At 39.4% G+C, this 71,465-nt stretch overlaps 2 pseudogenes; both read right to left on the bottom strand.

The window, feature by feature from the left end:
• Nucleotides 1–10,748: 10,748 nt before the first annotated feature.
• Nucleotides 10,749–42,368, bottom strand: LOC149208071 (prohibitin-1, mitochondrial pseudogene; annotated as a pseudogene).
• A 26,993-nt stretch (nucleotides 42,369–69,361) lies between these two features.
• Nucleotides 69,362–71,465, bottom strand: part of LOC149208070 (prohibitin-2, mitochondrial pseudogene) — a 5,437-nt pseudogene continuing 3,333 nt past the window's right edge.

Genomic DNA, 71,465 nt, shown 5'->3' with positions numbered 1-71,465 from the left:
TCTGGTATCATCATCTTCGAGACTGTGTGGTGAAGAGGATCATGTTGTTGCTGTATGTTTTGATCGAGGAATAGGATGCAAATATTTTGACTAAGGCATTGTCAAAATGAAAATTCGAGTTCCGCAGAGACAGGATTGGGGTGGCAGATAATCCCTTTCTTGTTGAGAGGGAGTGTTGAAAATAGCAACAAGAAATGCTAAATATAGAAGTGCTAAAAATAACATTTCGGGATACATTCCAATTTTAGTTAGTCCCTGAACTAAAATTGAGAAGTAAAATTCGAATTTGATCTTAGCAACTGTTTGAAAAATAATTAATTCATCTTGAGTTAATTAGTTGGAGAAAATCAAACATGAAGTCTATGTGAAGACATGCAACAGTTTTCCCTTTGATTGAGGAAGTTATCCCTTAATTAAAGTGATCAGGATGAGTTGTATTTTCAGTTGTAATTAGTTAGCTTAGTTAACTGAGTTAAGTCTAGTTAGATTAGTTCAAACAATTTGTGGAACTAATTGTGAGTTCAGTTAGTTAATGCATGCATGCATGTAACTACTGTACTTCAGATAACTAAGTATTCTCTCATAAATAACTCATGCATGTCAGTTCAGTTAGAGACCTAGTTGAGATCAGATGATGGGACAATGTACTATCAGTTGCAAGAATATTCCATTGAGGATATCTCTTGCATGTAGAAGGAATTCATTCCTTGGAGATTGTGCAGTTACTTCTGAGTTTGGTGAGTTGTGTGAGAGGTGAATTCACACAGGTGGCAGCCAGAGGACCCAGGAGAAACTGCGCAAGGAAATAGGAGGCTTGGAGGACTGAGGGAAGGCATATGTTGTGTCTATTCAGTCTATGAGCAGCATTGAGGGATTGTACTAAGAGCTGGATAGCTTGTGAGCTAAAGCTTTGTGTAATTGTGAGGCTTTCCCCAGAGTATTCTTCTGTGTTCATGTGTGATTGATTTCTCATTCTCTATTATATGTGTTCTATTTTATCTTGCTCAAAATCGATTAAGCTTCCGCAAGTTTGTTTGTAGAAGTAGATCAAGTATTTTGCTTTAGTACATTGCATTATCTGGTGATCTATAGTGGGAAATTCTACAGTTTTGTGTGTTGGAAGAGTTGGTTCTGTTGTAGGATGAGCCCCATATTACTGAGCTATTTAGATTTCTCGATGTAGAGGAGGTAATTGCAACTCAAATAGTCTCTTTAATTGCATGCCATGATATCATGTCATATAAAATAATTAGCTTAGGAATTTTGACATGAGAACTAATGATCTTTTTTCTTTTAGGTGGATTTGCAAAGATGCTACCAATTTCTGGAAGAAAGGATCATAGGTCCCCTACCTCCAATCCCATCTTCCAGCTATCTTAATGGAAAACTGTAACAACCCTGGTGAAAATTCCATTAAATAAAAATTAATAAAGGAAAAAGTAATAACAATGGTTGATGGGACACTTATTCCAAGGTGAATGTTGGGCAAGACATCCTAGTGTGGGTGTTCATTGGTTTTTTATGGCTAAGGAAATTGGCAAAGGCAATGACTAAGCATTTGGAAATGAAAAATGGAATTTTTGGCACATTTATTTATGAAAATAAAGGAAATTAAGAGAAAAGGAAGGTGAAAGGTCACAAGTTTCATGTGAAGAGGAAAATGAAGAAAATAGAGGCCTAATTGATAAAAAATATTATGAAGATCAATTTGTACCTTTTGTCAGTTCAGTTTTGGAGCTCATTATTATCTCTCTCTCTCTCTCACTCTTGGACACTTAGAGTTTTCTTGGATCACTTTGGCATTGCATCAAGAAATACAAAGAAGGCAAAAGGAAGAAAGGAGCAAGCAAGGAAGATTAGGATCAAGTAGCTACAACAATATTCTTTGTAGGTATCGATTTGCATGTGGTTTTTTCCTTGCTAGATTTTGCATGTATGGTATTGCATGTGGTTCTTTTTGTTATGGCATGGGTTTTCCCAGGTGTGATAGTGTTTTTAGCCTAGCTTTGCCATTTCCGAATAGCCATGGTGTGATGGGGTTCTCATGTTTTTGTTGAGATTGATTGTTGAATGGATTCGAAGTTGAGTGAGGTGAATATTTGAATAATAGAACACATGGCCTAGTAACCCCTGAGCTGAACTGTGGGTTGCGGTAAAGCCATATTTTGTGTTGACTTGGTGGGCCTAGGAACCCTTGACCGGTGTAGGGCGGGATATATGGTAAAGCCTAGAGGTGAGTGCTCTCGATCAGGACTAGTAATACTAGGATGGGATATGTGGTAAATCTTGGAGAGTGGTTCTCAATTTAGGGCCTAGTGATCTTGTGTGGATTGCGGTAAATCTTGAGAGACTAGGAGATAGGAAAATTCCTCATGGTGTAGGTGGATAAATTCGGTGGAGTCCATGCTTGTTTTGGCCTAATGATCTGGTGGAGATCATGGTCAATCCTGTTATTACATGTTTATTGTTTTTCCTAGTGATCCAAGATGGATTATGGTAAATCCTAGTTTCTATTGATGAGGGTGAGGTAGTTTAGCCACAGGATGCCTTGGTTGGTTATTTTGGTTTGGGTCCCACATGCATGCTTGGAATATGGAACGGGGGTGAATATATGAAGAGATAATTAGCTCAGCGATTCTATGGTCGGGTGGAACATGGTAGTCCCATCTCGAGTTGGATTTTGCATTCATTAATAAGAGGTTCTTTCCTTGACATCTTATGTGTAAATGCACTGGTTTATATGTGTATTATATGTCTGATGTATCATTGGTATTTTTGTTGTTATTATGTTGGTTATAAGCATGTATTATGACAGTGATGATGTATGGCTCTCCTCATGTTTTGATTTGTAAATGAATGAACAATGTATCTATGACCTAATATATGATAATGCAACTAATGATGTAAGGGAACAATGTCCCTTAGTGATTCTCAGATAAGTATGAGACCCCCATGCTCATATTTGTTATTTAAACCTATAGATTACATATTTGTGACATGTTTGATGAAATGCCTGTCATGGCTAGTAGGGGTCTAGTCAAGTCCTTGCTCAAGTAATTGTATTTTTATCCTTATTCTGTTGTTATCTTTTAGTTTTGAAAGTGTCATTGAGTTTTGGGCAGTGACCTGGGCTCAAGGCTTGAAAAAGTGGCACAAATCCCGAAGTCACAGGCACAAGTTTGAGGAGAAAAGTCCCTAGACGCATGCATAACCATGTTGTGGGAGGGTCTGGAGCCTCCTGGATGCATGCATGTCCATATCATGGGAGCATCTGGAGCCTCCTGGATGCATGCATCCCCATATCAAGGGAGCGTCTGGAGCCTCCTGGACGCATGCATGTCCATATCAAGGGAGCATTTGGGGGTTTAATGATCTAAAACTTCAGTTGGTCTCAGGGGTTGGTTACTTGAGTGGTTGGGATGGTTCCTGGGAGTTTTGTTACTGATGTGCAAGGTCTGTGTGGTGTGTTTCCATCGATTCCACTTCCTTACGATCACCTAGGAGGTTGAATACCATTATAGTGGCCTCTCATTGCATATTTACCTCGGTTGGCCAGTTACTTGGGTAGATGTGGGATGAGGGTGTTACAAAAACCTAAACCTTCGATGAGTCTTGTGACTATAATCCAAAAAGTACCAGAAAATAGAAAAAATGGAGTAATGCTTAAGTTCTCCCTACAAGATAGATCAACCCATTTTCATTTACTTGGTCGCTCCAATTCAAGATTGCATGAGAAAAGAAAGAAGTCCTCTACCACTAGAGGTAATATGTATGGAAAGAAGGGATTTTGGTGTGCACATTCACATAATCTATACCTTAAAGTAAATACATTGATATATTTAAGAGTTGTTGGGATTTAGAAAATATATGGAAGAATAGTGTTTTAATGACCCACACCTGATCAAATACTTTATTAATAGTGATATTAATTTAAGCTTTGCAATTTGTGAATGCAGAGGTGAAAAGTGCAGAGGAAGCATGATAAAATCTTCCTCTGCACCTACACACTCTAAGAACGTTCTATGAATACATAGATATCATTCAACAATGCAAAACTATAATTCAAAGGAAAATGAATGTTTCACATAGGCCTTCATCTTTAAATATAAAATTTTGAGTGCTTCCTCCACAATCCCTCTTCTTCAAATATATTAATTTTAATAATATTAAATTATTATTATAAATGTCAAATGTGAATGAACATTATTGTTTGGATTCACATTATTTTGAAGTGTGATTATATCAATTTTTTTAACATGTCATGGAAAATTCCATGTATATTATTTTATCTCATCAGACCACCTGAGTTGGAATTATAATGTTTCTTTAGTGAAGGGCACTTCACAATCTCCTATCACCCAAGGATGCATCCCACTTTGTCTATGTTTGGAGCTTGCCTTTGATTTGTAATGGTATGCATCATCAAAACCAAATTCTTTCGTAAGATTTAAGAGAGAAACAAAACATAATAGCTACACTTAAATGGTTTGGGTCAAGTTTGTTGGGAGGAGGACTCAGAGTTGAGGAGAAAAAATAAGGAAAAAAGGGAAGCACCTTTGTGGCCTCTACTTGAACTTCCAATGAAGCAAAAACCTTTGATTTTGGAAAGATGCCCCACATTGCAATTTTTGGAGTGCATAGGAAGAAAAATGAAAGCTTCCTCGCACTCTACACAATGAAATCTTTCTCCACACCTCCGCACTCTGAGGAAACTTGATAGCATAATGAAAGCTTCAGATCCTTGATTGGTGTTAGCTAAATTTTAGGGTTAGATGATAGAATATAAGCTATGATTCAAACTAGTAATATATGGAGGATTTGATTACCACTAATCCATAAGAAGGAAAACTTAGTTTATGAAGATATCAACCATGTGAAAATTGATTGCACAATAGCTGAGTCGATGCATGTGAAAACTATATTGTAACTGCAGTAGGGTGGCACAAACCATATGTTCTCTTTACACAGAAATGTAATAAAAGAGAATTTTCAACAACCATTGCATTAGCAACATGTCAAAACCAATTGTTTGAACCTTTATTGTTTTTGAGAAAAAATCTTCACAAACAATGCTTATGTGCCAATGGCTTTGGATATCATTGGAAAAAGGATGGAAACCCACATATAGGATTTTGTTCAACTATGTTTTGTCAATGAGAAAGGAGATGAGTCATCATAAACTCTCCTTGTACTGTTACAATGATCATGTAGAATTTCCCACTGTAGATCAATAGATTATGCAATATACTAAAGCAAAATACTTGATCTACTTCTACAAACAAACTTGCGGAAGCTTAATCGATTATGAGCAAGATCAAATAGAACACATATAACAGAGAATGAGAAAGCAATCACACATGAACACAAAAGAATACTATGGGGAAAGCCTCAGCTAAAAACCTTGATCTTTGTAATATCATACAAGTGGAAATATGTCCGAATTACACAAAGCTTTAGCTCACAATCTATCCAGCTCTCAGTAAAATCCCTCAATGCTGCTCATAGACTGAATAGACACAACATATGACTTCCCTTAGTCCTCAAAGCCTCCTATTTCCTTGCGTAGTTTCTCTTGGGTCCTCTGGCTGCCACCTGTGTGAATTGACCTCTTACACAAATCATCAAGCTCAGAAGTAATTGCGCAATCTCCAAGGAATGAATTCCTTCTGCATGCAAGAGATATCCTCAATGGAATATTCCTGCAACTGATAGTACATTGTCCCATCATCTAATCTCAACTAGATCTCTGACTGAACTGACATGCTTGAGTTATTTATGAGAGAATATTCAGTTATCTGAAGTGCAACAGTTACATGCATGCATGCATTAACTAACTAAACTCACAATCAGTTCCACAAACTGTTGGAACTAATCTAACTGGACTTAACTCAGTTAACTGAGCTAACTAATTACAACTCAAAGTACAACTCATCCTGATCTCCTTAATCAAGGGATAACTTCCTCAATCAAAGGGGAAACTGTTGCATGTATTCACATAGACTTCATGTTTGATTTTCTACAACTAATTAACTCAAGATGAATTAATTAATTATTTTACAAATAGTTGCTAATATCAAATTCGAATTTTAATTCTCAATTTTAGTTCAGGGACTAAGTAAAATTGGAATGTATCCCGAAATGATATTTATAGCATTTCTTGTTGCTATTTTCAAAATATCACTCTTCCTATTATTGTGGATTAAGTGAAGTGGATTATTTGTGGCATAATTGTTAGAAATTTTAGCAGGAAAAGCTAAATTTGATTTGTGCCTTAGTCAAATTTAGTAATTTGATTTTCCACATCAACAGGATGAATTGGATTGTAGTTAGCTTGAGTGACATGGCTTTATCACTGTTGACGGGCTGGAATGTACGACCAACCATAAGGGGGTCTCCCTGGTGTGAAGTCCAAATTAGACCTCACACCATTTGGGATAGGAGCCCCATCCGGTATGTGGGTCCAGTTGCCACCATGAATGTTTCCACTCTTGTTTTTCAAATGAGAAGGTGTCAGAGTGGGGATGATGCTAGCTTACTGACATCCCTTCATATATCCCATGTGGACCTATGGTTATGCCCACAATCATCTATCAGAAGAAATTTATGTGTGCTTTTACATTAAAAACCCCGGCCATACAACTTATTCGGAATACAAAGGAATACACGGGAAAACCCAAGAAACCCACAGTCGAAAGTATAAGGTTGGAACTCAAAAAGAATTCAACCGCAGTCATAAGTCATCGAGTCTGCCTTTTTCATATTCCTTATTCCTTTTAAAACCCCGGGACAACTATGTTTTCATGATACACGAAAATACATTGAAACACATGAGAAATCCGACCAGAAACTTAAGGCCGGATCTCAAATGGAATTACACCCGCATTAATAAAATTTCAGGTCCACTGCGCTTCTTCTTTACACTCCCGATATTCGATTTCCCTGATCTCCAATCTATCGCTATCGACCTATCGACATTTCCATTATCCGCTGTCACTTGACCGCTGCACAACGTGATCAACGATTAAACCTCCACCGTTGATATTTTTCCCGATCCAATGACTGACGTTAAATCGCAAGTCGCAATCGGAGTTGGAAAAGGGTTAGGGTCCCATCCATCCACCCAGACTTCCGCCGATGCGATATATCGACGATTGCTCATCACATAGGCTTAAGGCCTGAAGTCTGCCACATACACATGAATTTTGCCGATGCGATAAAGTGGCTCTACTCTCCTCGATTAGATCTGGTATGTTGATCTTATAGATCCAACGACCACCGTGCCTTCTCGCAACTATTCCCTCTTGTCTTGATCTCACTTGTTTTTGATGAACTCTGCGTTAAAACATAGGTTCCGCCATACTCTGTTTCGCACTGTCATTACATTCCTATATAATAATAAACTATGATACCTTTGAAGCGACGACTGGGTTAAAGCGGCTTAGCCACTATTATAACACTATGGACTGTAATAAAACATTGAATGCTGCGATTTATACTTCAAGCATAAAAACAGAGAAGAACGTTCAAATTGTTCCTTAGGAAAATATACAGAGACAAGCGAAGGGTTTCAAGAGAATAATACATTTATACACACAAAATTATTTATTCAATACAATACAGTTACAGGTCTTGCCCTCTGGCTCGATTACAGCAATAAAGAAACCCCCTGTTTCTTTCTTGAAATCCTTTCTCTCTCTCTTACTCGACTCCAACCTAGCTAACCTCTAGCTAGCCTCTCTAACCTCTCTAATCTCCAGCTAACCTTTGACTTATACAAAAATATCATAATTTATACAAAAGTGGATTCATGAACCAATTTTGGTTTAGATCCAAAAATCCCTCACTCCCCTAAAGAATCTCTTCAACTCCACTCTTTTCTAAACAAACGCTAAATCAAGCTTTGAAATCCCTCATATCCTATTCAAACCAATTTATCTAACTGCTTGGCCTGATCTCCACACAGGGAGTATCAATCAACCACTATGCCCTTTTCTCATATTTGACAATAAATAAACACTCTCACACATGTAAATAAATGAAATTAACTAATCTCTTATCTGTCAACCCCTTGTTAGTCACAACATGTGATCATTCCATCACATCGCTGACTAGGCCTGAATTCTCACATCAGGGGACAAGAATGAAATTCCCAAATAGTGAAACAAAATCAACCCAAGATTGACAAACTACAGAAATAGGTACAAACAAATCTCAACAACAATATGAAGGGGTATGCCATGATAGAGATCAATGATCCAAAACCCAATCAAACATACATGAACAATAACATGCTAGAATTTGATTTCAAACTAGTTCATAATAGATCACCGACATGGCGAGAAATAAGTAAACACAAATTCGAAAGAAAAACATACATGCAACAAATGTGAACTAGTCCATAACATATTGTGTATATGAAAGCACACATAAAAATACAATGAGAATATCAGAGAACAAATACAACCACCATGAGTAAGCATGGGAATCAATGCCAAAAATGAAGAACATCTTATTAATGCTACTGTAACTTCAAGTACATATCATGCAATTGGTCAAAACCAAACAATGGAACATGGTATGCTCATATCATTTCCCAATGCAAAACCCTAGTCTTACTACAACTCCCTCTACTAGCTGTCAAGAGTTGAATGTCTCTAGCTCTCGAGCACAAATCAACTATCTAATCCTAGACTCAACTGAAGTGCTAAAATTCCCCTTGCAATGAGGCGTGAGGGTCTACTTAAAGAGATGAGGATGGCGACCTTTCACCTCCTCCTATTACCTTTCATCTGCCCTCATGACTCTTGGACTTCCTCACTGCCCTCTCAAGCCTATTTCCTATTACTCATAGCTATTGGTACCATGATGAGGAACATTTACATGGTGACATAGAAGAGGACACGAGAAGAGTGTGGAGGCCTCTTGGAAACCCTAAAATCCTTGTTGCTAATAATTTTTGGGATGATGTGGAGACTTGCATAAGCTGTTGCCCCTTCTTTTCATTTAACCAACATTGATGTCACACCTTTGAGTTTGTTGAATGTTCGTACAACTTGTCTGAAGCTATCTCACTTTCTAATGGAGACCCTGGTTGTATAAATTCTCGTGCGCAACCCTAATTCCCTCCTCATAGGTTGAAAACCTCGTTCTTCTTTACCCTGCAAGCAAATCGCAAAATTTATACACATTGGTAATCAAAGAACAATATCATAAATGAAAAATAATAACAAAGAGATGAAACGAAATTTGGACCCCTGGATAGTCCTTTCTCGTGCTATGGCATTGTCAAAATAGGCAGCTTTGTAGGGTCTTCCCGAACTTCTTCAAAGATGCTTTCATCTACAGGCTTTCTCTCATCCATATGACGAGTGTTAGACAAAGTTTCATTGCCCTAACTTGCACATACACCTTTGATTCAAGGGAATGTGCTAATATAGTTGCTCCTTAGGAGACCATGAAGGAATAGCCCACTCCTCCAAGACACAATTCCTCCGATGGTATCCTAACTTTCATTTCATTCTTTATGAGTTTAATCACATCAAATCCAAACCCTAATGTTGTCATGCAATCCTGATGAGAAAATGAACAAGGTTTCCATCCACTTTCTATATTGAATGTTGATTTGCCTACTAATGGTCTGATTATCATAGCTGGAAAAATGCTTTAGGTAGCTCCATGGATTCAACTAACATATTTGTTGAAATCCTAATCACTTGACTTTTTGCAAGAAACACTAGCTCTCTCCATGCAAACTTTCCACCTGCAAACAAATGACATTGGTCATATATACTTTAGAAAGAGAATGATTTTAAAAGCATAAACATTTGATTAAAATAAAGAAAAGAAAAAAACTAATTGCACCCCTCACCTTTATGTATTTGTGTTGCTAAAACACGTGGCCTTTGCGAATTCTTTCCCAGTTTCCTTGATATTGTTGTCATCCATAAAATTGCTATTATGAATATGAAAAGCACTGAATACAAATACATTTTCTTGAAATGTCAAAAGGAATATTGCTCTCACAACTAGATGGTCTTTTTCTATGTTGAAACCCTAATCACCTGACTTTTTGCAAGAAACCCTAGCTCTCTCCATGCAAACCTGCCACCTGCAAACAAATGAAATTGGTCATATATACTTCAGAAAGAGAATGATTTTAAAAGCATAAGAATTTGATTGAAATAAAGAAAAGAAAAAAACTAATTGCCCCCCTCACCTATATGTAACTGTGTTGCTGAAGCACATGGCCTTTGCAAATTCTTTCCCAGTTTCCTTGATATTGTTGTCATCCATAGAATTTCTATTATGAATATGACAATCACTGAATACAAATCTATTTTCTTGAAATGTAAAAAGGAATAGTGCTCTCACAACTAGATCATCCTTTTCCATGTCCACGGGAACTACAATGACAAACTATTGCCCTCATTTCTCTCTTGATCACGTGGATGTATTTATATGTATCATTTTCTTTAGCTAACTTTCATTTACAACTATCCTCATATACCCCTAGAGTGTTACAAATATTTCTCTTATAATGTTTCAACAAATTGGTGTTCCCTTTGCTGTTATTTAAGCGCTCTACAATTTTTTAAAACATGTCGCATTTCATATTGGAAGCACCAGTTGCATAGTCGCATTATCATGGAAATCTTATGGATTGTTGATATGGTCTGGATACAACTATGAGACTTAGAGACTCGGGCATAGGTTGCACATTCACAATGCTTGAAGGTCGTAGCTTTTCGCTACTTGTGGAGTGTGATGCTGTGACTTTGGTGGAGGCACGGCTTGGTTGAACTCCTTGGTGGCTTGCCTAAGGACTTGGCACGTTCTACTTCTTGAGAAGAAACTTGCTTTGCTTCAATAGCTACTGTGATTTCTATTCCAAAAGTAAGAATGTTGAAATTAAAAACTTTGTCATTCAAAAGTCTCCTTATTTTCTCTTCTTACTTCCCTTCTTTGAGTGATAAGTTGACTTGCATTGTACTGCGCTACCACAACTTTTAGTGTCTAATGGATTATTGAAGGCAATGCTCTTTCATTATAATTTTCTCCAAGGGTCCTGTAAATTGTTGGTAATTGATCTGGAATTATCCTTGTAAGAACACGAAGGCCAATCTTAACCATTTGAAGGACACGACTTCCTAAAGTGCTTTGTACAAGGTGAGGATGTTCTTTGACATCATAGATGATAGGCCTATCAAGTGAGGAATCATAAGATGCGTGCCTTTAGGATATACCTTATCCTTGACACCAATGATCCTATTGAAGACAATGGCCTTGTGACTGTAACAACTTCCTCCCACATCTACCCAAGTAACTGACCAACCAGGGTAAACATGTGACGAGAAGTTACTATGATATGATTCAACTTCCTATGTGTCAGTTAAGGAAGTAGAATCAATAGAAACCCACAACACAAACCTTATATACCTGCTACAGGACTCCAAGAAGCCTTCCCGTTCATCCCCATGATCAGTACTTGGGTCCCACTAAGTTTTTTACCATTAAACCCCTGGACGCTCCCTTGATATGAGCAAGGGTGCATCTAGGAGGATCTAGACACTCGCACAACAAGGCATGCATGCGTTTGGGGACTTTTTCCCTCAAACATGTGCATGCGACTTCGAGACTTATGCCACTTTTCAAGCCTAGAATCTAGGTGACTTCCCAGAAACCCTTGTAGCTTTCAGAATTCATAATTTACATGATGACAAGACTTACAAATCAAAAACTGACTCCAGGACTAGGTTTGACCATCCCCAACAGGGACTGACATTTTGTCAAACACTTGGAATCAATGTAATACACAAGAAATGAATGCAAAAAAGAGAATAAATGACTGATAACTCATATGAGATTTGACAAGAAGGATCGCCACCCACTTCCTTTAACTGTTTTGACACCAATTAGGTCTTGCTTCCATTATCCTTTCAGTTACAAGAAAATACATGAAATAACCATGATTATAACCAACGTTAAACCATGTAAATAACAATGATATAACAACTATTAATGCGGAATAATAACACGTACAAAAGCAAGAGAATTTAGCTTTTATTAAACATAGGCAAGAGCCGACCATGTTCAAGACTTCCATGTACCACCCGACTATAGACATGGTTGAACCAAATATTTCTTTCAGCCAGTCACCCTTGTGTCATATTCCAAGAATGAATGTGGGAACTCATGGATAAACAAATCCAAAAAAACCAAGGGAATCCAAAGGTTAAACTAGCTCCACCCTCACCAAACTGTTATCTCACCAAAACAGACATCGAGATCACAAAACCAAGCCGAGCTTGGAATACCTTAGGACTCCATCACTATCCTTGAGGAATTTTCCATCTTGTTGTCTCTTAGGATTTACCGCAATCCACACCAGATCACTAGGCCCTAAACCGAGACACCACCCTCAAGCTTTACCATGTATCCCGCGAAAATCGGTCAAGTGATTCCTAGGCCTTTGGGAATTTTCATGACACCACCTCCACCCTAGATTCTGAAACCATCTGGCAATTCCAAAGCTCAAAACCAAAAAAATAATTCTATCACACCATGGATATCAAGAAAAAGGCAAGGCATGGCAAGGCTGAAAACCACTGTCATAACCCGAAAAAAACCATGCCACCGACAATAAGAGAACCATATACCAACATGCAAAGCCATGCATGTCAAAACTAGCTAGGAAATCATACATGCAATATGTTTCCTGCAAGTATTCCCGCTGAAGCTGCTTGATCCTGCTCCTCCTTGCTTGATCTTTTCTTTCCTTTTCTTTCCTTGCTTTTCCCTTCCTCTCTCCAAAGCTAGAAATCTCCAAGAAAACTCTAAGTGTCCAAGAGCGTGAGAGAGAGAGAGTAGAAGAGAGCTCCACCAAAACCTGTCAAAATCTTACCAACTGATCCTCATAAGACTTTTTTTAATGAGGCCTCTATTTTCTTCATTTTCCTCCTCACATGCAACCTATGACCTTTCACCTTCCTTTTCTCCTATTTTCCTCTATTTTCATAAATAAATGTGCCAAAATACCTTTTTGCCTTTTTAATGCATTTTCCATTGCCTTTGCCAATTTCCTTAGCCACAATAAACCGAATGAACACCCACTAGGATGTTTTCCCCACCATTTAGCTTGGAATACCTGTCCCATGACCTTGGTCTTATTTTTCCTTTATTAACTTTTATTACATAAAATTTTAACCAGGCACTGTTACAGATCCCTCCCCCTTGGGGAACACCATCCTCGGTGTTAAACCACACCAACACCTCAACAAAACCACTAAACAACAAACAAAATTCTCATGGAGCTTTATAACTTAGCTCATTGCATTATTTACAATGACCACTGCTAAAACATGACAAACATACCATTTACTGGAGCTTTATAGCAGCTCATTACGATATTTACAATAACCACATATACACATATGCATGTTTGTTAAACCAACAAATAAAAATATACGATGTTTGCATCAACAATAAGGAATCTAGAGGCTCCTCCACCCTCAAAAGTAATTCCAAGATTCGTTTCCTTCCTAGGAAGTCCAGAATCCACTACCAAAGTCAAAGCTGCGTCCAACATCCAGCACTACAATCCTACACCACTTTTCCTCTTATAGAACAATTGCTGGTTCATTGTTCTAGGGCGCACTCCCAATGCGCATATGATTCATCTGGAAATGCTAATGACCAAAACAAATCCATCCCCGAACTTACCTTCTCTGCTACACAATCCCTCGGGAAATCCGGTCACCCTTTCCATGCAGTCACTCACCTTCCAAGTTCCCTGACATCCCCTATCTCGGGCGATACATCCCTTGGAAAGGATTCCTTGCATTGGAAGGTCAAGCAACCAAGGCATATACCTGCCTCAAAACCATCATACCAGTCATAGAATTATCACGGAAATCAATGGACACTATTGGGTATCAGTGTCCCACAATGGCCCTGCTCCTGAATGCTTTACCAACATACTGCTGCATGTTCCAATTGCTTTTGCTGTTGTTGCTAATGCTTGTCGTCAGTTTTGACCACCCAACCAGACATTTCATGCTTTCCTATACCAAGCACATAATTTCCATTAGATTCAAAATAAATTGAAATAACTTCAAATCATACCTCATTGGTGGCCCATCAACAAGGTACACTTGTAATTTTGTTCACTTCCTGTCATAACAAGTCAAACTAGTATCTTTGACCAAATCATCATGTATAGACATATCACACCAGGTTAGCTCAAAACACAACCATCATAGATCAAAATCATAAATCACTTGTAACCATCATAAACCATAATCATAGATCACATGTAATCAACATTGACTAGAATCATAAATCACATGCCTAATAAAACTGAAATAAAATATTGATACTTATCCTTTAATCAATTCTTAGCTTCTACCTTTGTCCTTATTCCGTACACACATCGGATCTGTTTCCACACCCCACAAACACTCAATTCCTTCTCCTCAACCATGTGCACATACACATAGTGTGCATCACACACATACAACCACACATGACATACAACACGATGCAATACATGCACCTACACCTGACATGCCACACATACACCTACACCTAGTGTACAAAAAAACACAATACATACTCTTGCATCCAATGTACACCACAACACAATACATACACTTAAACCCGATGTACAACACAACACAAATACGTACATAGAGTACAACACAATGAATACATATGTCACGATACCACAACTACACAATGCACATACATAGTATTGAATGCCCACAACACAACATGTATGATACATGTACAATACCACATGTACACTAGTACCATATGTACACAACACCACATGTACAAAACACCACATGCAGAACATGTGAACGACATCACATGTACACGACACCACTTTCACAACGTGTACACAACACCATATGTACATTGCACCACATGTACACAGTACCACATGTACTACATGTACACGACACCAGACATGCACAACATCACATGCATGACATGTACACAACACCACATGCACACAACACCACATGTACAATCATGCACACAACATCATATGTACATAGTACCATATGTACAACATGCACACAACACAATATGTACATAGCACTCCATATACAACATGTATGTAGCACCATCTATACCCAACACTGCATATGTAATATACACACAACACCATATATACAATAGGAATACAACATCATATGTACACAATACTACATATACAACCTTACACATCACCATGCATGACATATACACAACAATATCGTTGCACATCCAAAACCATACTACCTCTACAAAGCAACCTTTCTTCCAGTGTCTCTCCACCATCCATGCTTATCCTAGCATGCCGCAAAGCACATTGTTTTCATTACGCTGATGTATCTCTCAACATTAGCATGCCCATAACATTAAAAATAGTATAAACACATAATATAAACTCATATCCACATGATATTGATCTCGTAGATCTGTCAGGACTACTCTTCCCACTTGATTCCTCATAAACCAAGAACCTCTTCATGCCATTCATTTGCATAAGCAATCATTCCTCCACAAGAATGATCCCTAGTGACCTTGTCAGACAACGACATACATACATACATGTATACATATAAACATCAACATAAAACAATCATGATCCCTGGTGACCCTGTCAGATAACAACATACATACATAAATATATGCATATAAACATTAGCATAAAGCAATCGTGATTACAACATAATTACAAGATCTCAAGGTCAAGGTTAAGAGAACTTCCTTTATTCATGCACAACATGCACAACATTGAGAAAAATGGTTCCCCAACAGAGCCATGGAATCAACTTCCTCACACCCATTCACTTTACCTTTCCTATTATCTTTCTCATGATTTTCATGCCACAATCCATTTACACGAATGGACCCAACCAACTTAGCCGACGGTAATACTCTTACCTTTAGCTGCCCTTACACAAGCACCATCTTCATCCAGGCCTTGCATTACTTGTTGGGTTTCATCCGAATCTTCTTGAACTCCATTAAATTTCCTCTTTCCCAATCAATTCCCTAGACTCAAACATAAAAGAAAAGAGTAAGAAACACACAAGAAAAAACACAAAGAATCAACAATGATACGACACTGCAACAAAAGTGCATAGATATGCACCAGACATAACAAGTCACAATAAAACACAAAAAATCACAAAAAAACAAAAGAACAAGACTAACAACAAACACCATGACTCAATCCCCATGGTTCCCAGTGATTTCAAGGAAAAGCTCGACCTGAGCCTTCTTCATAATCTCATGGCACTTTCCTTGCCATGCAATCCACTGCATTATACTGCCATAAACACATAACTGTTAGTGCATAAAAAAATACAATATACCAATTATTTTACCTTGTCACACTAAGGCCAAGCATGTTTCCTTGCAACTGCTCACACATGTCGACCACATGTTCCAAAGATCAAGACAACATATCTATTAATTTGAAATCACCCTTTCCAAGACTAACAATCATGTCATAATCCATATTCAACTCATAGTCATTAGGCATAATGCTACAACTGTCATCTATTACACTCGAGTACATGTCAGTTATCTCAACACATATGTGTTAGTACGACCATCTTAAAAAAATATCATTTCTTTGTGCAATCTTACAAACACATACTCATATCATGCAACTAATCAAACATTCAAACAAACTATAAATGTACCATGTTAGATAAATCAACTAGATGACATAATAGACACCAAACACTCAAACACCAAATAGATGACATAATCAAACTCATACCTCAATGTATCTCAGGGGAGACTATCTTGTCTACACAATCAAGCTATATTAGCATGATATAACTTCACAACATATCAATTAAACCATAAATAGATTCATGACATCCATAACAATAACTAGCTAACCTGTTCACATCATAAACTCATAAAAAATTATCATACATACATAATAATCACATCTGCCCAGTCAATCTAGATTAGTATGACATAATATCACAATCTATTAACTCATACCTTAATGTCATAACCCTAACCATTTACATAGACCAATCCAAATTAGTATGGTACATATATCATCAAGATCTTAATGCAATAACCAGAATCATTAACTAATATATAACAACAACAAATTAAAATATAACATTGTCATCAACAAAATATAACATAATAATCAAGTTAACTATCATAAAAAAACAACAAGTTAACATTTAACATGCTCATCAATAAACACATAACATAATCATCAAGCTAACTGTTACACAGTAATTTGTCACCATTTGTCACCGTCCCTGTTACCCCTTTCCCGCACTTTGGAGGACTCATTCCGGGACCTGTGAGAAGTGACATAACTTGAAAACACTTGCATTATGTTCCCCTAAGTATGGACTTCATATGCCTTGAAGACATCTCCTGCAGAATATCCTTAAAAAGTCCCCTTTTTCCATTAGCGCGGATCCACAGTGTATCACCCGCGCCAATGGGGGAAATTCTCCAAAGAGGACGCGCTAGTTGGCGCTCTGTCTCAGAGTCTTTCCCGCGCCAACCAAGTTTGGGAAAGCTTTTTAACAAACGCACGCCCGAAAGTTTTTTCCTTTCGACTCATGAGGCTTTTCAAGGATAATGCCAATCTCATGGATGTCGAGATTCATCGTATCTCTATCCATAATAACTTTTCGAGGATAATGCCAATCCCATGGATGTCTAGATTCATTGTATCTCTTCCTCCTCCTCCATCTATAAAAGCTTGTTCTGTTGCATTTGACAAGCTAGTTTTTGAGCATAGGGAGAATTATACTGTCAGAAGTCTGAGAGATTGCTGTAAGAGTCTTCTTTGCATTCATAATCAAAGAGAGAGAGGCTTGTTCCCAATCCTGGCAAGCTTTGCAAGACATATGTAGCTGATCACCCAGCCAAAGGAGGATTTGACGTCAGAACTATGGTTGTATACTCCTTTGTTGATTCTCAATAATAGATGACTATCATTATGGTTCCATTCTTGTTGTTCATTGTGATGATGTTCGAGTTATATCTTTTCTGACCGATATATAATTGCATCTATTGGATTTTATGCTTGTATTCGTGTCGTTCTTTGCATGTGCAGGTGTCCATTCACGGTGATCGTGAGGATCGTGACCGGCCGGAGCAAAGGAACGGGAGCGTCAACTCTTCTATAACACTAGCATTGGAATCCAAGTAGGTTCTCATAATCCACCTTTAATTTGCAATTAGGAACTTGCGTGATAGCATTGTTTGATTGTTGCTAGACCCATTTTGGGCTAGTGGGATCGCCTCTGTCCGCAGAGGGGATTTACCTCTCCAAAAATTTGGCGACTCCACTGGGGAAGCTATTTGTTGTTTGATTCGTAAACTTTGGACGGAGCCTGAAGTACGGCCAGGTAGCCTTCGAAACGCTATTGCTCTGCATTAGCGAAGTAGATCAACGCCACTTCAGTCAATCTCCGGTTTGGTTTACGAACCGAACAGCTTGGAGTTTGTCTTGCACTTTGGTTTTCTCTTGTTTTGCTTGCTTAGATAAGCTTTCTGGGTTGAATTTTTAAGTTGTCTCTTGCTTCCTGGTCTGTTTGGATACTGTTGATCAAGCCGTGGACTGCTTGTTTTTATTTTTAAGTTAGCAAACTTGATTAGCGCGACTTTTTCCCTGATAGTCGCGCCAGTGGGCGCATGTTGCACAAAAGCAACTCGCGCTAATCCTTTAAAAGCGCGAGTTACAGCCTGATAGTCACGCCAGGCCTGTGAACTTTTCCAGTTTGCTTGTTTGGAAGCCTTCCGAGCTTGGATTTCTGTCTTGTCACATTTTTTTCAACTATTGGAGTGTGTCAGAGCTTTGTTTCACTGGTCTTTGACCTTCATCCTTCGGGTGTTTGCTTCTTTCCATCGATTTCATATTCCATCCCTAGAGCATCTAGTGGCTTTGTACATCAAGCCTTCCGTGGGAGTTTTTGGTTCTTTGATTGTCGAGTCGACTTCTTGGCTACTTTTTGCACTTGTCTAGTGGTTGTCAAAACTTTTTATTGTGTTCTTCGAGCAATCTACCTCTTTTTCATTTGGATTTCGCTTGGCTTCGTTTGGGCTTAGATCACATAGCTCATTGAGGTTTTTGTGATTTTTCTTGGTTTGAAAGATTGTCTTGGTGTTTCAGACTTGATTCTATTTTCATTGAGTGAAATTTGTCTTTTTACTCTTTGTTATTATCTCTCAAAATTTGTTTAGTGCATTTTGCCATCGAAAAGAAAACAAACAATCTCTTTTGCATTGCATTAGTTAATGGAAATTAGAGTTCTTCATTGTTATTAGCAATTAGTCACTTTTAAAAAAGAAAAGAAAAAAAAGTTTCGTTTATTGCCATTAGCTGCATTAGAGTCATTGTTGATTGTTTGATGATCATTTTGTTTGATTGAAAGATCTCAACTCTTCTGTAGTTAGCATTCATCGAATGGAATGATATATTTTGGCATATAGCTTGCATTTAGGAAATTGTGAGAGATTACATACGGTAGGACCTGGAAACTGAAACCTAATCAAAGATCAACTGTAAAATGAACTGAATGAATCTAAAAACGCATTGGAACTTAACGCATACATCTAGAGGTCTAGGCTAGAGACGTGTTCTGGCATCGTTAAACCTAGTCACTGTTGTTTCACATTATGGTTGGGTGATTCCTCCTTTTGTGACTCGATAGTGGTCTAGCACGGATTTGTGCTCCCACGTACCGTCGAGTATATGTGGAGACCCCACTAGGTTATCATCCTTTATCCACAGGAAGCCGTGTCTGCCGCCTTACAAGCCGTAATGCACTGAACACAACATTCGGGAAGATTGACTGCCGTATGGGAAGTCCTTGGTTTTCATATGATTGCCAAGGTGTATATGCAGTTTTATGGATTGTTTGGTAAACCCTTTGCCTAGTTTCTCCAGAGTAGTCACTTTTGATCCTTTTCAGACTCCCTAAAAGAAAAGGCTCACCTGAGCATTTGTCACTTCGGGCTCACTAAACATTCGAAGGAGACTAGAGTCATCTTTTTGTCCTTTTCTCGACTCTTAAAACATGAAAAGGTCAAGTTCAGTTCCTTTGTCTTAAAATTTATTCGGCCATGATTCACATGCACCCGGTTAGATCTTGTTTGCGTTAGTTTGAGTAGGGTCCTTTCTCGTTAGCTTCCCTAGGATTTTGTGAAGTTTTCATCCTGGCGGAATTACCAATTTCGTCTTCATCCTTTGCCGAGATACCGGTTGTGAGTGAGACTCTTCCTATTATTCTGAGTATACAACCGATTAATTCTCGTGCTCCAGGCGACGAGACTTACGAATTTCATTGGAACCCCGTTTGGGAACCTTCTGAGGACGGTATCCCTTTTTGGGAATACACTTCCCCTCGTGTTTCGGCCCCACTATTTTCTTCCGATATGGAGGAAGTATCCCCTACTTCGACTGAAGAATCCGTTGCGACGAGCGGTGAAATTCCCACCGCAACGGAACCTATACTTGTTAGTAGCACCCCTACTACTGGGAGACTACCTCCAGGCTATAAAGAAATAAAGGATGTTATGTCTTCTAGGACTCCCTCCACGAGTTTTATTTGGTCACAACTCGCCTTTCCCACCACGGAGCCTTTTACTCCACAAAGTCGTAGTACATCTGTTACCTCAATCCCAACCATTCCAACGGTATGTGTAGCCTCTTCGACTCCTGTTTTCAGTGGTCCTTCGGCCTCTATATTCAGAGTCTTTGATCCTACGTCAAACGTCCCAGCAGAGGGGCCATACGACCAGTATTTACAACATCTTGGTAGGCCTTTGTCGTCTCAACCGACTATTGAGATTTCGGTCCCGTTGTCAATTGATTGGGGCCCCACCTATTATCATGGTGGCCAAGTATCGTTTGCGCAATCCCAAGGACCACCTCATCAAGACCAACAATCTTACACGGGGCAACCTGGGAACCAACAAGGACAACCCTTCCAGGGACAACCTTTAACCTCTGGTGGTCCGTCTTTCACCTCTTATGCTCAACCTTCTAGTAACTCAGGTCAATCTTCTATTCAACAAGGCCAACCTGGTATCCAGCAAGGTTATCCTACTGGACAAATTGGTCAATCGTATGTTCACCCAAACCAACCTAATGTCCAGTATGGTCCAGCATCTGGACAAGCTGGTCAACCCACCGTCTAGTATAGTCAAGCACCTGGGCAAGTCGGCCAGCCTCAAATCCAATTAGGCCAACCAACTGCCCAGCCCACTCGGCCATCTGGTCCGTCAGGACAACCCTCAGTTGTGCAACAACAACTCCACCCCCAGCAAATACAACCTTCTGGGCAGGTGGGCCAACCTCAATATCAACTAGGTCATCCTTCCGGCCAGATAGCCCAACCTACAGGACATCCTTCTGGCACTGCTCAACCCGGTTTTTTGCCCCAGGCCCCATCCGGTCTTCAAACGCAAGTTGGAATTCAATCCCAACCAGTCTATCAAACTCAACATGTTTCTCAAACTCAGTTTAGAGTCCAGCCACCTTATGGTTACCAGCAACCCCAAGGGCAACCTTCGTTTGCCCCATATCAAAATTATCAACAACTGCAGGCAAATCCTTATCAGAATTATCCTCAACCGTATGGTGCTCCTGCAGGACAGTTTGGTAATCCATGGAACACTGGGGGGCAGAAACAAAATCCCTATGGACAAAACCCTATGGGGCCAAATCCGTCCGGACAAAGCCCATGGGGGCAACTGCCAGTTGGTTGGAACCCTGGTGCTCCATCCTACCCGTAGCCCCAGATGTCCTTCAATCCTCAGTTACCTTTCTTAGCAACCTTAGAATTACCAGATGTGTCCAAACTGACCAATGATCCCATTCTCCATAATCCATATTGGCCTTCGGTTCCGACAAAAATTCCCGGTGATTGTCCCAAATTCGATGGTAAAGCTAATGAAGATCCTCAAGCTCATGTCATGACCTATCACTTGTGGTGTTCATCCAATTCGTGGCTTGATGATTCGATTCGGCTTTGCCTTTTTCAAAGGACTCTCACTGGCTCTGCAGGTAAGTGGTATATTGAGCTCACTCGCGGATCCTTTCAGGATTTTAACTCGTTGGCTATGGCATTTCTCACTCATTTTCAGTTGCCCATTCGATATGAAACGGGTACACACCTCCTGACATCCTTAAGATAGACAACGGCTACACATATCTCTGATCATATCCATGAATGGAGACGGCGTCGATGTATGATCAAGTTTTGGATTCCCGACCAACTTCTTACCGACTAGTTTACGACTTCGTTCATTCCTCCAATAGCACGGGACATTGCCATGGGGGCATGTGTCACTGAAGAGCAAGCTATCGCGCGCGCTCAGTACCTTGACTTGGTTTATTCCCAGTCTGGTACATTGTATTATTATTTGCCTGATGCCCCGAGACCAGGAACATCCAAAGCCCCGCCAACACCAACTGTTGACGGTATTATTGGTTCTGTTAACTCATCCTCGAAGAAAAACTCCACGAACCCTGGGAAGCAAAAATCAAATGCTTCGAATGAACACACTTCTTAGGCTACACCCACTTCGAATATTACTTCCGAGGTCAATGCCGTTCAGTCCACCACGGCAGACAAAACCTCGAAAGGGAAAAAGAAAGGGAAAGGGAAGAATAAGCCAGATCAACCTAAACAGGACTCCCCTAAACCTTCGCCCGAGGAAGGTGCCAAGCGCAAACCCAAGTATCCTTGTCTTATCTGTGATGATGATCACTATACCAAAGACTGCCCTAGGTGGTCCGAAGTTAGTCGTTTGTTGAAAGGCGCTCCCGAGACTCCTGTGGTGATCAAAGAACCCTTTCCCTTGCAACAAACTCAAATGGTGGCTGACCCCTCTCAACCTCCATCTTCCTTCGGTTCTCAAGTATTTATGGCTGGAATGATACTTGTCCACATCAGTACTCGAACAAAAGAATATCCGTCATCTGTCGGGAAAGAGCCTGAGGTCCCCTCTAGTGCTCCTCCGTCCAGTTCAGGCCCGCTCCACATCGAGAGACCTAGCACTGAGACGCCTATTCGACCCCCTCCAAAAGGAGTACTCTGGAAATCTTCTTACAACCCAAACGCTCGTGCTGCACAACACTACAATATTGTTGAAGACTTAGCTCAGACTCCGTCGACTATGTCCGCTTTAGAAGTTCTCCAGAGCTGCCCTTCTCAGAGGAAGTCCTTGCTATCGGCTATCGGTGGCATAGACCCGGCCGACTCGGATTTGATTACTTTTGACTTTGAATGCCATACGCCAAGACTGCCTCACCAAATCGCATTCCTCATACAGGTTATTATTAATTCCAAAACGATTCATCGTACAGTCATTGATGAAGGTGCTTCAACTTGCATCATGTCTGTTGCCTGTTGGAAAGCTATTGTTTCTCCGACACTGAGCCAGTCTCCCACAACCTTGGAAGCTTTTGATGGAAGAGCATCCCGTCCCTATGGTATACTCCAACATTTTCCATCTCTTTGGAAGGGAAGACGGTCGATATGGAAGTTGAAGTTGTTGATGCTAATCTTACCTACAACCTCCTTCTCGGACGTAGCTGGATATACGCGATGCAAGCTGTAGCTTCATCTTTGTTTCATATCATCCGTTTCCCTTATCAAGGGAAGATTGTTACCGTAGACCAGCTGTCATTCTTCGCTTCCTCTTCTGAAGGCAACATCTCTTTTGTAGAGCATACCTCCAAATCATCTGAGAGTCTGGGAGCCGGGCTTTTTAAAGATCCTGCCCTCATGGGTGTTTTTCCACTCCCACCTCCTAACGTTGCTTCCATCAATATGATTACTACTCGTTCTGATCCGTGGATCCTCCCTTCCACTGATCAAGTAGAATCTTGGGGCGATGAGATTCCGTTGAGTCCTGCCGAGCTCAACTACGTCGAAATCATTGCTACATCGGCTCCCTCTCCTGAACCTGCTCCTTCGAGCAAGGTTCCCGACTTGTTCGTTCCGTCCTCATGGCTTGGAGACGAGACTTCTTCGGACCCTTTAAAAGAAACATTCCCTTCTGACGAAGCCATTATTGAGACTATGTCTCCCGAGGAACCTCCTTGGCATGATTCTCACCATCGTTCCTCGTTTCTCCCTGCCCATCAGGATATGCTTACTTGTCTCAAGCGGTTTGCTCCTTGTCTCCTATTTCAAACCCTTCAAACACCTATCCAAGTTTATCAAGTGTCCTCTGAAGGAAATATGGCGAACATCACGCAAACCCAGCCTATCGACATCTCTGCGAAACCAGGGATTGTCAAGCATCTTCACATTGGAGTCACTTGTACTCCGGAGGAGATTCAACTCTATACCAATCTTTTTCGCGAATTTCGTGACGTCTTTGCATGGTCCTACGAAGAAATGCCCGGCATTGATCCTAGCATAGTGGTGCATGAGATACTCACGTACTTGGGTGCTAAGCCTGTTCATCAACGTTTACGCCCTGTACACCCCCGCAAGGCTGCAGCTATTAAGGCGGAAGTCGAAAAGCTTCTTAAAGCTGATTTTATTTACCCTATCCCACTCACAGATTGGGTCTCCAACATCGTGCCTATGAATAAAAAATAGGGTACCATCCGTGTTTGTGTCGATTATTGTGATATTAATCGGGCTTGTCTTAAAGATAATTTCCCCACACCATTCATTGATCAAATTATTGACGAGTGTGCCGGAAGCGAAATGTACTCTTTTATGGACGGTTTTTCTGGGTATAACCAGATCAATATTGCCCCCGCTGATCAACACAAGACCGCTTTTATCTGTCCATGGGGCACTTTTGCCTACAAGAAGCTCCCTTTCGGTCTCAAAAATGCCGGTGCTACCTTCCAACGTGCAATGTCCTACGCTTTTCATGACATTCGCCACATTGTACAGCCATACCTGGATGATCTACCAGCTCATTCAGCCAAACGTCAGGACCACCCTACTCACCTTCGCGATATCTTTCTTCGCTGCTGACACTACCGTATCAGACTCAATCCTCACAAATGTGTCTTCTGCGTTGAATCCGGCCGACTTCTCGGGTTCATCGTCTCCCGAGAGGGCATCCGTTTGGATCCCCTTAAAGTTGAGGCTATTGTGAATCTTCCTCCCCCTGCTTCTTTACAACAATTGCAAAGCTTGCAGGGTAAAGCAAACTTTCTGAGACGATTCGTTCCAAACTATGCCGAGGTGGCTAAAGGTTTCACACGGTTGCTAAAGCGAGATGTCCCTTTCCATTGGGATACTGTCGCTCAGGAATCTTTTGAGCGTCTCAAGGGTCTCCTTGTTTCCGCTCCATTGCTGCGTCCTCTGAACTATCATCGCAACTATACTCTGTATTTGGCCGCTGCCGACACCACTATCAGCATGGTTCTCGTTCAAACTGACGATGATGACACTGAGCATGTTGTATATTATCTCAGCCGCAACCTTTTAGACACGGAAACTCGATATGCTTATGTCGAGAAGTTGGCTTTGGCCGTCGTTTGTGCTGTCCAACGCTTCCGTCACTATATTCTGCTGCGCACTACCACCGTGATTTCTGATTGCAACCCCATGACGTACATTTTGTCACGCCAGTTGCTGGGGGGCAAGTACTCAAAGTGGATTGTCATCCTCCAAGATTTCGACTTGGAATTTGCCACTGCCAAGTTCAAGAAATCCCTTGTATTCGCTGAGTTACTTTGCTCTTTGCCATCTTCTTCCCCGCCCTCTCACTCAGAGGATCATATTCCAGATGAGACTTTGTTTCTCATTAGCACCCTCGATCCCTGGTATGGGGATATCATCATATATCTGCAAACGTCCTCCTTTCGCCTCGGCGTGTCCAAAGACGCTCGGCGAAGGATTCGTCATCAGTCTCAACCATACCGTATCATTGGGGATACACTATACCGCCTCGGCGCCGACTCTGTTCTCCGCCGATGTCTAACTCTCGAGGAAGCTGAGCATGTTTTGAATGACTGCCACTCTGGCGCCTGTGGTGGTCACATGTCCGGATATGCCACTGCCCAAAAAATCCTCCGTGCTGGCTACTTTTGGCCCTCTATCTTTAAGGATTGCATTCTTGCCGTCCGCTCTTGTCATGAGTGCCAGATATACCAGCGGAAGATGCGAGCGCCTCCCGCTCCATTGCACCCTGTTGTCACCGTCAGCCCTTTTGCAAAATGGGGCATTGATTATACGACCTGTAACCCTCGCTCGGCCGGGGGGCATGGGTTTATTATCGTTGCCGTCGACTACTTCACTAAATGGGCCGAGGCGATGCCCACATTAACTGAAGATGGTCACACAGCGGCGCAATTCTTGTTCAACCATGTTATCTCGCGATTCGGCGTCCCTCAAGCCATCGTCACTGATCACGGGAAGCATTTCCATAATCATATGATGACGGAACTAACAACCCAGCTGGGCTTACGGCACGATAGTTCGACTCCTTACTACCCTCAGGCTAATGGCCAAGTTGAAGCTATCAACAAGATTTTGGTTACAATGCTTCAGCGTACCGTTGGCATGCATAAGTCTAACTGGCATTTGATGTTGTTCCCTGCCTTGTGGGCCTACTGAACCTCCGTGAAGGATGCCATCGGTTTCACTCCATTTCAACTAGTTTATGGACTGGAGGCTACCCTTCCAATCGAGTTTGAAATCCCTTCATTAAAATTGGCCGTCGAACTACTTCCCAACACTACTCCGCTAGAAGAACGCCTTCTTTACCTGGAACGGTTAGATGAGACCTGTCGCCTAGCCTCTTTGGCCATTGAAGCACAAAAGAAGCGAGTCAAGGCTCACTTCGATCAGATTGTCCATCCACGTTCTTTTGTTGAGGGAGATTTAGTCCTGCTATACGATCAGGCAAACGATAAGCTGGGAGCAGGAAAACTCGAGCCTATGTGTCTAGGCCCTTACATTGTCAAGAAAGTTTTGCAAAAATGGGCCTACGAGCTAATTGACTATGAAGGGAATCCTCTCGGGAAGCCCCGAAACGGGCTGTACTTGAAAAAGTACTATGCGTGATGCTTGTACACTTTGTTTTGTACATACATGTACTTTTAACAAGTGTGTTGTGTGTGTGTGTGTTTTAGTTTTGAAGGCGTGACTGCCGCTTATTGTGTCTTTCGCTTCTTGTGCAGATGTCTGATGCACCTTATGTTGGTTTCGCTGATGGTTCCTGCCGCAGTACTCGCAACTTGTCCTCTGCGGCGTGGATGATCTATGATCCTCATGGCGAGTTGATAGATCTTCAAGGTGTGTGTTTGGGCCGTACCACTAACAATGTCGCTGAATATTGTGCTGTAATTGAACTACTTGCTGAAGCAATTAATCTCGGCATTCGTGCATTGGTAGTGAACCTAGACTCTCAACTTGTCGTCCACCAGCTCAACGGGCGATATTCTGTCAGAGACCATCGCATTCTAAGGTTGTATTTACGTGTGAGATTGTTAGAAAGGAACTTTGATTTCATCACATATCGACACATTCCAAGACAATTGAACACGTTAACTGATGCATTGGCTAACCATGTATTAGATAGACATTTGCGTAATATGTAAAACATCATACAAGAAAGCATATAAAGCGCAATAATAAAACCATAGAAATAGGCATATGTATATATATATGTGTGTCGCAATGTTTGCACCACGTGCATCATATAGTTCAAAAAATAATACATGTTCCTCTCAAATACATCCGGAGACGACATGTCTCTCAAAAAATATGCAGGAAAAGGAAACCTAGGAGTCTAGTCCCGGTGGTGCTCATGATATCACAACACCGCGCGCACCAAGCGTCTCAACAGACAATGGACACGATTAGGCACCCCCACTGTGTGCCTCTGGTACGGTAGTGGCATATCTCCCAGTCTAGCGTAATCAGGAATCCCTCGGGCGAGTCCCTCGAGATTCTGAATCAGTTCATCTCCCTCGGCACCCTCTTCCTGAGGGTCGGCTGCGGGCTGGTTCCTCCGAGCGATGGGAGACATGCCAACTAGTCGCTCTAGGCCAACATCTGCATGTATATACAATTATTTTTAGGACAAACATGTATTAACACAAAAAAAAATATAAAACATCAAAAACAAAAAGAGATCTTACCCAGCTCTTCGTCCCACTCCTCTCCCTCGGGCAATGGGAGATCTGGGTCTCCGGTGAAGTCAGTCCCTGCATAGGGCCAATCCTCCACCATAATCAGCTGACGACGGAGCCATATGAAGAACTCGGGCCTCCAGGACATCTGCTGGCCCCCTCTTCCCCTGGGCATCAGTGCTACCCAACGAGCCATCCTAGGCTCTCGTGGCAAAGGATCAGCCACTATAGCTCCCTGTCCGTGAAAAATTGGTAATCGTTCCAAGAAGAACGATACCACGATCAAACCATACCCAAACTGCTTTACCTTTCCTCGCTTGCACTTTGTAAGCTGCCTCTTGATGTTAGTAGTCACTGCGGTGGCCTAGTCGAAGATGGTAGGATTTAGGCATTCTGTGGCCAACAGAAGATGGTTCTTGCTTGCCTCATGGGGCGCCTACACTCCTGCAGCTCGAGTAATGGTGAACAGTATCACCCTGAGAATCAAGTCCGGAACGGTGGGAATATCCACCTTTGCACTGTTCCTTCCAAATTGCGCCCCTGGGCACACTCGGTCTCGAACTTCAGTCATCTTCTCCCTGGAAGGTCTACTCCCGGTCAAAATAGGCCTCACCCCTCTCCATGATAACCCCGTGATGAAGTAGATATCGGACACATCGAGCCCCAGCACTTGGTCCCGTAAACGGAACACTTGTTCATCAACATCCCACAGATCAATTATGAATTGTAGTAGCTCGGGCTGAGCACGCAAGTAAGGCGTAAGAAAGAATTTCTTAAGCCCACAGTCCCTTAGGGCATTCATGCACCCTTCATCCTCAAGGGCCAAAGCATCCTCGGCATCATGTTCTCGTTCCTTCCATTCTACTACCATTTTGCCTGCTCCTCTGCGTCCACAAGAACATATAAATCACGATTAGATCACTGGTAAGCTTACAATCCAATTAGATTTAAAATGAGTTGAGAAATCTTAAGCGGAAAATTAAGTTGCGCGGTTGGCGCGACTGTTTATAAAACAGTCGCGCCAATGAGCGTGACCCTTTTAGAAAAATCGCCCCATTAGCGCGGGTCCGTGCCGGATACCTGTGCTAATGGGCGAAGCCCTAAATTTTTTAATTCCCCCTTGTAGAGGTCAATCAGGAAGCAAAATGCATAAAAAATGTATGGAAATGGAGCTAAGGGAAGCGCCTCTTACCTGGAACCGACGAAATCCCGAATGGTTGCACGGATTCGCTGTAATCACCATCTGAAGTTCACTCCCCAAACAGACCACTGCTACTATTCAGAGAGGTAAAAAGTAAAAGTGATTCTACTTTTACCATTTTCACCATATTTATAACTTTTTGACTTATACTTAGGTTTAAAAAGTTACCTTTTGATTATTTTAATATATTTTTGGTCGAAAATGGATTTTACGCTTGCTTTTTGTGCAGCGACAGGTCTTTTACGCAACTTCGATGGTGAAACTAGTTGTATTTTATACTTTTTCGGACTTGGTAAATACACGAAAAAGTCATTGTGGAGTCATCTTTCAGCTCTTTTCTGACTCGCTACACATGAAAAGATCGCCGAGTTATCCCTCTTGACTCGTTAAACGTAAATAAGAGGCGGTCGTCTTTAAACTCCTTTCCGACCGTGTAAAAACGAAAAGATCGTCGGACCCTTGTCGTTTTAGGTTCGTTAACGGTTACGAAGCGACGTGGTTTCGATCACTTTTTTACTTTTTCAGGTCGAAATCACTACTCATGAAAAGTACTTCTCCATCGTAATGGTCGGGCAATTCTTTCGAGCATTGTTTTATACTTTTTCGGACTTGAGAGACACAACTTTACGAAAAAGGACACCCTTGGAGTTTTCTTTTCTGCTGTCTTTTCAAACTCCCTAACATGAAACGACGCCGAGTTCTTCCTCTGTCAGACTCGTTAAAACTTGATGACATTGGAGTCCGTAGAGATGACGTTACAAGCATATGCTATCCCCGTCAAGCTTGTTAATAAAAATAACTGGGGTACTCGCCAGAAATGGTGGGGGAAAAATGGAACCATAATTATTGTCGTGTCGGCAGTATGTCGCTCTTGAACATGGCACTTGTCTGCTTTTGTGTCTGGGTGGGGACATCTCATCTCGTTTTTCACTTGCCTCCGTGGATTTGGGTGATCCTGTTTGACCTCTCATCTGCTCATTGCCTTGTTACCATGACCTTTGATCCATTGATGTCAAATATTGCCAAGTCCACTATCGTGCCGCCGATATGTTCAAGAGAAGTTGACCTCTGCAGAATAACAACCTCCCTCTGATAGCTCACATAATTCTGATCCACCACAACATTCTTTCTCTGTCTCGTGCCGATGATGTGGGAAACACTATGGCCCACCTTCGATCAAGATCACTTCCTGTCGACTTCAGCTCATTATCCAGGAAGCTGATCTAGAGACTCCCTTCCGGTGCCTTGGAGCCTGCATGCCTCAATGGCAGGTTCTTCGTGTTCGACGTGAGGTTTTCATCATTGTCCTCCGATCGAATGATTCTACGAGTGTTCGACGCCAGCTCACTGATTCACAACCGTAGATTGTACCTATAGTACCTTGAGGGCCATTGTCATTATTGGTGGTACCTCTCGCGTCTGTTAACAGTTTTCATTATTGACTGGTAATCAGACAATGTTCATGCATGTTCGACTTCAACTCATATATTCGCATGCTTGAACTTGTACTTTTGTTCGGGTTGAGATGGAGCGCAAGACCCTGGATTTTGTCTGTTGGAATCCAGGCTGCGATTTTGTGGTTTATTGTTACATGACTCATTCACTGGATGGCTGAGACCATGCCTGAGTCTATTCATCGATCCTCATCGGATGGCTGCGACCATACCATGGATCTAGATTATTATGTACTATGTTATGGATGGCTCCGCCCATACCACATATATCATGTACTGGAGCTATCAGTTGTATCTTTCTATGCAGATTCTCCGGCGGCAGCTGCATGTGTTCTTGTAAAGCATTTCACCCCTCTCTCTCTCTCGGGCCTCATGCTTTAGGGGGCATCTGTTACACAGTAATTTGTCACCATTTGTCACCGTCCCTGTTACCCCTTTCCCGCACTTTGGAGGATTCATTCCGGGACCTGTGAGAAGTGACATAACTTGAAAAAACTTGCATTATGTTCCCCTAAGTATGGACTTCATATGCCTTGAAGACATCTCCTGCAGAATATCCTTAAAAAGTCCCCTTTTTCCATTAGCGCGGATCCACAGTGTATCACCCGCGCCAATGGGGGAAATTCTCCGAAGAGGACGCGCCAGTTGGTGCTCTGTCTCAGAGTCTTATCCGCGCCAACCAAGTTTGGGAAAGCTTTTTAACAAACGCACGCCCGAAAGTTTTTTCCTTTCGACTCATGAGGCTTTTCAAGGATAATGCCAATCTCATGGATGTCGAGATTCATCGTATCTCTATCCATAATAGCTTTTCGAGGATAATGCCAATCCCATGGATGTCTGGATTCATTGTATCTCTTCCTCCTCCTCCATCTATAAAAGCTTGTTCTGTTGCATTTGACAAGCTAGTTTTTGATAATAGGGAGAATTATATTGTCAGAAGTCTGAGAGATTGCTGTAAGAGTCTTCTTTGCATTCATAATCAAAGAGAGAGAGGCTTGTTCCCAATCCTGGCAAGCTTTGCAAGACATATGTAGCTGATCACCCAGCCAAAGGAGGATTTGACATCAGAACTATGGTTGTATACTCCTTTGTTGATTATCAATAATAGATTACTATCATTATGGTTCCATTCTTGTTGTTCATTGTGATGATGTTCGAGTTATATCTTTTCTGACCGATATATAATTGCATCTATTGGATTTTATGCTTGTATTCGTGTCATTCTTTGCATGTGCAGGTGTCCATTCACGGAGATCGTGAAGATCGTGACCGGCCAGAGCAAAGGAACGGGAGCGTCAACTCTTCTACAACACTAGCGTTGGAATCCAAGTAGGTTCTCATAATCCACCTTTAATTTGCAATTAGGAACTTGCGTGATAGCATTGTTTGATTGTTGCTAGACCCATTTTGGGCTAGTGGGATCGCCTCTGTCCGCAGAGGGGATTTAACTCTCCAACACTAACTATCACATAACAACAAGAAGTTACTATCATTCATGACTATTCGACACGTGTGCATATGCCCACACTGATTCACTAGCATCTATCATGCATGCAACCATAACAACAATAAATGACAAACATGTATATAAACCTAATGTATATAACAATCCATTAACTAACATACCTGCATGCCAAACATAAAATACCTATATGACGATATGATCTTACCCCAAAGTCTGATACCACAACCTCATTCTGATGATCTACATCTCCTGCTCTATCTCAACTAACACAGTAACATCATAACATACCAATAGTATCATGATGACGTAATTGCATACAATGACCTCATGCACAACAACCTTCACCATGAAAATGCATGCATAAGAACATATAGACATTGATATGCATAACCAATGCATATACCACCATACGCTCATGATGACACATCCCACAACAACACCATCAACCTTCACATGGCGACACCACTACAACCATGATCAACACCATGCAAACACAATAAGCACATGGACTACAAGCATAAGGAACACATATGCAACCGATATGAATGCATGTCGACCAACACACCACCCAACTAGTCTAAGGGTTGAACCATGCTCTGATACCATTCTGTAACGACCTCCTCCCACATCTACCCAAGTAACCAACCAACTGGGGTAAACATGTGATGAGAAGTTACTATGATATGATTCGACTCTTTATGTGTCAGTTAAGGAAGTGGAATCGACAGAAATCCACAACACATACCCTCTATATCTACTACTGGACTCCCATAAGCCTTCCTGGTCATCCCCATGATCAGTCCTTAGGTCCCACTAAGTTTTTGACCATTAAACCCCTGGATGCTCCCTTGATATGGACAAGGGTGTTTCTGGGAGGCTCCAGACGCTCGCACAACAAGGCATGCATGTGTCTGGGGAATTTTATCCTCAAACCCGTGCCTGCAACTTCAATATTTGTGCCACTTTTCAAGCCCAAAATCTAGGTGACTGCCCAGAAACCCCTGCAGATTTCAGAATCCATAATTTACATGATGATAAGACTTACAAATAAAAAATTGACTCCAGGACTAGGCCTAACCATCCCCAACAGGTATTGACATTCTATCAAACTCTTGGCATCAATGCAATATACAGGAAATGAATACAAGACATAACATAAATGAATGATAACTCATATGAAAATTGACAAGAATGATCACCACCCTCTTCCTTTAATTGTTTTGACATCAATTAGGCCTTACATCCATTATCCTTTCAGTTACAAGTATATACATGAAATAACCATGACTATAATCAGTCACATAACCATGCTTATAACCAACATTAAACCATGTAAATAACAATGAGATAATATCTATTAAGGCCACATAATAACAAGTACAAAATCCAGAGAACTTAGCCTTTATTAAACATAGGCAAGACCCGACCAAGTTCGGGACTTCCACATACCACTCGACCATAGACATGGCTAAACCATAATTTTATTTTAGCTAGTCACTCTTGTGCCATATTCGAAGCATGAATGTGGGATCTCATGGATAAACCAATCCAAAAACAAACCAAGGAATCTAGAGGTTAAACCACCTCCACCCTCACCAAACTGTGATCTTACCAAAACCAACACCGAGATCACAAAACCAAACCGAGCTTGGAATGATTCCGGACTCCATCACTATCCTTGAGGAATTTCCTGTCTCCTTGTCTCTCAGATTTTACCATAATCCACATTGGATCACTGGGCCCTAAACTAAGACACCACCCTTAGGCTTTACCATGTATCCCGCCAAAATTGGTTAAGGGATCCTGCACCCCATATTTTGAAACCATTTGGAAATTCCAAAGCTAAAAACTAAGAAAACAATCCCATCACACCATGGCTATCTGAAAAAAGGAAAGGCAAGGTGTAAACCACTGTCATAACCTGACAAAACCATGCCATCGACAAGAAAGATAACCATATACAAACATGCAAAGCCATGCATGTCAAAACTAGCTAGGAAATCACACACACAATATGTTACCTACAAGTATTCCTCCTAAAGCTGCTTGATATGGATCCTCCTTGCTTGATCTTTTCTTTTCTTTTCTTTCCTTGTCCTTCCTTTTCTTTCTTTTCCCTTCCTTGCTCCAAAGCTAGAAAGCTCCAAGAAAACTCTAAGTGTCCAAGAGTGAGAGAGAGAGAGAGTAGAAGAGAGTTCCACCAAAACCTTTCAAAATATTTCCAACTAACCCTCAAAAGCATTTTTATTAATGAGGCCTCTATTTTCTTCATTTTCCATTATTTTCCTTCATTTTCCTCCTCACATCCAACTTGTGACTATTCACCTTCCTCTTCTCCTATTTTCCTTCATTTTCATAAATAAATGTGCCAAAATACCTTTTTTCCTTTTTAATGCCTTTGCCATTTCCTTTGCCATTGCCTTTTTCGATTTCCTTAGCCACAATAAAATGAATGAACACCCACTAGGATGTTTTCCCAACCATTCAACTTGGAATACATGTCCCATGACCTTGGTCTTATTTTAACTTTATTAACTTTTATTACATGAAATTTTAACCAGGGGTTATTACAGTGACCTCCTCGACATTGTAGAGATTTTTGACATCACTATAAAGAGCAGCCCCACAAAGTATTACGACTTTAGTTAGCACCCATGTAGATTCTCCCCCTCTAGGCACCCTCACATTGTTAAAATTCACCTGACATATTTATGTATTGTTATTCCAATTATGATGCTCCAGTTAGAATATTGAATGTTTTAATGGGGTCATATATGTGATTGCAACTCGAGAGGTCACAAGTGATGATTGCTTCAAATATTGGTCTCATGTGACAAGGCTAACTAAGTCGCATACCTCAGACTCAGTTCATGGTGAGAAATCAATGCGGGCTTGAAATATGACTGCGACTAGAAGAGGTCACAAACCATATTTTATCATTAATGAAGTGGACATCATTTTTTTTTAATGTATGTTTTCAGCATGCACCTAGTGTTCTCTTTACCAGTTTATCTTTAGTATTTTACGATTTTCCCTTCAGTTTCATCGACCCTTTCACATTAATTTTCATGACCTCCCTCATAGATAGACTTATCGCTCATCACAAAAAAGTGGCAATGAGTGGATGTCTGAAAGTGTGGTTTGCGACTTCATTTTAGTTGTACCTGCAACTCTTCAACATTGTTATATAACTAGTCACTTCCCAATGCGGTCCCAATGCCAAGACAATGGCTCCAACTTGCTGCCTATATATATACGTCTATGAAAAATTTTGTCCCATTTCCAAGATAATGGCTCCCACTCGCTGCCTATATATATACATCTATGCCATATATGTTCTTCACAAAGAATCATTTCACAACATGTATAACGTATGTTAAGGACTTGTATGATGGGTTTTGAAAATCATCTACTCCACATACTCAATGCCATAGAATGTTGAGAACAATAAGCTTGTGTGTTTCAAATAACATCAGAGACATGATGTCCCCCACAAAAAATATATTTTATTGGTGTCTCATTTAAGATTCTGGGACACTATACAGACCAACCTTCACTTGTCGCCAAAGTTATTTCTTCAACGCTAATGTTTGCAACAGTCTCTGGTATTCTTATGGCCTTGTTTTTGAATACCGCTGGAGGTGCTTAGGATAATGCAAAGAAGTACACAGAAAGTGGTGCTCTTGGTGGAAAATGAAGTGAAGCTCACAAGGCAATGGTTATAGGAGACACAGATAGAGATCAATTCAAAGACATTGCTAGACCATCACTACATGTTCTCATCAAGATGCTTGCAACTATTACATTGGTCATGGCACCAATGTTTTTATGAATTCACTACAAGATCACGAGTTTTCACCTAGTAGAATTCATGTCTGGTGTCATATCCATATATTTTTCATCCATTTTTATTAGATTTAGAAGCTGTTAAGCCTATAATTTGTTGGAATCTATTTCTCAGGTAGGGTCTATTTTTTGGATATCACTAACTGGTTAAGAACGTTGAGAGAAAAGTGATATTAGCAACAACTGAGAAAAGTTGAACAAGATCCCCTCCTTGTAACGATGATATGATTGGGTGTATTCTCCATGGACTCGACCTGCATGATGTATTATAATGTAAATTAGCCCAGGGGTGCTTTAAATAATATTGTCCCATAATTTGAAAACAAGTAAAACGTGACCATAAGCTTGAAGGAGTACCAAATAGAAAGTCTAAATAACCTATGGTGGAAGTGCTTCCAATGGAGATATGTCATGCACTTAATGGAGCTTTTGAAGGCTTAATTACTCATGCACAAACAAACTAACACTCAAGTACATGCATGAACTTGGTACTTGTAGAAGGTACTTCATGACATGATATGACTCAAGCACAAGTGTCATGCCATGACTGTGAGACGACTTCCTAGATGCTGGAAATAGGTCAAACAAAGCTAATACTGTTGTCATGAAAATATAGGGTTTCAAATATATTCAAGTAACATGACATTTTTAGGAATCTTAATGCACTCAAGGGGATGAGAACCAAGGCAAGGCGGGGTTACTGTCATGAGGTACTATCACAAACCCTAATGCATATGTGTGGTCATGTTTCAAGGTAAGTCAAGAAGAGTAAAATTTACATGTGTCCTAAATAGTGAGGATTAATTCAAAGTAGGGTTGGATCTTCAATCACATAAGTCTAGGGTTACAAGGATGCAAGGGGAAGATATAGCTCTCATAAACCCTAATGCACATGCTGAGATGTAGGACCAGTCAATAACCTAGGGGAATATGTTCTGCAATGACTCTCACCATGTTAGCGTGTGATTCCAATGAGATTGCACCTGTAGAGGCATGCGAATTAGGTTAAAACAAGAAGGGGATCACTCTTTTGCCAATTTAGGGTTTCTCCCAAACTTTGGTGTGGTAACCATAACGAAAGCCAAATTGAATTCTTGTCTTTCCACACATAGTGCCTCCACTAATTAGCAATGAATACTAATGAAAGGTAAGTGTCGAATTCAGGAGAGAATCTTAAGACATCAATGAAGCGACAAACCTTCAAAACCCTAATTCAATCATAAGGTCAGTATACGAGATAACACATGATCTGTGGATTCAATATGTAAAGCGTGAATGGGAACATCAACAAGGTTTGATAACATGATCAAAACCGTAATGGCTCGGGGTAAGCAGAGGGGGACCCAAAATTTTGGGTGTTGTTATAGCGGCTACAACAATTGGTGAACCATTGGTAGAATCCAACATATCTGGTTGCATCCCTATAACAGAATGAGCCTAAATGATAATGCAGGAAGTATTGAAAGCCAAATGCAATGGCCTTTCAAGGTCTAGCTAGAGGCACCCATCTCTTGGAAGCTAGTAGAGGTAGTTGTAATGAGGATAGGGTTTTGCATTGGGTAATGATATGAACAACCCATGTTCCATTCCTAGGTTTTGACCAATTGCATGATATGTATTTAAAGTTGCAGTAAAAATAATAAGATGTTCTTCACTTTTGGCACTGATTCCCATGCTTACTTATGGTGGTTGTATTAGTTGTCTAATATTCTCACTATATTTGTATGTGTGCTTTCATATACGCAATATGTTATGGACTGGTTCATAGTTGTTGCATGTATGTTTTGCTTTCGAATCTGTGTTTACTTATATCACCATGTTAGTGAACTATTGTGAACTAGTTTGCAATTAACTTCTTGCATGTTCTTGTTCATGTATGTTTGTTCTAGTTTTGGCTCATTGGTCTCTCTCATGGCATACCACTTCTTATTGTTGCTGAGACTTTTTTGTACCTTTTTCCATAATTTTTCAATCTTGGGCTGATTTTGTTTCACTGTTTGGGAATTTCATTCTTGTCCCCACTCTGACACCTTCTCAACTGACAGCCAAGAGCAGAAACATTCATTGTGGCAGCCAGCCTCACATACCAGATGGGTCTCCTATCCCAAATGGTGTGAGGTCTAAGTGGGGCTTCACATTGGGGATACCCCCTTGTTGTTGGCAGTACATTCCATCCTATCAACAAATTGGCGCTAGAAGGAGGGCCAGATGACAAGCTGCGCCCTTTGAGTCTATTTTGAACCACCTATATATCTAGAATGGCACATCCTGAAATATTACTCCTGGGGTGTTTATCTAATTTTTCCATTTGTCAATTTTCAATCCCCTATGAGCCTCTGTATCACTTGTCTTAGTTGAAGTTTGATGGTGAGAATGGAACATCCATACCCGAGCACTCTTCCAATTTTCTTAGGTTTTGCGAATCTTACAAAATCGATGATGAAGAGTTTTCTTATGTGCTTCTCTCCCTCACCCTTGAAGGCTGCGACAAGAAATGGTTCCACACATTGCCAACAACTTCCATCCATTCATTTGAGCAACTCGTCGATAAGGTTCATAAATATTTTTATAGGGACAATTTTCAAGATGTGTTAAGAAGGATAAATAAGCTCAGAATGAAACCTGAAGAATTTCTAGGGGATTTTGCTGCTAGATTTGTTCATCTTTGTTTTGAATTTCCTGAAAGAGATGCCGATTGGGTGTTTTTAAGTAAAAAATTTCAATGGTTGGTTCTTGTTTCTTTGTAACACCTTCAATATGAAACAAATCCCGATTCTTATGAGTATCATGATAATTTTCACGTTTCAGATTGTCAAGATCTTATCCCTAAAATTGTCTTACCTATCTCTGTGAATCAGGAAAAACCTCAAGCCTATGAGGAGGGAATTACTACTTGTGACATTTCTCATCCTCCTCCTGATTTGTTACCTAATGAAATTTTGGTCGTAAATGGTTCAGATGATGAAAAGTATTTATAGGGAAATGAATCAAATTTCCTTTCTTCTGAAGCTCTCGTATATCCTGTTGAATTTGAATCTCAAAATCATGTTGATGCAACATCTCTACTTGTTGATGAAACCCAAATTGATCCCTTTAAACATATGCATAGGTCTATTCCTGAATTTCATTCACTTGTTGGCAATGACTTGGTTCTTGTCTCAGATAAAGTTGACATGCCTATCAAATCTATGGGCCATGACATGCATGTGCAAGATATGAGTCCTGGTCCAATTGGTGCCCCTCCATTTGAACCCTTTCATCCATTATACCCTGATTTATTTCATGAGTCTACTACACCAAAATTTCTATAAATCATTCAAATATTTATCCTGCTCGTGTTGTGTTGGTCGCAACCCAACTTGGCCTAGTTTTTCGCAAAGACTCCGCATTTTGTGGGGCAAAGGGTGAAGTGGATTGCGCAACAAAGCAGTTGGAATATACCATGCGGTATAAGGGCGTTAGAGTGGGTCAATTACCCTCCTCTTTTGTAAAAGAATGTGATCATTTTAAGGATCAATGGTTTTATCTGCTTGTTGTAGGGAGTCCATGGTATTGTAACAATGTAACCCTCGATGTAATAGTATATATAGGGTAAAATAATAAGAAGAGAATCATCATATCAAATTGATCCAAATATGTTTTATGGTTTAACTTTTGTGATCTTCTGTTTGGGGAAAATAAAGTGAGGCTCTGCAGCTGAGTGTGCAGAGGCCTGAGTCTACATCTTAGTGTGCAGACGACCTATATCTTAGTGCGTGGGTCAATAACTATTTGTTGTACAAGATTTCTTATTATAAGCAAAAATTCTTGCGGACGTAGCCTCGCATTCGGGTGAACCACGGTAAAATTGATGTCTTCATGTGTATATTTGCTTTCTATCTGTTGTAGCATCGCAGTTTATTACAATTGCACTTTATTTTAGTACAATGATGATTTATGGCTTTATATGGTATGTTTAAGTGATAAAATGAATGTGACAAAGTGATTTATGAATGTTAAGAATGAAAGATAAAATAAAACACCACATCACATGGTGACATCACTACAACCATGATCAACACCATGCAAACGCAATAAGCACATGGAATACAAGCATAAGGAACACATATGCAACCGACATGAATGCATGACCAACACACCACCCAACTAGTCCAAGGGTGAACCATGCTTTGATACCATTCTGTAATGACCTCCTCCCACATCTACCCAAGTAACCAGCCAACCGGGGTAAACATGTGATGAGAAGTTTCTATGATATGATTTGACTCTTTATGTGTCAATTAAGGAAGTGTAATCGATAGAAATCCACAACAAATACCTTCTATACCTGCTACAGGACTCCCATAAGCCTTCCTGGTCATCCCCATGACTAGTCCCTAGGTCCCACTAAGTTTTTGACCATTAAACCCCTGGATGCTCCCTTGATATGGACAAGGGTGTGTCTGGGAGGCTCCAGACGCTTGCAAAACAAGGCATGCATGCATCTGGGGGATTTTCTCCTCAAACCTGTCCCTGCAACTTCGAGATTTGTGCCACTTTTCAAGCCCAAAATCCAGGTGACCGCCCAGAAACTCCTGTAGATTTCAAAATCCATAATTTGCATGTTGACAAGACTTACAAATCAAAAACTGACTCCAAGACTAGGCCTAACCATCCCCAATAGGGACTGACATTCTGTCAAACACTTGGCATCAATGCAATATACAGGAAATGAATACAAGACATAACATAAATGAATGATAACTCATATGAGAATTGACAAGAAGGATCACCACCCTCTTCCTTTAACTGTTTTGACATAAATTAGGCCTTGCATCCATTATCCTTTCAGTTACAAGTAAATACATGAAATAACCATGACTATAACCAGTCACATAACCATGCTTATAACCAACATTAAACCATGTAAATAAAAATGAGATAATATCTATTAAGGCCACATAATAACAAGTACAAAATCCAGAGAACTTAGCTTTTATTAAACACAGGCAAGAACCGACCAAGTTCGGGACTTCCACATACCACTCGACCATAGACATGGCTGAACCAAAATTTTATTTCAGCGAGTCACCCCCATGACATATTCCAAGCATGAATGTGGGATCTCATGGATAAACCAATCCAAAAAAAACCAGGGAATCTCGAGGTTAAACCACCTCCACCCTCACCAAACTGTGATCTCACCAAAACCAACACCGAGATCACAAAACCAAACCGAGCTTGGAATGATTTCGGACTCCATCACTATCCTTGAGGAATTTCCTGTCTCCTTGTCTCTCAAATTTTACCACAATCCACCTTGGATCACTAGGCCCTAAACTGAGACACCACCCTCAGGCTTTACCATGTATCCCACCAAAACTGGTTAAGGGATTACTAGGCCTTTGGGAATTTTTCTAAGACCACCTGCACCTCAGATTTTGAAACCATTTGGAAATTCCAAAGCTAAAAATTGAGAAAACAATCCCATCACACCATGGCTATCTGAAAAAAGGAAAGGCAAGGTTTAAAACCATTGTCATAACCTAACAAAATGATGCCACTGACAACAAGATAACCATATACTAACATGCAAAACCATGCATGTCAAAACTAGCTAGGAAATCACACATGCAATATGTTACCTACAGGTATTCCTCCTAAAGCTGCTTGATCCAGATCCTCCTTGCTTGATCTTTTCTTTTCTTTCCTTTCATTATCCTTCCTTTTCTTTCTTTTCCCTTCCTTGCTCCAAAGCTAGAAAGCTCCAAGAAAACTCTAAGTGTCCAAGAGTGAGAGAGAGAGGGAGAGTAGAAGAGAGTTCCACCAAAACCTTTCAAAATATTTCCAACTAACCCTCAAAAGAATTTTTATTAATGAGGCCTATATTTTCTTCATTTTCCATTATTTTCCTTCATTTTCCTCCTCACATCCAACTTGTGACCATTCACCTTCCTTCTCCTATTTTCCTTTATTTTCATAAACAAATGTGCCAAAATACCTTTTTGTCTTTTTAATGCCTTTGCCATTTCCTTTGCCAATTTCCTTAGCCACAATAAAATGAATGAACACCTACTAGGATGTCCCCCCACCATTAAGCTTGGAATACATGTCCCATGGCGTTAGTCTTATTTTTACTTTATTAACTTTTATTACATGAAATTTTAACCATGGGTTGTTACAGTGACCTCCCTCGACATTGTAGAGACTCTTGACGGCACCGTAAAGACTAGCCCCACAAAGTACTACGACTTTAGTTAGTGCCCATGTAGCTTCTCCCCCTCTAGGCACCCTCACATTGTTAAAATTCACTTGGCATATTTATGTATCGTTATTCCAATTATGATGCTCCAATCAGAATGTTGAATGTTCTAATGGGGTCATATATGTGATTGAAACTCGAGAGGTCGCAAGTGGTGATTGCTTCAAATCTTGGTTGCATGTGACAAGGCTAACTAAGTCACATACCTCAGACCCAGTTCATGGTGAGAAATCAATGCGGGCTTGAAATATGACTTTGCGACTAGAAGAGGTCACAAACTCCATATTTTCTCATTAATGAAGTGGACATCATTTTTTTAATGTATGTTTTCAGCGTGCACCCAGTGTTCTCCTTACTAGTTTATCTTTAGTATTTTATGATTTTCCCTTCAGTTTCATCAACCCTTTCACATTAATTTTCATGACCTCCCTCACAGATAAACTTATCACTCATCACAAAAAAGTGGGAATGAGTGGATGTCTGAAAGCGTGGTTTGTGACTTCATTTTAGTTTTACTTGCAACTCTTCAACATTGTTATATAACTAGTTACTTCCCAATGCGGTCCCAATGCCAAGATAATGGCTCCAACTTGTTGCCTATATATATATACATCTGTGAAAAATTTGGTCCCATTGCCAAGATAATGGCTCCCATTTGCTGCCTATATATATACATCTATGAGATATATGTTCTTCACAAAGAATCATTTCACAACATGTATAACATATGTGAAGGACTTGTATGATGGGTTTTGAAAAACATCTAATCCACATACTCAACGCCATCGAATGTTGAGAACAATAAGCTTGTGTGTTTCACATAACATTAGAGACATGATGTCCCCCACAAAAAATATATTTTATTGGTGTCTCATTTAAGATTCTGGGACACTGTATAGACCAACCTTCACTTGTCACCAAAGTTATTTCTTCAATGCTAATGTTTGCAACAGTCTCTGGTATTCTTATGGCCTTGTTTTTGAATAACGCTGGAGGTGCTTGGGATAATGCAAAGAAGTACATAGAAAGTGGTGCTCTTGGTGGAAAATTAAGTGAAGCTCACAAGGCAATGGTTACAGGAGACATAGTTAGAGATCCATTCAAAGACGTTGTTGGACCATCACTACATGTGCTCATCAAGATGATTGCAACTATTACATTGGTCATGGCACTAATGTTTTTATGAATTCACTACAGGATCACGAGTGTTCACCTAGTAAAATTCATGTCCGGTGTCATATCCATATAGTTTTTGTCGATTTTTATTAGATTTAGAAGCTGTTAAGCCTATAATTTGTTGGAATTTGTTTTTGAGGTAGGGTCTATTTTTTGGATATCACTAACTAGTTAAGTAACGTTGAGAGAAAAGTGACATTAGCAACAACTGAGAAAAGTTGAACAAGATCCCCTCCTTGTAACTATGATATGGTTGGGTTTATTCTCCATGGAATTGACCTGCATGATGTACTATAATGTAAATTAGCATAGGGGTGCTTTAATTAATATTGTCCCATAATTCTAAAACAAGTAAAACGTGACCATAAGCTTGAAGGAGTACCAAATAGAAAGTCTAAATAATCTATGGTGGAAGTTCTTCTACTGGAGGTATGTCATGCACTTAATGGAGCTTTTGAAGTCTTGATTACTCATGCACAAACAAACTAATGCTCAAGTACTTGCATGAACTTGGTAGTTGTAGAAGGTACTTCGTGACATGATATGACTCAAGCACAAGTGTCATGCCATGACTATGAGACGACTTCCTAGAGGTTGGAAATAGGTCAAAAAAGGCTAATACTATTGTCATGAAAATATAGGGTTTCAAATATATTCAAGTAACATGACATTTTTAGGAATCTTAATGCACTCAAGGGGATGAGAACTAAGGCAAGGTGGGGTTACCGTCATGAGGGACTATCACAAACCCTAATGCATATGTGTGGTCATGTTTCGAGGTAAGTCAAGAAGAGTAAAATTTACATGTGTCCTAAATAGTGAGGATTAATTCAAAGTAGGGTTGGATCTTCAATCACATAAGTCTAGGGTTATAAGGATGCAAGGGGAAGATATAGCTCTCATAAACCCTAATGCACATGCTGAGATGTAGGACTAGTCAATAACCTAGGGGAATATGTTCTGCAACGACTCTCACCATGATAGCGTGTGATGCCGATGAGATTGCACCCCTAGAGGCATGCGAATTAGGTTAAAACAAGAAGGTGATCACTATTTTGCTAATTTAGGGTTTCTCCCAAACCCCGGTATGGTAACCATAATGAAAGCCAAATTGAAGTCTTGTCTTTCCACACATAGTGCCTCCACTAATTAGCGATGAATACTAATGAAAGGGTAGTGTCGAATTCATGGGAGACTCTTAACACATCAATGAAGCGACAAACCTTCAAAACCCTAATGCAATCATAAGGTCAATATCTAAGATAACACATGATGTGTGGATTCAATATGTAAAGCGTGAATGGGACCATCAACAAGGTTTGATAACATGATCAAAACCCTAATGGCTAGGGGTAAGCAGAGGGGGACCCAAAATTTTGGGTGTTGTTGTAGCGACTACAACAATTGGTGAACCATTGGTAGAATCCAACATATCTGATTGCATCCCTATAACAGAATGAGCTTGAATGATAATGCAGGAAGTATTGAAAGCCAAATGCAATGGCCTTTCAAGGTCTAGCTAGAGGCACTCATCTCTTGGAAGCTAGTAGAGGTAGCTATAATGAGGCTAGGGTTTTGCATTGGGTAATGATATGAGTAACCCATGTTCCACTGCTGGGTTTTGACCAATTACATGATATGTATTTAAAGTTGTAGCAACAATAATAAGATTTTTTTCACTTTTGGCACTGATTCCCATGCTTACTCATGGTGGTTGTATTAGTTGTCTAATATTTTCATTGTATTTGTATGTGTGCTTTCATATACGCAATATGTTATGGACTAGTTCATAGTTGTTGCATGCATGTTTTTCTTTCAAATCTGTGTTTACTTATTTCTTGCCATGTTAGTGATCTATTGTGAACTAGTTTGCAATTAACTTATTGCATGTTCTTGTTCATGTATGTCTATTTTGGTTTTGGCTCACTGGTCTCTCTCATGGCATACCATTTCTTATTGTTGCTGAGACTTTTTTGTACCTTTTTCCATAATTTGTTAATCTTGGGATGATTTTGTTTCAGTGTTTGGGAATTTCATTCTTGTCCCCACTCTGACACCTTCTCATTTGACAGCCAAGAGTAGAAACATTCATTGTGGCAGCCAGCCTCACATACTAGATGGGGCTCCTATCCCAAACGATGTGAGGTCTAAGTGGGACTGCACACCGGGGATACCCCCTTGTTGTTGGCTTTACATTCCATCCTGTCAATAAATTGGCGCTAGACGGAGGGCCAAATGACAAACTGTGCCCTTTGAGTCTATTTTGAACCTCTTATCTCGAATGGCGCACCTAAAATATGTTATGAAACCAGCTCAAGAAAAGATAGAAAAGAAAGATCAACGCCTTAGAATTCAGCCTCTTCGAGGGGGCAACCTCCTTTACATTACATAAATGAACAATTCTTGGATGATACAAATGAAAAAACCTCCTTTCTATATATAGGAGTCTATGGAGTCACAATATAATCCAACCGACCTAACAATAATAATATAAAGCCACAAAAATAACAATAGAGGGATTCTATGGGCACATTAATAACAATATGGGGGTAATGGGGGCACAACAATATAAATAAGGGGTATAACTACAATAGTAATGGGGTAATCACTAGTATTATAGGGACCCAACATGCCCCTCTCCTTCAAAAAAGTGTTGTCCTCAACGCTTGAGTAGTTCTGGATACTTCTGCATAAAATTCTCATCCTCCCATGTGGAATCTTCAGCGGATAAGTTCTTCCACTTGATAAGGTACTCTGAAATTGATCGATTTCGTAGCTGTCGAGTTCTTGTTTCTATAACTGCTTCTGGTTCCAATATAATTTTTCCTTCCTCGTCAAGTTCTGGTAATATTGTTTTAACTGGGAGCTTGTCGCCTATAACCTTCTTTAAGCATGAAACATGGAAAACTGGGTGCAATCGAGAAGCTGCAGGAAGCTCCAATTTGTATGCCATAGTACCAATCTTTTGCAACACCTTGTACGGACCATAATACTTTGGTGATAATTTATTATCCTTCTTAGCTTGCTTGAGGGACATTTGCTTATATGGTTGTAGTCGTAGGAATACCCAATCACCTACATCAAAACTTCTTTCACTGCGATGTTGATCTGCCTGTTGTTTCATTCTATTCTATGCCAACACGAGGTTATCCTTTAAGAGTTGGAGGACTTGTTGTTGATGTTCGATGCGATGTTCCACTGCCTGAACCTTAGAATTTTCTCTTAAATATGATGTGATGGATGGTGGTTGATACCCATAAAGTGCCATAAATGGGGTCATTTTTGTTGCTGTATGAAAGGAAGTGTTATACCACCATTTAGCCAGAGGCAACCATTTGACCCATTGTGTCTGTTTATCAGATACAAAGCAACGAAGATATCCTTCCAAACATTTGTTTACTATCTCAGTTTGCCCATCAGATTGAGGATGATAAGATGAGCTATGAGCTAACTGAGTACCAAGACAAGAAAATAATTGTGTCCAAAAATTTCCAGTGAAAATGGGATCTCTGTCACTTACAATAATCTTTGGGTTTCCATGTAGCTTTTGAATTGTTTCCATAAATGCAGTAGAAACTGTACTGGCTTTAAATGGATGTGATAATGCACAAAAGTGTGCATACTTGGTAAGTCTGTCAACTACCACCATGATGACACTCTTTCCCTCAGACTTGGGTAAACCTGTGATAAAATCCATTGAAACCTCCTCCCAACGTTGGCTTGGAATGGATAAAGGTTGTAATAGACCCGGTGTCTTAATTGTTTCAACTTTATTTTGTTGGCAAACCAAACATTCTGCCACAAACTTTTGAATATCTGATTTAAGGCCATCCCAAAAAAATTCCTTCTTAACCCTGTGGTAAGTTTTTAAAAATCCTGAGTGCCCTCCTAAGGGAGAAGTGTGCAATTCCATAAGAATCTTTTGTTTTAGCTGGGAATTCTTACAGAGGTATAAGCGATCTTTGTACCATAACGAATCATTTTTCCAGCTAAATGTATCAGACGTACTGGAATCTTGTTGTAGCTTTCGAATAAGTGCCCACACTTCTTCGTCATTCTTCCATTCCTCCCTTGCTTCATTTATCCAATCTGGTTGGATAATAGAAATGGCACACAACAATGCTTCCACATCCTCATCCTTTCTTGAGAGTGCATCTGCCACCACATTTTGCTTCCCTTTTTTGTAGATGATTTCAAAGTCATAACCCAACATCTTTGTGACCCACTTTTGTTGCTCTTCAGAGGATAATCTTTGTTCTAAAAAGTATTTAAGGCTATCATGATCCGTTTTTACCTTGAAGTGTCTTCCCATTAGGTAGGGTCGCCATTTCTTAAGTGCATGGAGTATTGCCAACATTTCCTTCTCATAAATAGCTTTGCTTAAAAACTTTCCCTTGATTGGACGACTTTCAAAAGCAATGGGTCTTTCATCTTGCATTAGAACAGCACCAATTCCATTTCCTGAAGCATCACATTCCACAATAAAGGTTTTTGTGAAGTCCGGTGTAGCTAAGACCGGTGCTTGGCACATTGCCTCTTTAAGATGTTCAAAGGCCTTTGTTGCTTCCGGAGTCCATGAAAATGCATCTTTCTTCAATAATGTTGTTAGAGGTGCTGCTATTCTCCCATAATTCTTAACAAACTTGCGATAATACCCTGTCAACCCAAGAAATCCTCGCAGATGCTTTATGGATGTGGGGATTTTCCATTCCTTAATGGCTTTAATTTTGCTAGGGTCTACCTTAACTCCTTCATGAGATACAATATGACCCAAATATTCCACCTCCTGGACTCCAAAGAAACATTTGGATCTTTTTGCATATAATTGTTTCTCCTCCAATAGTTGTAGCACCCTGTCAACATGTTCAACATGATCCTTCCAAGACTTGCTGTAGATTAGTATATCATCAAAAAATACTAACACAAATTTTCTAAGGAATGGTTTGAAAATTGAATTCATCAAACCTTGAAATGTTGAAGGTGCATTGGTAAGGCCAAAAGGCATGACCAAAAATTCATAATGACCCTCATGAGTTCTAAATGCCGTTTTCGGAATGTCTTCAATCTTCATTCTGATTTGATGATATCCTGAACGAAGATCCAACTTGGTGAAGTAAATTGATCCATGCAATTCATCCAGTAATTCATCAATGACAGGAATGGGGAACTTATCTTTAATAGTGAGCTTGTTGAGCTCCCTATAATCCGGACACATGCGCCATGATCCATCCTTCTTGTGCACCAATACTACTGGAGCAGAGAAAGAACTTTGACTCGGTTGAATTATACCAGCCTCTAGCATTTCTGCAACCATACGTTCAATTTCACTTTTTTGGACATAGGGATATCTGTACGGCCTGATGTTTGGAGGAACACTTCCTGGAATCAGATGAATAGCATGATCATGATCACGCATAGGTGGGAGACCTTTGGGAGTCTCAAATACCTTGGAATGATTGTCCAGGACTTTTTGGAGATCTGGAGAAATAGATGATTCCAATGTGGAAACATCTAGCGAACATAATTGTGCAATTACACCCTTTGCTCCTTTTTTAGAAGCTTTGTCATACCATTAGAGCTGATTATCTTTCCTGGTTTCCCTGCAATACCCCTTAATTCAACTTCCTTTCCTTCCACAGAAAATTTCATGAAAAGTTCTTGAAAATTAAAAGCTATTGTACCCAAGGATTGTAGCCATTGGACTCCTAGTACAACATCAGCACCTCCCATTGGAATGGAAAGCATTGGGCTAGTCAATACATATTCTCCCATGGATAGCTTGATATTATGGCACTTTCCAGAGCAATTTATTGTTCCTCCATTTGCAATCATCACTTGACACTCTGGTGCTGGATATAGGAAGCAATTCAATTCTTTTGCTACCCTACAATGAATAAAATTGTGGGTGCTTCCTGAATCAATCAACACTATTACCTTTTTCTTCTTGATTTGTCCTTCTATCTTGATGGTTTGAGGAGTGGTAATTCCTGCCAATGCATTACAAGATATGGTCGGATTTATTTGTTCTTCATCTAGGCTTTGTTCCTGGAATATATCCTCTTCTTTTGACCTTTCTTGCTCCTTTTCTTCTTCCTCTTCACAATCTATGTAGAATAATTTCTTCTCAGCACACTTATGACCTTTAGTGTATTTGCTATCACAACTGTAACAAAGCCCTTTTGCTCTTTTTTCTTCCAATTGTTGTGGTGTCAACCTTATAGGTTGTGGAAGACTAGGGGCAACAACACTTCCGTCTTTATAGTTGTAAGTGGTATGCTTCCTGGTTGCCATAATTTTGCTTTCCATTTTTCTTGCTAACCTGAATGCCTTCTCTAATGAATCAGGTTCCCAAAGGCGAACATCATGTTGGATATTATCCTTTAAAGACCCTATGAACACATCAATCCTATGCTCCTCTGGAATATCTTTTACCCTTATGTTCAATTTTTGGAACTCCTCAATGTGCTCCATTATTGAACCCTTTTGTTTGAGACTTATCAATTGGCTAAAAAAAGTGTTGCTTTTTGTATCCTCATAATGTGCTATCAATTCTTCCGTAAAAATTGCCCAAGTGATAAATTGTTTACGAGAGCAAAGCCATTGATACCATACAAACTGATTTGGTTCCAAATATAAAGTTGCCATACGTACCTTTTGTGTGTTTTGCACATTATTGAGATCGAAGAATTGCTCCATCTGTAATATCCATGTGGCGGGATCCTTGCCATCAAACTTCCTCATATCGATTTTTGGAATATGGTGATTCTTCAATCCAACATTAGCGTCTATGGAATCATGATTAACATTTCTTTTGTTCTCATCATGAGTTTCCTTTAGTACCCTTTCACCCTTAGGGACGATTTCTTGTAGCAACTTATTCATATTTATCTTCAATTCGTCCATGTCTGTCTTCAAATCTATCTTCAAATCATCCATCTTAGCTTCCACGTCAATCATCTTAACTTCTATGCCTTTCTTTAAACAGTCCACCTTAGCTTCTACACCTTTCTTTAAACCATCCATCTTAGCTTCTACATCTTTCTTTTAACCATCCATCTTAGATTCTGTTCCCTTTTGTGCAAGGGACAGTTGTTGCACTTGGTCTTGTAATTTTGATATATCATGTTGCATTTCTTCCTCTTCTTCATGAGTCATGCTAGAGCTTTCAGGTTCCTTACTAGGTGTTTGCATTTTCTTTCCTCGGGGCATCAGTTACCGATAATAATGCTTTACTATGCCCTTTGAATTCCTTCAAACCAAGCTTATGCAAAAATAAAAAATAAAAACTACACACCTTTTTTACTTTGTAGAAGCCTGATATTGAATCTGATGTATCTCTGTAATTTCGAATCATCCAGTTCTAAAATTGTGACCTATAGTAGCCTTCTATGTCCTCTTTCCAATGCCACTAGTCTGAACCAAATTGGATTCTCCAAGAAAGAGTTATGCCCAATCTCCCGCAGTGACCTGATTATAGACTAGTTCAGTAGAGCGAACTTGTATGAAGTGCCACGTGTCACTATTTCAACCTTTGACTCTGCAAGATATATAGAAGAAAACTACAGTCCATCCTCTTTCTGTACCTTCTTACGAAATTTCAATCCGATGCTCAGAAAGAAAGTTATGACGATTTTCCCCAGGTCACCTGTTTTGAGTGTAATTCAGGAGTCTGCAAAAAGACCAACTTCTTGAGATCATATCTCCGAAAATATCGTGCGAAAAGCTCTGAAATTTGGACCCAAGGGTCAGCGCAATTTCTTCTCAAATGGGTTTTTTTTGCGACTTTTGAAACGTCAGAGAAAAAAAGTTATAGCGAAAATCCCACGATGACCTGTTTGGAGTAGCGAAACCCTAGAATCCAAAGCTCTGATACCAAATGTTATGAAACCAGCTCAAGAAAAGATAGAAAAGAAAGATCAACGCCTTAGAATTCAGCCTCTTCGAGGGGGCAACCTCCTTTACATTACATAAATGAACAATTCTTGGATGATACAAATGACAAAACCTCCTTTCTATATATAGGAGTCTATGGAGTCACAATATAATCCAGCCGACCTAACAATAATAATATAAAGCCACAAAAATAACAATAGAGGGATTCTATGGGCACATTAATAACAATATGGGGGTAATGGGGGCACAACAATATAAATAAGGGGTATAACTACAATAGTAATGGGGTAATCACTAGTATTATAGGGACCCAACAAAATATTACTCCTGGGGTGTTTATCTAACTTGTCCTTTTGTCAATTTTCAATCCCTGATGAGCCTCTCTATCACTTGTCTTAGTTAAAGTTTGATGGTGAGAATGGAACATCCATACCCAAGCACTTTTCCAATTTTCTTAGGTTTTGTGAATCTTACAAAATCGATGATGAAGAGTTTTCTTGTGTGCTTCTCTCCCTCACCCTTGAAGGTCGCGTCAAGAAATGGTTCCACACATTACCAACAACTTCCATCCATTCGTTCGAGCAACTCATCGGTAAGATTCATATAGCTTTTGATAGGGACGATCTTCAAGATGTCTTAAGAAGGATAAATAAGCTCAGAATGAAACCTGAAGAATCTTTAGGGGATTTTGCTGCTAGATTTGTTCATCTTTGTTTTGAATTTCTTGAAAGAGATGCCAATTGGGTGTTTTTAAGTGAAAAATTTCAACGGTTGGTTCTTGTTTCTTTGTAACACCTTCAATACGAAAATCCCGATTCTTATGAGTATCATGATAATTTTCACGTTTCAGATTGTCAAGATCTTATCCCTAAAATTGTCTTGCCTATCTCTGTGAATCCGGAAAAGCCTCAAGCCTATGAGGAGGGAATTACTACTTGTGATATTTCTCATCCTCCTCCTGATTTGTTACCTAATGAAATTTTGGCCGTAAATGGTTTAGATGATGAAAAGTGTTTATAGGGAAATGAATCAAATTTCCTTTCTTCTGAAGCTCTTGTACATCTTGTTGAATTTGAAACTAAAAATCATGTTGATGCAACATCTCTCCCTATTGATGCAACATCTCTCCCTATTGATGAAACCCAACTTGATCCCATTAAACATATGCATAGGTCTATTCCTGAATTTCATTCAATTGTCGGCAATGACTTGGTTCTTGTCTCAGATAAAGTTGACTTTCCTATCAAATCTACGGGCCATGACATGCATGTGCAAGATATGAGTCCTGGTCTAATTGGTGTCCCTTTATTTGAACTCTTTCATCCATTATACCTTGATTTATTTCATGACTCTACTACACCAACGTTTCTACAAATCATTCAAATCTTTATCTTGCTCATGCTGTGTTGGGTGCAACCCAACTTGGCTTAGTTTTCCACAAAGACTCCGCATTTTGTGGGGAAAAGTCTGAAGTGCAATGCGCAAGAAAGCAGTTGGAATATACCATGCAGTATAAGGGTGTTAGAGTGGGTCAAAGCTCCTCCTCTTTTGTAAAAGCATGTGATCATTTTAAGGATCAATGGTTTTATCTGCTTGTTGTAGGGATTCCATGGTATTGTAACAATGTAACCCTCGATGTAATAGTATATATAGGGTAAAATAATAAGAAGAAAAACATCAGATAAAATTGATCCAAATATGTTTTATGGTTGAACTTTTTTGATCTACTGTTTGGGGAAAATAAAGTGAGGCTCTACAGCTAAGTGCGTAGAGGCCCAAGTCTGCATTTGAGTGTGCAGATAACCTATAGCTTAGTGCGTGGGTCAATAACTATTTGTTGTACAAGATTTCTTATTATAAGCAACAATTCTTGCGGACTTAGCCCCACATTGGGGTGAACCACGGTAAAATTGGTGTCTTCATGTGTATATTTTCTTTCTATCTGTTGTAGCATCGCAGTTTATTACAATTGCACTTTATTTCAGTACAATGATGATTTATGGCTTTATATGGTATGTTTAAGTGATAAAATGAATGCGACGAAGTGATTTATAAATGTTAAGAATGAAAGATAATATAAAACACCACATCACATCATCCTTCAAGGTTGTAGAAACCAGGTTCTACATCCTCCCATAGCCATTTCGGGTGAGACTGCAATATGCTTGCAGGTCGTTGTTGAAAGGGCCAGTGACTAAGGGTTTTGTTGGTGCGAAGTATAGATAAAACCTAGGTGAACCCAAATCATAACCAACAAATGGTTCCATTGCCAAGATCAGGATCTATTTGAGGGATATGTGGATGTTGCACCCGTCAAAGAAGGAAATTCAAGATTGGCTAGAATTGAAAGAGCAAGAATTTGCAAATCAAGAGAACATAAACCCTCGTCTGACATCTGAAGCTTGGTTATATAAGTATACTTTCAAAGATCAATAAGAAATTTTCTTCACATCACTTCCTATCGAAATGTACGAGTGCATATCAAGGTTGACTTGAAGAAAGGCTTGTTTTGACTTGAAGAATGACGATTCTTCAAAGGACCGCGAGGTAAGTATTTGAAATCTCTGAAACTTTGGATTAAGATGCTTCTGTGTGAAAATGGAGTTTTACGGATGCAGATTGTTAGTTTACTTTTTTTTGGAAGAAAAGAGAATAAATCTGAGCCAAAGATCGCAGTAACACAAAGTGGGTAGAGATATAGAATAGATACCAGAAAGAGAGCTCATGGATAAGACCTGAAGACCTTTGTGGAGACTATGTATATTCCTCTTTTGAGTGAATTTGAAAGTGAAATAGAAGATAACCACCCTCATAAACCCCAGGTAACTTCGCAGTATTCACCTTCCCAGCCTGAGAGTTCACAGAACCCAAAATCCAATAATATCTAGGGTGTTTTTGGCTCTCCCCCTCTCCCTTCTCTCCCTACTCCCCCTCCCCCTCTAAGAGGAAATATGGTTGATGATATTAAGCGACCTGTTTTAAGAGGAAATGGATCAGAAGATCCAAAATGTTTTTGGTTCTTATGTGAAGCTATATGGACCACGAAGTAGATCAACAACGAAAATATAAAGAAAACACAACTCATTAAGACATGGTATATGAAGTATTCAAGTAATCAGATTAGAACATTTGCAGATATTAAAGTCGCAACGATCAAATAATTTAAGAAGCCGAAGTTTGTGTTGTAGTGCATCACTGAGTTAAAAGAACTTAAACAGAAACCTACTGAGTCTATTTGGGAATTTGATCAGAGATTTAAGGTATTGTTGGATCAAGTGAGCTTCGACATAGTTTGCAACAACATCAAGAATGGTTTTATAGCTACTTTTTTACCACATATCAGATTACCATTGATGCAACAAAAGATAAAAAGTCAAGCCAAATCTCTACAGATTGTGATGAAGTTGGAAGCTTCGCCTATAAGAGATACTAATGCAGGTATGCAACATATTCAGACTCAACTAATGAACTTAACCCTACAGATACAAGATATCCAGAAAATTGAATAAGTCAGAGAAGAAGCATGGTGTACAAAGTGCATACCAGAGGGCCATTCTAAAGAACATTTCCTATATTTAGGGATTAGATGGCTAATGGGGCACCAAATCCCTTAAATGTAGGATCCAACCAATGGTGCAAGATATGTAATACCAGAGGCCAACATTGCTCAGAAGACTGTTACCTATTATAGAAATATGTGCAGACTCTAAGGAACCTATATTGTAAATTCTGTAAATGAGTAGGACATGATGAAAATAATTGTCGAGCTTATGAACTAATGATGGAGCGCGGTGCTCACACTTATAGAATGAAAGCAGAAGAACATGGACATGAAGGCAGTGGAAAACACGGTGGTTGAGGAGGCTACCAAGGAAGAGGTCGAGGTGCTGGAGCTGGTCGAGGACGTGGACAAATAATTTGCTATAACTACGGCTAGATAGGTCATTTTACGAGGGATTGTCAGAACTCTACACCGACATGTAAGTACTGTAAATCCTTTGACCATGTAATTGAAGAATGTCTCGTACTTATGAAAATATGCAAGAAAAAATGAATCAGAAACCAACACAAAATATTCAAATGATGACTACTGAAAGGAGGACCGACGAACCTTAAATTAGTATTGTGACTAGAAGTGGCGCTGCGAGTGGAAGTGATAAAGCAGATGAGAAGAAAGAATCTGAAAGTACATGGGTTAGAAAAACTGTTGAGAAAGCTCCTATTTTTTATATTCAGAAGGAAAATGTAGTTATAGAAGAAAAGCAAAGCTTTATGGATGATGGAGCTTCGACCTCCAGTGCGCAGCTAAAGCAGAAAACTAGCTGCAACATGTCATCAACTTCGGCACATAATCAAGCTTCAATGCAGAACCGAGCTTCAACACAGGATCAAGCTTTGATACAAGACCAAGATTCAGCAAATCAAGCAAGTATTTTAAATGCTTTTCTGCAAAATTGTATGAAATTATTAAGAGATCAAAAGGCGATAGAATGGCTTCAGGCGTTGATAGATTCCTGTGCATCCAAAGAAACATTATGAAGTGAGATGCGTGCAGTCAATAGTTTGCATCGAAATAAGAGATCTGGAAGAGAAATGAGTCTTAGGGTGCAGATAAGAGTATATGAGATGGATCAAGTTATCCTGGATCTAGGATCTGATGCTAATTTCTTAACGAAGTAGACATGGGAGTTAATGGGTAAGCCGAAGCTACAATGGTCACCTATTCAGTTAAGAATGGAAAATCAGCAAAAGATCTTCCCCTTAGGAAGACTACCAGGTGTAACAGTGGACATTGAAGGAGTTCACACTACTATTGATTTTGAAGTAATAGGGATTGTTGATGACACTAAACCCTATCCAACATTACTTGAACTTAATTGTGCATTTGAAAATATGGCTATAATTAATGTGAAGAAGAGACATATGATATTTGAAGGGAATAATATGAGAGTAATTGTTCCCTTGGATCCATCAGAAGGGGTAAGATATACAAAACCAATTAGAGAAGAATATTGCGCAACTGATATAGATAATATCTATCAAATGACAACAAAGGAACAAGATTGGGTTAACCCTATTGCAGAAGGAAAGTTGACTTGGGAGCATGATATTTCTTGTAACTCAGACTCAAAAGAAGAGTTGGAAAACTGGTAGAATAGGTTGCATGAAGTATCCATAAGGTGATGTGCAATTATTACTAAATCAGTTCACCATATGATATCTCAGGTATGTAATATGCCTTCTTATGATGGATTGGGTGATGTAAATACTTTTATTGATAATTATGAAGAACAGGTTCCAAAGAATCAAATGTTTTTAGCCTTGGATATAGCCCTGAAAGCTACCCCTACTAGATGGTGGGGTACACAAAAGAAGAATATAGAAGGCTGGCAGGAATGTTGAAGATTGATGTGGATAAGGTTTGAACAAATAATACAAAACTAGAGATAAAATATTATGGTGAAACTAATCCTAGGAAGCATATCCAGCTATGCACTATAACATAGAAGGAAATTACACAACAAGAATGGGTACATGGGTTCATTCATACATTAGATACAATCCCTAAGAATTGATACTTAGAAACAAAGCTTCGACATGGTACAGTAAACTGGGTAGACATGGTTGATGATTTCATACTAACATTGAACTTTGAGGATGATTTCCCATACATAGATTTGGCTCTTCAGACAGTTAAGAAGAATATATTTGAAAATCTAACTCCACTGACATGGCAACAACCTGATGGGGCTGCGCAGATAGAAAATTCACTAGAATGATATAATCTTACTATAGAAGAATAAGAAGATCCTCACAACATCGACATAATAGAATTAGAAGGATACCATGAAGTAAATGGACCTGAGTTAGAGATACCAGACATAACGAAGCCACTGAAGACCAAGAAGGTGAACATAGGATCAGAGAAGGAACCTAAGTTTGCAACAATAGGAGACTATTGGGATGAAGAGATAGTCATTAAAGTTACAAAGTTACTTCATGAATACTAAGAACTGTTTCCCACCAAGTTTTCAGAGATGAGGGCTATAATAGGAGATCTAGGAGTCATGAAGATTCCCCTTAAGCCTGATGCAGAGCCAGTGAAAAAAATACCTTACAGATTGCATCCGAAGTATAAGGAGAAATTAAAGATAGAGCTTGATAAGATGATAGTAACAAGAATTATTGAACCAATAGAATAATCAAAATGGGTGAGTCCTATGGCGGTGCAAGAAAAGAAGACTCGAGGAGAGATTAAGATCTGTGTGGATATGAGAAAGTTAAATGATGCATGTTTACATGATCCCTTCCCTACCCCTTTCACAAATGAAGTGCTAGACAATGTAGGAGGTCAGGAAGCTTACTCATTTACAGATGGATTTTTAGGTTATCATTAGATTAGGATTGCACTTGAAGATTGACATAAGACCACATTTTCTACAGAATGGGGCTCATATCAATACAAAGTAATGCCTTTTGGATTAAAGAATTCCCCTGCTATATTTTCTAGAGTGGTGGTTGCAGATTTTAAGGAATATATCCATAAATTTTTAGAGGTATATTTTGATGATTGGACAATATTTGGGTTGCTAAGAAAACATATTGGAAGTTTAAGACTTATGCTCGACACATGTAGACAATATCAAATATATTTGAACTTAAAGAAGTGCATATTTTGTGTGCCCTTCGACATATTACCGGGACATATTATTTGCAAGAAAGGACTAATGGTGGACCCTACTAAGATTGCTATCATTGTGAATTTGCCTCCACCTAAGATAGTAAGACAACTTCACACTACATTGGGACATACTAGGTATTACAAGAAATTCATCAAGGGGTATGCACATATCACTGTGCCTATGGAGAAATTGTTAAAGAAGGATGTAAATTTTCGGTGGAATGAAGAATGTTAGAAGAGCCTCGACATATTGAAAGAAAAAATGGCAGTTGTGCCAATATTAGTGTTCCTTGATTGGAATAAGGAATTACATGTCCATGCCGATGCCTCTTGTATAGCTTTGAGAGTAGTATTGGAACAACCTTGTGTAGAAGAAATTGATCATCTTATAACTTTTGCAAGTAGAAAGTTATCTAAAGAAGAAATGAATTACACCACTACAAAGGACTAGCCATGGTGTATGCTTTGTAGAAGTTTAGACACTATTTGATGGGATCACACTTTAAAATGTTTATAGATCATTCTGCACTAAAGTATTTGGTTAAGAAGCTTGTGTTAGGAGGAAAGATTTGCAGATGGTTATTGTTATTCCAGGAATATGAATTTGAAATCATTGTTAAACGAGGAAGACTGAATGTAGGACCTAGCCATCTATCAAGATTGGTTACCAGGGAAGAACCAACCAACATAGAGGATAATATCCCTAATGCGTAGTTATTTGAAATCAAAGTTGCAGATGACCATTTTGCAGATATCATTTAATTTTTGACCACAGGGATGGCTCCTTAAGAATATACTACGCAACAAAAGAAAGAATTAGTGGTTAAGGCAACTAACTTTTCATTAATAGCAAGACAATTATATAAGATGGGACCAGATGAAATATTGCATAGATATGTTCTTGAACATGAAAGACAAATGATTCTAGCAGAAGCTCATGGTGGTGCAGCTGGTGGACACTATGCAAGAAAATCTACCGCACATAATATTTTGAGAGCAAGATTATGGTGGCCTACACTACATAAAGATGCAAAGGAGTATTGCAGAGCATGTGATATGTGTCAAAGAATAGGAAAACCTTCAAGAAGAGATGAGATGCCATTGGTACCATAAGTTACATTGTAGGCCTTTGATAAGTGGGTTATTTATTTTGTTGGACCCATCAACCCACCTGGAAAGAGGATTAGTGCGAGGTACATAATTACAACAACTGATTACTTGACAAGATGGGCCGAAGCACAACCAGTAAGGTATTGCAGCGTAGAGACTGCTACAAAGTTTATTTTTGAGTATATATTGTCTAGATTTGGATGTCCAAAGATTTTGATGAGTGACCAAGGTTCCCACTTCCTGAATAAAACTATTGAAGAATTGACTAAGGAATTCCAAGTTTATCATCAGAAAGGCACCCCTTATCATCCTCAGGAAAATGGAATAATAGAATCATTTTATAGGATTCTGGAAAATGTAATGACTAAGGTATGCAATGTGAATAGAGATGACTGGGACCTTAGAATCCCAATAGTTTTATGGGCTTATAGGACCGCATGTAAAAAGTTGACAAGGAAGATACCCTTCAGGTTAGTTTATGGGCAAGAAGCTGTTATTCCCATGGAATACATTGTGCCTAGCATGAGGATTGCAACTTTTATAGATATGGAAGACCCTGATATAATGGAGGAAAGAATTTCATAGTTGGTTGCTTTGGAAGAAGACAAATTTATATCAGGATTTCATCAACAGGTACAAAAAGCAAGAGAAAAGGTTTGGCATGACTGAAATATTAAGCAGAAGAAGTTCTAGGTAGGAGACCTTGTTCTCCTACATCATCAAGCATATTACCAATGGAGGTACAATTCAATTATCTAAGTTAAATGGATAATTGATCCAAGAAAGAGTAAATGACAACAGGTTGAAGTTGTATAGGGACAACCCTGTCCCTACAACCTCACTCTAAAGAAGAAAGCATAAAAGTCTTAGTGCTACATGCAGTTGAAAGTGGGCACTGGACTATAAACTACACTACAAAGAGCTTCGACATAGGGAGTTACTTCGCTACAGTTTGGATTATCTGGAAGTACATAGGAGTTGCGACGCAAGAAGGGTTGTTCACTACAATACGGGATGCATCGAAGTTGGCTGAAAAAATATGACCATTAAGAAGGGAAAAGTTAATGTTAAAACATGCGGAAAGTTGCATTTATGAGGACATATTGACAATATATAAGGTTAGATATGAAATTAATGAACATAATTTGAACACAATCTAGATAAAATACAAGCTAATAATGGGATTAGATATTCATAATTACTATAAAAGGCCGTTTCCCGCCTAGATTTGGAACTTTTTTGAATTGAGAGTTCGAGTGTTGATAATGCAAAGAATTTGTAGAAATTCTCACTGTTGTATGTCATCTGAGCGTTCTTGGGAAGAAATTGTTCGTAATTTTTGTGAGAAGGTCTTATCTGGAATCATGGAAGCCAGTACGCTAGCAACAACATTATCACAAAAACAACAAAGATCTCCATGGAAGAAACCAACCAAGGAAGAGATAACAAAGAAGAAACAATATAAGAAACATCTCGAACCTCAATAAGAAGCCAAGCAAGTTAGAGACAATGAGGAAGAAGCGGAGCATGCAAAGCAGATGGAAACAAATGGCGCAACATTTCCATCACCTCTACCACCATACATTCCACCGAGAAAACCAAATGAAAAACTAGTGAAAGAATCGAAGGATGCGAATCTTGGCACCTTCACATCCCTATTTCTATAGGAAGTACCATTTACTGGGGAATTAATTGGGAAAATACCGTAGTTGAAGTTCACAGACTATGAATTCAACGACAAGAAGAAATATCCACAGTTCACACCAGGCCAATATTTGAAACAAGTAAACTACCCAAAGAGTGGTGTGGAAATGTTAGAGCTGCAATAGTGGGCAAATGGATTGGTGCAGTCGGGATTGATGAACATGATGAATGTGCCACACTTCAGCAAAAGTCCGGGGAGCAACTTGTGTGTGAGATTTGATCGTTCTGGTGCATAATGAATGCTTATATATGGGAAATAATATCCCTATAGATCCAATGTTAATATGGAGAATCACTAGAATTCCATATTAAGGGTGGAGCCCTGCAGAAGAAATTGTTGGAAAAGATCAGGACTGTGCCATAGCCGACAACATGAAGAAAAAGTTCGGCCTGACAAAAGGAAAGAGGGGATATGATATAAACTTAATCAATGATGGGAAGTTCACTTCATCGCACACATATTGGCTAGAAAGATCATGAGAAAGTGTCAGGCTAATGGATTCCCTACAGTGGTGGTTTCATTAGCTGTGTAGTGTGCCAAAGGGGTTCAATAAAATTGGGCCGAATAACTTTGCAAGGAATTTCTGGAAGACTACCGCGAGGTCCAAGAAAAAGGTACAAAATTTCATTATGCATGGTTAATTTTGATTATAGTGATGCTAGCATGGAGAGAACTATAGGATTCATAGTTCCCTCCCATAGCTTTAGATGTATGTGAAGAAGTGCAGTATGCCTCACTATGGTATATCATCCAACCATCGCAAGCAATGGCGAACAAGATGTCGATATGTTGGTGAACTAGTAGCCTCGCCTCTCGTCGAGCCTATACGAGTAGTATAGCACTGTTGCGAAGTTTAAGGCTGATTTCCACAAAGTATATATATAGGCTCATAAGGACACAAAGAAGAAATGACATCCCCTGCCATAGTTAGTAACAAAAGATGATCTCCTCACACTGGTACAACAAAGTCCAGCAGAATGGATGACTAAGTCGGAGGTAGAGGAAGAAGCAGAAGATAGTGTGATAGAAGAGGACACCTTGCAGCATGGTGAAGCGAGTCAAAAGGAAAAAGATAAGGATGAGCTTGAATCAGAGGAAGAGGAGTAACATGACAAGGGTCACCAAGATCCTCCTAAAGGAGATGAGCAGAATAAGGAGCCTAAAAAGACAGAAACAGAACAAGTTGTCATGTAAAAGAGAAAAGCACAGGGCAAAGCTTCCACAAAGGTTAGGAAGAAGAAGAAGGTAGATAAAATGAAGGATATCACACCAACAATACTTACTGATGGGGACCTAGAGAATATTGGGGATAGGATTCAGGAGGCGACAACAAGATCGTGGAGTAAGTGGGAAGATTGTTATGATGCACTTCTCATAAGTGTGCAGGAGTGGATTGCAGAACTTAAAACTTTGGCAAAGACAATTAGACAACCCACGCAGGTATGAATCAGAGGAAGAGGAGCAACATGACAAGGGTCACCAGGATCCTCCTGAAGGAGATGAGCAGAATAAGGAGCCTGAAAAGACAGAAACAGAACAAGTTGTCACATAAAATAGGAAAGCACAGGGTGAAGCTTCCACAAAGGTTAAGAAGAAGCAGAAGGTAGATAAAGTGAAGGATATCACACCAACAATACTTACTGATGGGGACCTAGAGAAGATTGGGGATAGGATTTAGGAGGCGACAATAGGATCGTGGAGTAAGTGGGAAGATCATTACAATGCACTTCTCACAAGTGTGTAGGAGTGGATTGCAGAACTTAAAATTTTGGTAAAGACAGTTAGACAACCCACGCAGGTAGTGGAGAGGATTGGAGAAGAGAGTAAAACAGAGCCTACACTTGTAGCGAGGTTAGTGCAAATACCTACTAGAGCCCTATAGTTCAACTCCACCGAGGTACAACAATAGAAAAAGGGTGGAAGCATGTCAATATGAACATCGCAACGGTACCCTTGCAGAGACTACACAAGTTGCACATGGAGATAATAGAAGAACTGAAGCTACGTGAAAAACATACCTCACAACTGATCATTCAGGTAGAAAAAGAGCGGGCTTCGATATAACAGAAATTTGAATAGGCGATCTAAGAAAGGGATCAAGAAGTCCAATAGCAACAGAAGCTCAAGGAAGTAGTTGAAGCCACATGTAGAGAAGTGCCGAATCTTGATGTTCGAGGAGAGAACCAATAGAGGACAAGGTCGCGAAGCTCGACCTTGCAGTGAAAGGATACAAACGGAAGATTGAATATGTGTAATTTAAATATGAAATACGAATCAATGAGATGCAGATGAAGCTGCATCCAACCATGCCACAGGAAGTGCAGGAGTAGATGGAGACCGACCTAAACGCTGCAATGGTCGGTATCTTCACAGTAGTGGAAAACTATGCGAAATTGTTGGATGAAAGTTTACAAATTTGGACTTCACTGCAAAAAGATCCAAATGTGCATAAATTATAGGAAGAGATTCAACAGAAGCAACAACAGTGGGAAGATATTCAGGCATCTGCGAAGACCTATCAATCTCACAAAAGCTTGCCAACATCAATGAGGGAAAGGCCCTCCAAAAAAATATTGAGGAATTAAAGAAGAACATGTGTTAACAGAGAGGACTCAGCCATGGCAGGATGGGGATCTTCAAATATCGTAGGTAGTATATGAGAAACTTCGAGAGCTTTGACAAAGGGAGACAACGATGGTGTAGAAGGTTGCAAAACATGTGACAGAAGCACTGTTGGAAGAGGTGCACAATGAAGAAAAGAAATTCATAGAGACTCTGCAGCAGTTCAACAATACTTACAACAATATTGCAGCAAAAATCAGAGGCAAAGTAGCTAAGTGACTCGAGACGAGTCACATGTGAGTGTTGGGGGCTTGTTGGGCGCAACCCAACTTGGCCTAGTTTTTGGCAAAGACTCTGCATTTTGAGAGGCAGAGTGCGGAGTGAAGTGCGAAGTGGATCGTGCAAAAGATAAGTTGGAATATACTGTGCGGTATAAGGGCGTCAGAGTGGGTTGAAGCCCCTCCTTTTTGTAAAAGCATGTGATAATGTAAAGGATCAATGGTTTTAACTGCTTGTTTTAGGGAGTCCATGGTATTTGGACCATGGTATTATAATGATGTAACCCTCGATGTAATATTATATATAGGGTAAAATAATAAGAAGAGAATCATCAGATCAAATTGATCCAGATCTGTGTTATGGTTGAAATTTTGTGATATGTTATTTGGGGAAAAGAAGGCGAGGCTCTATCGCTAAGTGCACAGACGATCTGCAACTTAGTGTGCAGGTCAAGAACTTATTGTTGTACAAGATTTCTTATTATAAGTAACAATTCTTGTGGATGTAGCCCCACATTGGGGTGAACCACGGTAAAATTGGCATCTTCATGTGTATATTTTCTTTCTATCTATTGTAGCATCACAATTTATTACAATTTCAATTTATTTTAGTATAGTGATGATTTATGGCTCTATATGGTATTCTTAAGTGATTAAATGAATGCAGCGAAGTGATTTATGACTATTAAGAATGAAAGGTAATATAAAAAGCCACATCGCATAATCCTTCAAGGCTGCAGAAACCTGGTTCTGCATCCTCCCATAGTCACTTCGAGTGAGACTGTGATCTGCTTCCAGGTCGTTGCCGAAAGGGCCAACGATTAGAGTTTTGTTGGTGCATAGTATAGATCGAACCTGGGTCATCCAAAATCATAAACAACATGTTGGTTAAAATTATGTACATGGGGGTGATGTTTCATAGTCACAATATGAGGATCTTGAATCTCTATTCCTGATCTCTTCCATTTACAGTCTTTAACAGTTGAATAAGAAGGCCTTAAGTCTCGTCCAATTCAAGATGGTTCGCTCATTGATTCCTCTTCACTTTCATTCCAAGAAGAACCTTTTGTTACAGATACCCAACTTGACCAAATTGGTGGCTTCAACAATTATCATTCTATCGAAAACATATTTGCTCACACCTCTGGTGGTTTTCATTCGTATCCATCTGTTGATCCTATGAAGCCACCAGAATTCGATGATTCACCTTTTGAAGGTTTGGGGACTCATCAGGAAGTTGAGGCACTTCTACTCCCAATGATGGTTATGTCAAGTTCTCACAATTCTAATTAGATCCTTAAACCAAGTTAAATTAGGGTTTCTGCACACCATGCTCCTCTCAACATCATATTGTTGGATGTAAGCTCATATTGGAAATCCTCTGACTCGAGTGATGTTTATCTGAGTGCATTTTTCCATCCTCTATCAGCTGATATGCATCAACCTCTATACCCTAATTTGTTTGCTAAAGAAGGTACACCATACATTATCTCAAATATTTTTGACTGTTGCCCAGCCGGTACGGATTGTGAGTAGATACAAGCAGATGATGTCTTACAATCCAATATATGTGGAGGTACCAGTCGGCTAACCTCTCTCTTTTATGAGATTCTTCTGGTTGATTCACCTCATCCTTGGGTATCTAAAGAATAACATCTGTTGAACTACCAATCTATTAGTGTTCGAACATCTGATCAAATTAAGAATATATTCATTGATAGTTGCCTTGACACAACTAAGGATGATCACATGCATTGACTTGTTGATATCATGAAACTACCGATATTCAATGGTTTGTCGTTTGAAGGTTCAAATATTTATCAGGATCGTGAGGCACTTCAACTTCTACTAATCGTTATGTTAGGTCCTCATGTCCTCGATGAAATCCATGGACAACTTTATATCAGGGTTTCCGAAATTAGGGTTTTCATCCTTGAATCCTCTGGTATCTTAGTTACACTTGGAAAAAACCCCTCTTTTGAAAGTCATCAAGTTGATCATCCTCAACATCGTGATTGGATTACTAGCTTCCTTGAAGGACATTATCTGCAAAATTCCTCTGCAAGCAGGCGACATCTCCCATCGCTTGCGCTGAATTTAGTGTTAAGCATGAATGGATGTGTGTCATGGCTGGATGATCATAGATTTCAAGTATATATTTATGTCTACCAAGATTGGATTACAATTTGGCTTAAATAGTCTTACCTGGCACATTTTCCTATAAGTAGACCTTACCTTCTTGTTGTTGTGCATGTTTCATAGGTAAGCATTGTGGTTTTTTCACAACTCTTCATGTCGGTTCTAATCGATGACATATTTGTCTTTGCAGGTAGGGAACTACTTCGGTATCTACATTAGAAGTTTGATTTCACTTGACCTGATCTCTTCTTTGGTTAAATTAGGGATTAAGGATTTAGACTATTTAGGTTTTAGGCTTTGCTTATTAATTTGTTGATTAAGGTTTGCTTTTTAGCATTTTATTTATGGTTTAGATATGCCTTGTTGTGTTTTCTTTATCATAGTTGATTAGTTGCTGCATGACATTAGGAATTTAATCTTGCATTCATATTCTTGCACTGCTCATTATTGCATGGATTTTAGGAAATCGCTGCATATGCATTGCATTGGTCTTTTATTTGCAGTTGGATGATTTCTTCCTTGCATTTACGTAGTATTGCATTGCACTAAGTCTTTCCCATTGCATTACATAATGCATTTGTATTTTTGCATAACATACACTGGTCGATGCCCTAGCCTTGCATTTTTTCTCTATGTTTCCTGCCACTACATGAGCCTTCCCGAACCTGAATACTTCGATCCTTTGATTCTATAATTAGATTTCTTACACCTGTTTTCACATGATCAAACCTTAAGGGAGTTTGTTTTGACCACTTTGCACATGCTGAAACCCTAGAAGAGTTTCCTTGGTCACCTTTCCCTAATGTTGAAACCCTAAACCTAATGATTGTGTGTGGTTTTGATGGTTACTCCAAGAGGTAGTTTCTCTTAGAACCAGTCATCAAAGTTACATCTTGTACATCTTTCCTACGAGTGTAATTCATTAGCAAGGAAAACACGAACATGTTGCTTGTGGGGTGTATATTTTCCTATAGATTCACAACTCATGTAATGTACTAAAACACAAGACAAGAATCTACTCTACTCTTTAAACAATAGAAACCAATAGATCGATGAAAACAATAATTGACTAGAGGAAGATAATGAAAGACACATAACACATTTATTTATCTGGGGAAATCCACTACTCAAAATCCAGACTATATATTACATTAATCACAAATTTGAGTGATAATACAAATTTTGTTCTCACAAGAACAATTCCGCACAAGTATGATCAACTCTCTGCCTCACAAGCCTACACTGACCAACACTTAACCAATTTCCTCTGCTTGCTGAGCCCCTATTTCCTTGCACAATTACTGTGAGGAATAGACCATATTTAATTGTGAATTCCTTCTTCCATAACTGTGCAATTCAAAAATAGGTCCTCTTCTGATTGCAGCATGATCTGTAAAAATCAGATCATTCTACAATTGATAGTACATTGTCCCTACACTCTAGTCTCAATTGGGTCTTTCTCTGAACTGACACGCATGAGTTTCTCATGAAGCAATATTCAGTTAGCTGGAGTAACACTGAGGATGCACCAATGTACCAACTCACTATTAGACCTCTACTAGTTTCACAAATAGTTAGACCTAGTTTAACTGAGTATAACTCAGTTAAACTAAGTTATCTAATTTCAACTCAAATAAACTCATCCTGGACCCCTAAAATTTAGGGAGAACATATACATGACTACATAAATACTTCCAACTCAAAATTCCTAAGCTAATTTAGTAAATTAAACTTAATTAACTATTTACAAGTTGCTATGATAATAGAATTCAATTTTAATTCACAGTTTAATTCAAGGACAAATTAAACTGGAATTTCTTGTTGCCATTTCTCAACACGGGGAACCCTAATTCGTTTGAATGACCTATACCCATGACCTGAATCTTGTGCCCAACATGGTCTTGAATATATCAATGACTTGTTTTCATGGTTCACCTATTAATTGGAGATTATGTGTGGAAGCTTTGCATGACGAAAAACCTAAATTAGAATATCTTTAAATTACTGTCAAACAAAAAGCAACCTCTCTTGCGAGTAAAATAAGTCAGGATCCCTCATCCGCCTAGGCATAATGAATGGCCAATAATAAGTGCCAATTTGCACATGAAAGAAACTAAAATTAAATAAAGTGTAAAGGATTGAGAAGGCTTCCTATGTAGAGAGGTGATGCTGCGACTCTGTTGGGGTATTGACCAGGATCGATAGCAACAACGAATTTTTTTTGATTTGTTGGAGTGACTCCGTTGGGGTACTGTCCAGGCTGGCTGGAAGTGGAGCAACACAAAAAACCATATTTAAAATTATGAATACAATAAGCCCTTTTCCTTGTCCTCTACGTCATCATTAACTGATGGCATGTGTGTTTAATGAATGGCAGGACCTAGCTGAGACACAGAGGAAGGAAATATTTGTAGAGGTCAAGGGAGTTCTAGAGGTTCCCATAGTGAATGTTTAATACTTCCTGCATTATCAGTTGGACCCATTCTGTTATAGGGATGCAACCATAGATGTTGGATTCTACCAGTGGTTCGCCAATTGTTGTAGTCGCTACAACAACACCCAAAATTTCGGGTATATTCAAAATTTTGGGTCCCCCTCTGCTCGCCCCGAGCCATTATGGCTTTGATCATGTTATCAAACCTTGTTGATGTACCCATTCACACTTTACATATTGAATCCACACATCATGTGTTGTCCCAGATATTTACCTTACGATTACATTAGGGTTTTGAAGGTTTGTCCCTTCGTTGATGGTTAAGAATCTCTCGTGAATTCAAAACTTAACTTTCATTAGTATTCGTTGTGAATTATTTCATTAGTATTCAGATGGTAATAGGCCTGCTAATGTTCCTATTATCATAGGTGGAAAAATGCTTCAGGTAGCTCCATGGATTCAACTAACATATTTGTTGAAACCCTAATCATCTCGATTTTTACAAGAAACCTAGCTCTCTCTCCATGAAAACCTTCCACTTGCAAACAAATGGCATTGGTCATATATATTATAGATAAAGAATAATTTTAAAATCAAGAGCATTTGATTGAAATAAAGACAATAAAAACACTAATTGGCCCCCCTCCCCTTTATGTAATGGTGTCACTGAAGCACGTGGCCTTTGTGAATGTTTTCCCAGTTTCCTTGATATTGTCATCATCCATAGACCTGCTATTATGAATATGACAAGAAATGAATACATCACCATTATCTTGAAATGTCAAAAGGCATAGTGCCCTCACAACTAGATGGTCTTTTTCCATGTCTTTGAGATCTACAGTGAAAAACTATTTCCCTCATATCCCTCTCTTGATCAAATGGTTGTCTTTATATGTATCATTTTCCTTAGCTAATTTAATTTCCAACTATCCTCAAATACCCCTAGAGTGTTACAAATATTTCTCTTATAATGTTTCGACATATTTGTGTTCCCTCTGTTGTTATTTAAGTGCTCTACGATTTTTTAAAACATGTCGCATTTCATATTGGAAGCACCAGCCGCGTAGTCACATTATCATGGAGATCCGGTGGATTGTTGATATGGTCTGGCTGCAACTATGTGACTTAGCGACCTGGGTAGAGGTCGCATAGTCACACTGCATGAATGTCACATATTTTCGCTGCTTTTGGAGTGTGATGCTGCGACTTTGGTGAAGGCGCGACTTGGTCGTACTCCTTGCTGGCTTGCTTGAGGACTTGGCACATTCTGCTTCTTGAACAACAACTTGCTTTGCTTCAATGGGTGCTATGAATTCTCTTCCAAAAGTGATGCAATGTTGAAATTAGCAACTTTGTCATTCAAAATTATCCTTATTTTCTCTACTTAATGCCCTTCTCTGAGTGATAAGTTGACTTGCATTGCACTGTGCTACCACAATTTTCAGTGTCTCGTGGATGATTGAAGGCAATTCTCTTTCATTGTAATTTTCTCTAAGGGTACTGTAAATTATTGGTAATTGATCTGGCATGGCTTTGTAAGAAATCAAAGTCCAATATATACGATCTGAAGGACATGGTTGACTGAAGTTCTTTCTACAAGGTGAGGACGTGCTCTGACATCATATATGACAAGCCTATCAAACCAGGGAATCATAAGATGTGCCCCTTCAGGATATACCTTATGCTTTACACCAATGATCCTATTGAAGAAAATGGCCCTGTGATCTCCCTCGACATTGTAGAGATTGTTAATGGTACCCTAAAGCCCAACCCTGCCAAGTACTATGACTTTATTTAGCGCCCATGCAACTTTTGCCCCCTAGGCACCCTCACATTGTTTAAATTCACCTGACATATTTATGTATCTCTATTGCAATTATGGTGCTCAAATCAAAATGTTGAATGTTCCAATGGGGTCACAAATGTGATTGCAACTGGAAAGGTCACAGGTGGCTATTGCTTCAAATCTTGGTCGCATGTGATAAGACTAACTAAGGCACATACCTTTGACTAAGTTCATGGTGAGAAATCATCGCGAGCTTGAAATGCCACTTTGCGACTAGAGGATGTTGCAAACTGTTTATTTGCTCATCAATGAAGTGGACATAATTTTTTTTATTTTGTGATTTTCTCTTCAGCTACCTTGGTCCTTTCACATTAATTTTCATGACCTCCCTCACTGATAGAATTATTGATCATCTCAACGGAGTTTCAATGAGTGGATTTCCAAAAACGTGGCTTGCAACTTCATTTTAGTCATACCTGCAACTCTTCAACATTGTTATATAACCAATCACTTCCCAATGCGGTCCCAGTGCAAAGACAATGGCTCCCACTCACTGCCTATATATATACGCCTATGACAAATGTGGTCCCAATGCTAAGACAATGGCTCCAACTCATTGCCTATATAGTGACTTATATGTTCTTCACAAAGCATGATTTCACGACATGTATAACATATGAAAACGACTTCTATGATGAGTCTTGAAAACATCTACTCTACATACTCAACACCATCAAATGCTGAGAACAATGAGCTTGTGTGTTTCACATAACATCAGAGACATGATGTCCCCCACAACAAACATATTTCATTGGTGTCTGATTTAAGATTCTAGGACACTATACAAATCATACTTTACTTGGTGCCAAAGTTGTTGCTTCAATGCTAAGGTTTGCAACGATCTCTAGTATTCTCATGTGCTCATCAAGATGCTCATCACTACATGTGCTCATCAAGATGCTTACAACTATTACATTGGTCATAGCACCAATGTTTTTGTGAATTCAATATAGGATCATGAGTGTTCACCTAGTAGTATTCATGTCTAGTGTCATATCCATATATTTTTTTGTCCATTTTTATTGGATTTAGAAGTTGTTAAGCCTATAATTTGTTGGAATATATTTATGAGGTAGGGTTTGTTTTCTGGATATCACTATGTGTTTAAGTAACCTTGAGAGAAAAGTGATATTAGCAATAACTGAGAAAATTTGAACAAGTTCCCCTCCTTGTAACGATGATATGGTTTGGTATATTATCCATGGACTCGACTTGCATGGTGTATTATAATGTAAATTAGCCCAGGGGTGCTTTAAATAATACTGTCCCATAATTTGAAAACAAGTAAAACATGACCATAAGCTTGAAGGCGTACCAAATATAAA

Source organism: Pinus tabuliformis, chromosome 1_2, assembly GCF_031772625.1.
Source record: "Pinus tabuliformis cultivar Carrire ecotype Pingquan chromosome 1_2, CPIR1, whole genome shotgun sequence".
Taxonomy (NCBI): domain Eukaryota; kingdom Viridiplantae; phylum Streptophyta; class Pinopsida; order Pinales; family Pinaceae; genus Pinus; species Pinus tabuliformis.
Note: the sequence above shows the minus strand (reverse complement) of the source record. Positions and strands in the feature narration are given on the sequence as shown.